The 69497-nt window shown below is 50.7% G+C and overlaps 4 protein-coding genes and 1 long non-coding RNA gene across 6 annotated transcripts in view; 4 read left to right on the top strand and 1 right to left on the bottom strand.

Annotated features, from left to right (window-relative positions):
* The first annotated feature begins 5810 nt into the window (after positions 1 to 5810).
* Positions 5811 to 8226, top strand: LOC132533854 (uncharacterized). Its single transcript, XR_009545595.1, has 2 exons — positions 5811 to 6385; positions 7302 to 8226. It is a non-coding gene; the product is annotated as an uncharacterized LOC132533854 (long non-coding RNA).
* Positions 8227 to 14473: 6247 nt separating this feature from the next.
* Positions 14474 to 16217, top strand: LOC103127162 (zinc finger protein 805-like). Its single transcript, XM_060170955.1, has 2 exons — positions 14474 to 14492; positions 14744 to 16217. Exons 1-2 carry the CDS (start codon positions 14474 to 14476, stop codon positions 16174 to 16176), a joined length of 1452 nt encoding a protein of 483 aa, XP_060026938.1. The 3' UTR covers positions 16177 to 16217.
* A 9011-nt stretch (positions 16218 to 25228) lies between these two features.
* Positions 25229 to 44214, top strand: LOC103127161 (zinc finger protein 805-like). Of its 2 annotated transcripts, XM_060176086.1 has the most exons (5): positions 25229 to 25421; positions 29313 to 29439; positions 34235 to 34324; positions 36519 to 36572; positions 36695 to 44214. In XM_060176086.1, exons 1-5 carry the CDS (start codon positions 25392 to 25394, stop codon positions 38272 to 38274), a joined length of 1881 nt encoding a protein of 626 aa, XP_060032069.1. In that variant the 5' UTR covers positions 25229 to 25391; the 3' UTR covers positions 38275 to 44214. The 2 variants fall into 2 exon arrangements, 1 of the variants encoding a protein (XP_060032069.1); XR_009545569.1 differs by lacking the exons at positions 29313 to 29439; positions 34235 to 34324; positions 36519 to 36572; positions 36695 to 44214 and adding an exon at positions 26063 to 27093.
* Positions 44215 to 54622: 10408 nt separating this feature from the next.
* ATOX1 (antioxidant 1 copper chaperone) lies at positions 54623 to 55232 on the bottom strand. The gene has a single exon (XM_016194751.2). It carries the CDS (start codon positions 55212 to 55214, stop codon positions 54894 to 54896), a length of 321 nt encoding a protein of 106 aa, XP_016050237.2. The 5' UTR covers positions 55215 to 55232; the 3' UTR covers positions 54623 to 54893.
* A 4691-nt stretch (positions 55233 to 59923) lies between these two features.
* The window catches only part of LOC132532628 (collagen alpha-1(I) chain-like), a 14203-nt gene continuing 4629 nt past the window's right edge, over positions 59924 to 69497 (top strand). The window contains exons 1-2 of the mRNA XM_060170953.1: positions 59924 to 60182; positions 63284 to 63409. Of these exons, the coding sequence (XP_060026936.1) occupies positions 59924 to 60182; positions 63284 to 63409 (385 nt within the window). The remainder of the gene's footprint in view (positions 60183 to 63283; positions 63410 to 69497) is intronic.

Here is a 69497-nt window from a genome sequence, read left to right as displayed (position 1 = left end):
AATTTGTTGCCCTTGTTGTTTTATTGTTGTAGTTATTATTGTTGTTGTTATTGATATTGTTGTCATTTTTGGATAGGACAGAGAGAAATGGAGAGAGGAGGGGAAGACAGAGACAGGGAGAGAAAGACAGACACCTGCAGACCTGCTTCACCGCCTGTGAAGCGACTCCCCTGCAGGTGGGGAGCCAGGGGGGCTCGAACCAGGATCCTCATGCCGGTCCCTGAGCTTTGCATCACGTGTGCTTAACCTGCTGCGCTACTGCCCGACTCCCATCAGAAAGGTTTTTAGAGAATTGAAATATTTGGCTGAAGTGACTCCTCACTGGGCAGGGGCTGAGCCTGTTGTAATGAGCAAGGCCTGAGAGCCAGCACCACATGGAAAGTGTCTTGCTGCTGAGTTCTGATTCTGCAGTGCCCTCTCATTCTCTCTCTGACTGAATGGAAAAACAGTTGCTGGGGCTTGATGCCTGCACTATGAATCCTCTGCTCCTTTTTTTTCTGTAAGACAGAGGGAAATTGAGAGAGGAGGGGAAGATAGAGAGGGAAAGATAGACATCTGTAGGCCTATTTCACTGCTTGTAAGCATCCCCCTCTGCAGGTGGGGAGCCAGGAGCTCAAATCAGGATCCTTACGCCACTCCTTGAGTTTTGCATTATGTTTGCTGAACCAGGTGCACCACCGCCCAGCCCCCCCAACCTCTACTCTTGACCATAAGGTAATTGTGGGTGGAATGAACTACAATATCTTGTCTTATAATTCTGTTTAAATTAACATTGGTCTACAATGTTATAAGATTTAGAGATATAGTTTCAAATCTCTGTGTGTGTATGCTACTCATTGCAGGCCCCACCATAGTCCCTGTGCCAGTAAACCAAACAGAACCTTCTGTACCCCCTCTATTCTCTGATAACCACCATACCACCAAGTAGAGTATTTTAAAAGATTTTATTAACGTATGATAAAAGAAAAGGGGGTGGAGAGGGAGAGAATGGACACACACCCCAGAGCATCACTCTGGCTCATGGGATGCTGATAATTGAACTCAGGACCTCATGCTTCCAAGTCCAGCAACCTACTCAATCCATCACCTCCAGGAGCCTTAACTATCTTCATCTAATTTTTTAAACATTTATTTATAAAATACAAAATATAGGATAAGAGAGGTAAAACTCCACACAGTTCCCACCACCAGAGCTCCATATCCCATCCCCTCCACTAGAAGCTTTCCCATTCTTTATCTTCCTGGGATATGGACTCAGGATCAATATGGGGTGCAGAAGGTAGGAGGTCTGGCTTCTGTCATTGCTTCTTTGCTGGGCATGAGTTTGGCAGGTGGATCCACACCTCCAGCCTGTTTCTTTCTTTCCTTGTGGGGTAGGGTTCTGGGGAGGTGGGGTTCCAGGACACATTGGTGAGGTCATATGCCCAGGGACGTCAGGTTAACATCATGGTAGCATCTGCAACTTGGTGTCTGAAAAAGCATTAAGATATAAAATAGAACAAATTGTTTTAATAACCTGGAACCTAAAGGCAAGAATACAGCAGATGAGATTTGAGGTTTTCATTTTGGAAAAAGTTAGTAAGTCTACTTTAGGTATATTCCAAGGGACAGCATCTCCCCAGATAGTACCTTTGGCCCACCTGCATGTTAGCTGTCAGGCTCAGGCAAAAATTAGTAAAGTCATCTAATTTTACTGTTAAAAACAGTTGGGGTCCAAGCAGGTAACTGAGTACTATAGCCAGTGCCTTGTATAAGGGAGGCCCTGAGTCCCAACCCCAGCACCACACAGCAACGAGAGAAAGCCAAATGGAGCAACATAAGCAATGAAGCATTATTCTGGCCACCTTTTGGCTCACAAAACATTTCTAGAACTTTTATATTTGTAATCAATGTCCTCCAGCTCTGGTTCATTGTAGTGAGGTCTCACCCACCCACAACAGAGGGAAGGGGCTGTGGTAGTGACAAGTGCCTCACCTGAGGGTTTTGAAGGTGACATAAGGTTTTGTTTTGTTTTTTTCCTTTGAGGGTGTTAATGCTTTAGTGTGTCATCTTTGACACGTGCATACAAATTCATTGTGTAATATAATAGGCCCCCAAAGTTTTCTTCCTGCCTTCGGTCCCCCTACCTCCCCAGGTGCAACACACCATGTCAAGCCTGTGTTTCCCGTTGTGCCCTCCCTCCCCTACACTACTTTAGTTAAGTCTCGCTAATAAGTGAGATCATTTGGTATTCATCCTTCTTTTTTCTTTTTCTGCCTCCAGGATTATTGCTGGGGTTTGGTGCCTGCACTACGAATCCACTGCTGCTAGAGGCCACTTTTTTCCCCTTTGTTGCCCTTTTTGTTTATTATTGTTGTTATTGCTGTCGGATAGGACAGAAAGAAATGGAGAGAGGAGGGGAAGACAGAGAGGGGGAGAGAGAGACAGACACCTGCAGACCTGCTTCACCGCCTGTGAAGCGACTCCCCTGCAGGTGGGGAGCCGGGGGCTCGAACCGGGATCCTTGCACAGGTCCTTGTGCTTCACACCACGTGTGCTTAACCCGCTGCGCTACCGCCCGACCCCTCATCGGTCTCCTTTTGGCTTATCTCAGTCAACATGATGTCCTCAAGTTTCATCCAAGAGGATGCAAAGCAAACAACCTCATCATTTGTAACAGCTTAGCAGTATTCCAACACACACACACACACACACATATATATATATATATATGTTTGTTGTTTTTTTTTAACCACACATCTGATCTTGGTTGCTTCCGGGTTCTGGTGATCACAAACTGTGCTGCTGTGAACACAGGTGTACACAGATCTCTTCTGATCGGTGTCCCGTCTCCTTTGGGTAAATCCCCAGGAGAGGAAGAGCTGCGTCCATTCCTAGCGTCCCAACGAGTCTGCAAATTGCTTTCCACACCAGCAGTGCACAAGCGTCCCTTTTCCCCCACCTCCTCTCCAATATTTGTCATTATGATACTCAGTGATACAAGTTTTCCTTTTTTTTGTCTTGCCAAAACGAGGGGGGGGGGGATGACTGGTTTGCTTTGGTCCTTGGCTAGCTGGAGATCTGTCTGCAGCTGACACCTCCCCTCCTGTCAGTAGCCCTCCCCACCCCCCCGTCTGTCTGTCTGTCCCAGTCTCCTGTCCTGAATGGACAGTTTACACCCACAGCTCTGGAGCCCGTCCCCCGTTACAGCACTCAGTGTCCTGGGGGGCACCAGCTGGGGACACCCACCTTGGGGTCTCCCGCACGGCCTTCAGGGACCAGGCTCCTGACTCTCCCTCCCACCTAGGACGGGGCGAGCCCACTCCCGGGGGTCTCCCGGGGCAACCACGTGACTTAAAGGGCCCTTCGTCCCCTGCAGGAGGCGCTGAGCCAAAGACCGTCCGCTCTCCCCGCCCCCAACAGTCCTCTTGCGCCGAAAGTGCGGGGTGGGACTTCCGGCTTCTCCCGGAAGTTGCCCCAGCGGCGGGTTCGGGAACGGGAAGTCAGGTTCCGGACCTTTGCGTTTGCCTGGAACCCCCGCGACGGTCCTGATTCTGAATCTCCAGTTTCCCAGAGTGGACCCCGAATGGCGCTGTTGACTCTGTCCCCTTCTGCTTGGCCCTTTCGGGCGCCATGTCGTCCAGGAGGACTTCCGGGTCACGCCCGGCGCCCCCGGCGGCAAGGAACTACATTACCCAGAGGGCATTGCGCCGCGCCGCGAGCGCTGACCAATGGCGGCCCGGGGCGGGGGCGTTTCCTTCGCTTGTGGGGGCGGGACCTGCTCCCCGCCCCCCTCCGACGCGGACGCCATTCCCTTCTCGGCGGCTTTGCCCCGGCGGACCCGGGTCCCGGAGGCCGCACCCTGCGCCCCGAGCGACCCCAGGTGCCCCGTCACCCCGAGGGCCGGCTCGGCGATGGCGGCGGCGACGCTGGCCGGCCGGGCGCAGGTGAGGGGATGGCGGTCGGGGCGCCGCGCTGCGGGTCCTGGGCTCTGGCTGGGGCTCGGGGCTCCGACGGGCGGCCGGACCTCGGACCCGGGACCGGGGACTCCCGGGACTCCCCCCCCCACCCCCCGACGGCGCGGCCGGGCAGCGCGGGGTCCCCCGGGAAGGGCCGCAGGGGCGGGCGGGGCTTTGCGGCTGCTCGGGCGGTGCTGGGACTCGAACCCGGGGCCGCGGAGCGTCGGGCCGGAGAGGCTGCTGCGGAACGATGAGGCCCTTGGCATCTTTTTTTTTTTTTTTTTTTTGGTATGTGTATATCTATATCTATCTATATATATATTTTAATTTGAGTTATATATATATTTTAATTCTTGTATTCTCTTTATTTACTTATTGGATAGAAAGAACCAGAAATCAAGAGGGAAGGGGGAGACAGAGACACCCCTGCAGGCCTGCGTCAGCACTTGCAAAGCTCTCCCCCTGCAGCTGGGGACGGGGGTCGGGGGGCTCGAACCCTGGTCCTTGTGCATTTATGTATTTATTCATTTATTTTTATTTATTTATTTTCCCCTTTTGTTGCCCTTGTTATTGTTATTGATGTCATTGTTGTTGGACAGGACAGAGAGAAATGGAGAGAGGAGGGGAAGACAGAGACGGGGAGAGAAAGACAGACACCTGCAGACCTGCTTCACCACCTGGGAAGCGACTCTCCTGCAGGTGGGGAGCCGGGGGCTTGAACCGGGATCCTTACGCCGGTCCTTGTGCTTTGCGCCACGTGCGCTTAACCCGCTGCGCCACCGCCGGACTCCTGCATTTATTTATTCATTTATTTTACCAGAACTGCTCAGCTCTGGCTGATGGCGGTGCAGGGGGATTGAACCTGGGGCCTCAGAGCCTCAGGCAGGAGAGTCTGTCTGCTTGCAGAAAATTATTATTATTATTATTTTCCCCAGAGCCCTGCTCAGCTCTGGCTCATGGTGGTTCTCTCTCCCTCCCCTCTCAGTTTCTCGTTCGTTATAGTAAGTAAAGAAAAAAGAGACGCTCGCAGCCCTGCCGCGCTGCTCATGAAGCTTCCGTCCTGCAGCCGGAGACTGGGGGCTTGAACCCGAGGTCGTGTGTGCGCTCCAGCCCTTTAATATCTTTTCTTTTCTTGTGGAATAGACAGAAATCAGTGGGGAAGTTCGACATCCTCGAGGAAACACTCACGAAAGACATGTCTCTGATATCTGATTACTGTAAAAAATGGCGGCTAATCCCTAGCACTGCAAAAATGGTCTCATCTGTTTTCCATCTACACCATGCCTCGGCCTCGCGTGAGCTTAATGTGCAGCTTGGCGGTATGAGAATCCGGCATGAAGCCCAGCCAGTCTATCTTGGCGTTACTCTCGATCGCACCCTGTCATTTCACGACCATCTCATAAAAACTGCAGCAAAGGTGGGCGCGAGGAATAACATCATTGCAAGACTGGCCAGCTCCTCATGGGGCGCGAGCACTTCCACACTGCGATCATCCTCTCTGGCATTATGCTATTCCACTGCAGAATACTGTGCCCCAGGATGGTTCCGTAGCCCCCACGTCCACTTGGTCGATTCCAAATTATATTCCTCCATGAGGATAATTTCTGGAACCATCCGTTCCACCCCGGTTCCATGGCTGCCAGTTCTTAGCAACATCGCCCCGCCAGATATTCGTCAGGATGCGGCATCATCTAAGTTCATTTCCCACGTCTACGCTCGACCGGACCTGCCAATATACGCGGATATCTTCGCCCACCCTGTCCAACGCTTGACGTCTCGTCACCCAATCTGGTCCCCTACGCCTACACTGAACTTCTCTGTTCCAGACTCTTGGAAACAGAGTTGGCAGTCAGCTGAGGTAAAGAACAAACACCTCATCACAGACCCCTGCAAGCGTCCACCCGGCTTTGACCTAGCACGTTATGATCGGGCCCTCCTCAATCGCTATGGAACAGGCCATGGCCGGTGCGCCGCTATGTTCCATCGCTGGGGAGCCAGAGACGACCCGAACTGCCCCTGCGGCTCCAGACAGACTGTGACCCACATAGTCAACGACTGCCACCTCTCCAGATTCAAAGGAGGTCTCGAAACTTGACATCAGGCTCAACCTGACGCTGTGGACTGGCTACGGAAGAAGGGCAAACGCTAGAAGAAGAAGTGGGGAAGGAGGAGGGAGCCAGCCGGTGGGGCCCCCGGCACAGTCAGCCACATCTTCAGAGGCGACTGAAAAAGGCGTAATGGGGGAAAAAAAGGGTTTCACCGCTTTGACGGAGGAGTGTCAGACGAGGCCACCAGAGCCCTGAGTGAGCCGCCGCCGTCCCGTGTCATGTCGGCGAGTTCTTGTGACAGTCTCGTCTGTGAGGCTTGAAACCGATGGGACTTCCTAGGCCTCTGGTCGCGAGCCGGGCCTGGCAGTGGCGACACTGACCCCCCACGCCCGGGGAGGGGTAAGAATCCCCAAGCACACATTTTAATGAATTTAACTTAATTTTTGTATTATCTAGATATCTGCACCCTGCGTCAGCACTTGCAGAGCTTTCCCCCTGCAGGTGGGGACCGGGGCCTCAAACCTGGGTCCTTGTGCATTTATTTTGTTTTATTTAAATATTTATTTATTCATTCCCTTTTGTTGCCCTTGTTTTATTGTTGTTGTTGTCGTTGTTGTTGGATAGGACAGAGAGAAATGGAGAGAGGAGGGGAAGACAGAGAGGGGGAGAGAAAGACAGACACCTGCAGACCTGCTTCACCACCTGTGAAGCGACTCCCCTGCAGGTGGGGAGCCGGGGGCTCGAACCGGGATCCTCACGCCGGTCCTTGCGCTGGTCCTTGCTGGTCCTTGCTTGACCCGCTGCGCTACCGCGCGGCCCCCTGCCCTCCAGGTGTTTCATTCACTTGTTCTCTTGCAGACACAGTATCTGGCACGCACACACACACACACACAGCACACCTGTGCGCTAGGCCGCCAAGTCTCAGGGAGAATTAGAGAGCAGGCTCATCAAGAGACTCAGTATCAACTTCAGACTCTCCTCTTCTGTGACACTTTTAAAAAAATTTTTATTTTATTTATTTTCCCTTTTGTCGCCCTTCTTTTTTATTGTTGTTGTAGTTATTATTATTGTTGTTATTGATGTCATCGTAGTCAGATAGGACAGAGAGAAATGGAGAGAGGAGGGGAAGACAGACAGGAGGAGAGAAAGACAGACACCTGCAGACCTGCTTCACCGCCTGTGAAGCGACGCCCCTGCAGGTGGGGAGCCAGGGCTCGAACCTGGATCCTTATGCCGGTCCCTGCGCTTTGTGCCACCTGCGCTTAACCCACCGCGCCACCACCCGACTCCCCTATTTTATTTTCTTTTTTTTCAGAACTGCTCAGCTCTGGCCGATGGTGGTGCTGGGGACTGAACCTGGGACCTCGGAGCCTCAGACAGGAGTGGCTCTTGCAGATCCGCGATGCCAGTCGGTGGGTGGGAGCCGTCCTGAGTGAAGTAAGGCGGCCGTATCTCTAAGGTAACGCGAAAGGCGGGGGCTGGGTGTGACTGCAGGCTGATGGAGGCTCAGCCCGGCTGGGAGGGAGGCTGGCGCTGCGCTGGCGCTGCCCTGGGCGCTTTCCTTCATTCCCCTGATCCTCTGCGGCTCTGCGGCTCATGGCGTCCCGGCACCTCCCACATAGAAGACCTTCGATGACGTGGCCGTGACCCTCCCCCAGGAGGAGTGGGAGCAGCTGCGCCCTGCCCAGAGGGCCCTGTACCATGAGGTGATGCTGGCCAGCCCTCCCCTCCTCGGCCGGGCTGTGTGTCCGTCCTGGCCGCTCCCCCACCCCCAGCTTCCAGCACTTCCCAGTGCCGCTCTCCTGCCCCGACTCCCTGCGGCTCCAGACAGACTATGACCCACACAGTCAACGACTGCCACCTCTCCAGATTCAAAGGAGGTCTCGAAACTTGACATCAGGCTCAACCTGACGCTGTGGACTGGCTACGGAAGAAGGGCAAACGCTAGAAGAAGCACTAGGGCTTGGACCTCAGCCGCGAAAGCCTGCACTTCGATGGAGCTGGGGATTGAACCTGGGGCTCTGGAGCCTCAGACACGAAAGTCTGTTGTATAACCACTATGCTGTCTCCCTGGCCGTGCCTTTATTTGTAACTTGTGATTGACAGCGGCTTAAAGATTTTAAGATTACCACGGACAGTTTCATGCCACACCCACCCACCACCCAAGTTCTGTGTCCCGGCCCTCCCATCTCTCAGAAGCACCAGAATTCTCACAAGTCTTATAAACTGCTGCTCCTGTCTTTGCTTTTGTTTTTCTTCTCAAGTTCACGTGTATCAGTTCTCTAGATTCCACATAAGAGTGAAACCATCCAGAGGTTGTCGTTTATCTTGCTTCGCTAAGCGTCATCACCTCCAGCTCCAGCCATTTTTTTGCCCCCAAAGGACATTATAGCACCATCTTTTTGGCGGCAGAGTAGTGTTCCATGGAGTGTATATCCCACGACTTCTTTAGCCAGCCATCTGCGGATGGGCATTTAGGCGGCTGTGAATAACGCAGCTGTGGACACAGGGCCCGTGTCCTGCAGAGTCAGTGTTTTTATGTTCTCTGCGAATATGCCTTGGAGTGGAAGTACAGGGTTGAAAGGCCTTTTTTTTTTTTTAAATGATGCTTTAACTTTTTTTTTCTTTTTTAAAGAATTTATTTATTTATTTATTCATGAGAAAGATAGGAGGAGAGAGAAAGAACCAGACATCACTCTGGTACATGTGCTGCCGGGGGTTGAACTCAGGACCTCATGCTTGAGAGCCCAATGCTTTATCCACTGCGCCACCTCCCGGACCACGAAAGGCCTTTTTATTTTGTGAGAGCTCTGTACCGTCTTGCATCGGGCTGCACCAGTTGAGTTGACATTCCCAGCAGCGGTGCCCCAGGCTTAACTGTTCACAGCCTCACCAGCGCTTGTTTACAGTCTTTAAAAAAAAAAATGCATGTTGTTTTATTTTTTAAGTTTTATGAATTAAATACGAACAGAAATTGAGAGGGAGAGAGACACCGGCAGCACTCTTTCACTACCTGTGGAGCTTTCCCCCTGCAGGTGGGGATCGGAGTCTTGAACCTGCCTCCTGAGCGTGGTAACGAGTGCTCTACCAGCTGTACCACCACCCGGCACTTCTAGTTCCCCCCCCCCCACCCCCAGCACTGCTGAGCTCTGGCTTATGGTGGTGTAGGGGATTGAACCCAGAACTTGTGGATTCTCAGGCCTGAGTCTCTTTGCATAACCATTTGCATCTAGCTCCACCCACTTCCATTCTTTTTCATGTCTCTGGACAATTTGCCTATTATCTTTGAGGAAACGTCTATTCAGGTCTTTTTCATTGGATTACTTGCTTTTATCAAGTTTTATCAAGGTTTTACTTACTAGCACAAAACAGGGAGAGAGGAAGAGAGGGTGAAAGCAGGAGAGAAGGAACACAGCAAAGCTTCAGTGGGGCGTGGAGGGGCTGCGCCCAGGGCCTTCTGGCCCCTCCACGGCACCACCTCGCAGACTCGTGTTGTTTGCTTTCTTTACCTTTGATCCCTTGTCAGTGGGACGGACTGAAGTCTCTCAAATAATAGCTCCGTCCCCTTTTTGTGACAGTCTCCCATGTTTAATTTGGTGTGGTCCCCTTTGTTTTGCTTGGTTTGGTTTTCCTTGCCAGTGGACTCAAATCTCTAAATTCATAGAGTGTCAGGTCTAATATCCAAGTCTTTAGTCCATCTTGAGTTCTTAATCTTTGGTGTATGGTGTTCAGTGATCTGATTTGATTTTATATATATATATATATATATATATATATATATATATTTATTTATTCCCTTTTGTTGCCCTTGTTGTTTCATTGTTGTAGTTATTGTCATTGTTGTTGATGTCATCGTTGTTGGATAGGACAGAGAGAGATGGGGAAGACAGAGGGGGAGAGAAAGACAGATATCTGCAGACCTGCTTCACTGCCTGTGAAGCGACTCCCCTGCAGGTGGGGAGCCAGGGGCTCGAACCAGGATCCTTACGCCGGTCCCTGCGCTTTGTGGCACCTGCACTTAACCTGCCGTGCTACCGCCCGACTCCCCTGATTTGATTTTATCATTTTTTTGTATATCCCTGCTTAGCACTGGCTTGTGATGCTGGTGATTGAACCTGGAGCCTGGGAGCCTCAGGCATGAAAGTCTTTTTAAGCAGAATCATTATGCTACCTCTCCAGCCTCCTTTTTTTTTTGGTCTCCAGGGTTATTGCTGGGGCTCCGTGCCTGCACTACAAATCCACTGCTCCTGGAGGCTATTTTTTCCCCTTTTGTTGTCCTTGTTATTTATCATAGTTGTTGTTGTTGTTACTATTGTTGATACTCTGTCGTTGTTGGATAGGACAGAGAGAAATTGAGAGAGGAAGGGAAGACGGGGAGAGAAAGATAGACACGAGCAGACCCGCTTCACCCGTTTTATTTTTCTATAGGTGACTTTCCAGTCCTCCCAACATATTTGTCAGAGACCTTTCCCTTTGTCTAGTTTTGGCCCTGATGTTTGTGTAGTAGCTCTCCGTATGTGTGTGGGTTCAGTTCTGCGCTCTATTCTGGCCTGAACACCTGTCTTCCAATACCAGCACTTTTTGTTATTACTCATTGCTAATTACTACATGTTGAGGTCAGGGAGTGTTATCTTTATTTTGTTTCATTTCTCTTCATTTATCTTGGATAGAGACAGAAATTGAGAGGGAAGGGGAATGTAGAGAGGGGGAGAAAGATGCCTGCAATGCTGTCTCGACTGCTTGTGAGGCTTCCCTCCTGCATGTGGGGGCCAGGGGCTTGACCCTGTGTCCTCATGCACTGTAATGTGTGTGCTCAGCCAGGTGCGCCTTTAAAAAAATTTTTATTATCTTTACTTATTTCTTAGAGAAACACCTGCAGCCCTGCTTCACCACTCGCAAAGCTTTCCCCCTTCAGGTGGGGTCTGAGGGCTCAAACCCGGCTCCTTGCACCTGGAAACATGCATATTCAACCAGGTGTGTCACCACTCGGGCCCCCAATTCATTGTTTTAAAAAATGTCCCAGCTGCCAGGGAGGCGGCACTGTGGTGGGATTCTGGACTCGCGTGCGTAAAGTTCCAAGCCCGGTGCCCGCCTCCTGAGCACTGGCACTGCACACGCCAAAGTGATGCTTCTTCCTCTGTGTGTCTCTCTTTTGTGAAATGCATAAGGCTTAGGGCCAGGGAAATAGCATAGTGGTTCTGCAGATGACTTACATGCGTGAGTCTGTGAGGTCCCAGGTTCCATCCCCAGCAGCACTATAAGCCAGAACTGAGTAGTGCTCTTTTTTTTTTTTTTTTTTAAGTAAAATAAAAAGAAATGTGGCAAGTTTGTGTCTTTCGATTTTGCACCCTGCCACTTTACTAAATGTCTCGATTGTTTCTGGTAGTTTGCTGGAGCTTGTGTGGAGTGACTCAGCCAGGAAGGTGAGCTACCGGTTCTCCCTCGCTAGCTCGAGGACTCAGCGATATAGACAAGGGACACCGGGGAGAATTAGAACACTCTCATTTATTTGGGTGTGGGCTTGGGTTTATATAGGGATTCAAACAAAAGAACATTTTTCAAATACGTCAGAAATTACAGGTTTCTTAAAGGTCAGCTTGCCCCTATGGTAGGGGGCTGGTATGACAAGAATTGATGCGATATATAAAGGTCAAAACAACTAGTCTCCATGATGCAAACAGGTTAATTATCTAAAGGCGTTTGAGAGAAGCAGAGGGGTTAAACCAGCAGGGTGAGATAGGGAGAAGATAAACAGGCTTGATGTAAATCATCATATCAAAGACAATAAGGACATAGTGTTTTGGGGGGCTTCACTGACTGATGTCAGGGAGGTGTTTGATGGAGTGTGTTCTCCTTAGTGATCAAAAGTAAGGTGGTTATGTGAACTCTGGGTGACTGAACTTTGAACTTTAAAGCAGGCAGCCATGTGGCCTGTAGTTAGCGGGGAGAAACAGTGAGATCTCTGTGGTCTGGAGTCTAATAAGGGGAAACTGAGTCTGAGAGACTTTTTCCCCTTGGCTCATCTCTGTGAGAGAGGCTAACAAAGGGGTGTCTTTCCCAGACCTCCATCCAAGGATGGGGGGAGTTTTCCCTACGCCCTACCAAGCTTACACACAGCCCCACAGTAGTTGAAGTGGTTGAAATCTCCAGGGCTTTCTTTCCGTATTGATGTTTTGTCATTTACAGACAGTGACAGCTTAACAGCAAGAATCCTCCCTACCTCCCCTTTCCCTTTCCGATTCTCCCTGCCCTAGCAAATAAGAGAGATTAAAAAAGAAAGGCTGGCACTACAGAGCATCAGTCCGGCCCACGCAGTGCCGAGGATCTGATGCCGCACCTCATGCTGGAGAGTCCAACGGTCTCTCCATTTCAACAACCTCCAGACTGCAAATATAAATAATTCTCTTTTTCTTTAATATGTATTTATTTGTTACCTTTTGTTGCCCTTGTTGTTTTATTGTTGTAGTTATTATTCATGTTGTTGTTCTTGATGGTGTCGTTGTCGGATAGGACAGAGAGAAATGGAGGGAGGAGGGGAAGACAGAGGGGGAGAGAAAGACAGACACCTGCAGACCTGCTTCACCACCTATGAAGCGACTCCCCTGCAGGTGGGGAGCCGGGGGCTCGAACCAGGATCCTTATACCGGTCCTTGTGCTTTGTGCCATCTGCGTTTAACCCACTGCACTACTGTCTGACTCCCTCTTCTCTGTTTCTTTATGTCTTTAATAATTACGATTAATTTCACCAAAGCACCGCTCAGCTCTGGCTTTTGGTAGTGACTGGTCCTGGGACCGTTGGCGCCTCAGGCATGAAAGTCTTTTTGCTGTCTCCCCAGCCCATATACACTTTCATTTTTTAGATGGAAACAGGCAGATGGAGAGAGTGAGAGAGATCACAGTACTGAAGCTTCCTTCAGGGGTGGGAGGCGTTAGCATAATGGTTATTCAAACAGACTCTCATCCCTGAGGCTCCGAAGTCCCAGGTTCAGTCCCCCTGTGCCACCATAAGCCAGAGCTGAGCAGTGCTGGGGGGGGGGGCGGGTAGCGGTAGCACAGCGGGTTAAACGCATGTGGCGCAAAGCACAAGGACCGGCATAAGGATCCTAGTTTGAGCCCCCGGCTCTCCACCTGCAGGGGAGTCACTTCACAGGCGGTGAGGCAGGTCTGTAGGTGTCTGTCTTTCTTTCCCCCTCTCTGTCTTCCCCTCTCCATTTCTCTCTGTCCTATCCAACAATGACGACATCAGTAATAACAATAATAACCACAACAACAGTAAAAAAAAAAAAAGGCAACAAAAGGGAATAAATAAATATTTTTTTAAAAATTAAGAATACAATAAAGCAGGCTGGGAAGACAGCATAATGGTTCTGCAAAAGATTCTTCTGCCTGCGGTTCCAGAGTCCCAGGTTCAGTCTCCAGCACCACCATAAGCCAGAGCTGTGCAGTGCTCTGGTCTCTGTCTCACTGAAAATATAAAATAAATGAAAAATAGATAAAGGCCCCCCCCCATCAAAACACCTCATTACCCTTGACATCAATGTGTGAAAACACATGCCGACAGTTGCCACCCAGGAAGCTCAACCGAGCTCAGCCCCCAGAGAGCTCTGAGCCTCATCGGCGCAATTAGTGGAGGATTTCTGACAGGGCAGGCATCTTCTCTCCTTCTCTTTCCAGAGTTCCCTAGTAATGATCTTACAGTAACTTTCTAATGCCATGCTAGGCCTCTTGAGCTGGCTAGACCCGGCCTGTAGCCGTCTCTTCAGCATAAACTAATGAGTTCTCTATTCTGCAGGTGGCGCAAAGCCACAACAACGACAACAATAATAACTACAACAATAAAACAACAAGGGCAACAAAAGGGAATAAATAAATAATTTTTTTCTTTTTTTTTTTAATATTTATTCCCTTTTGTTTCCCTTGTTCTATTATTGTTGTAGTTATTGTCGTTGTTATTGATGTCATCATTGTTGGACAGGACAGAGAGAAATGAAGAGAGGAGGACAGAGAGGGGGAGAGAAAGACAGACACCTGCAGACCTGCTTCACCGCCTGTGAAGCGACTCCCCTGCAGGTGGGGAGCCAGGGCTCGAACCGGGATCCTTACGCTGATCCATGTGCTTTGCGCCACGTGCACTTAACCCCCTGCGCTACCACTCAACTCCCCATAAATGTTTTTTTTTAATACAGTACCCTCAGACATATCTGGAGAGAGGAGAGGAGAGGCTATTTCTATGGAGCCAGGACAAAGGCCAGACAGGCCACTGGAGAAGTTGATTCTGCACAGCACACTTTGTCCGTTACTCTTCCGACTCCATCCAGTGTGGATTTGTGGTGGTCTCTTCACTTTATTCACCCTACCCCCTTCCTCTGCCATTTCTGTGTCTCCCTTTTTAAGTGTCAGAAGATCGGGAGCAGGCAAGGTAGCCAACATAGATGTCTGAAATAACGAAACAGAGGCACTAGGTGCACCTTGAAGTGTGCATTCTCAATGCTCATCTCGCTTTTGTGTTAGCATTACGGAAGCCTTTTCCTTTTTTTTCCATTTAGGTGTCAAAGGAAAGCTGAGGATCACAGAACCTGCCACTTGAGAAGCAGTCCTGTCTGGGGGAGTCGCACAGGAACCACTCACTCAAGGAACCCCAGAGGACTTCTGTGTCAGCCACATCAAGAACCAGGATGGGCCATCGGAAATTCGAGAACACTTGAGGCCAGAGGGAGACCCCCAGAAGGACGAGCCCTGTGGGAGGTGGAGTCTCAGGCTTGGCAACTGCACGATGGCCAGAGGTGTGTGTGCTCGAGGAGCGGGAGCCGGTCCTTCTGGCGGGTGCTGTCCTTAACTCGTGTGCATGTGGGAAAGAGCCCACTATTCAGGCCGAGGAAAACGTCTTTAAATGCAATGAATGTGGGAAGGTTTTTAGCAAGAAGCGCCTCCTTGCTGGGCATGAGAGGACTCACTCTGGAGTGAAGCCCTACGAGTGCACGGAGTGTGGGAAAACCTTTAGTAAGAGCACTTACCTCCTTCAGCACCACCTGGTCCACACGGGGGAGAAGCCCTATAAGTGTGCGGAGTGCGGGAAGGCCTTCAACCGCAAGTCGCACCTCACACAGCACCAGCGCATTCACAGTGGCGAGAAGCCTTACCGGTGCGACGAGTGTGGAAAGGCCTTCACCCACCGCTCCACTTTTGTCTTGCACGAGAGAAGCCACACTGGAGAGAAGCCCTTTGAGTGCAAAGAGTGTGGGAAAGCTTTCCGAGACAGGCCAGGCTTCATCCGACACTATACCATCCACAGTGGCGAGAACCCCTACGAGTGCTTCGAGTGCGGCAAGGTCTTCAAGCACAGGTCCCATCTCATGTGGCACCAGCAGACTCACACCGGGGAGAAGCCCTACGAGTGCGGTGAGTGTGGGAAGGTGTTCTGCGAGAGCGCGGCCCTCATTCACCACTCTGTCATCCACACAGGAGAGAAGCCCTTTGAGTGTCCCGAGTGTGGGAAGGCCTTCAACCACAGATCGTACCTCAAGAGGCACCAGCGCATCCACACCGGGGAGAAGCCCTACGTGTGCGCCGACTGCGGGCGGGCCTTCACCCACTGCTCCACGTTCATCTTGCACAAGCGGGCCCACTCGGGGGAAAAGCCTTTCGACTGCAGAGAGTGCGGGAAAGCCTTTAGCAACCGCGCGGACCTCATCCGACACTTCAGCATCCACTCCGGGGAGAAGCCCTTTGAGTGCTCTGAGTGCGGGAAGGCCTTCAGCCGCAGGTCGGGCCTCACCAGGCACCAGCGCATCCACAGTGGGGAGAAGCCCTTCCAGTGTCTCGAGTGCGGGAAGACCTTCTGCTGGAGCACCAACCTGATTCGCCATTCTATCACCCACTCTGGAGAGAAGCCCTACGAGTGCATCGAGTGCGGGAAGGGCTTCGGCCGCGGCTCCTCCCTCACCCAGCACCAAAGGGTCCATCCTGAGAACCCTGTCAGTGTGGCAGGTGTGGGAAGGCCCTTCACACGTGGCCGCTCCTCAGTCACCCTTCGGGAACTCCTTTTGGGGAAAGACTTTTTGAAGATAAATACTGAGAACAGCCTTTTGTCAGAGAAAGCTCTTCAACCTCTGCTGACTGCACTTACCAAAGAGAAACCCCACCGGTATCTTCACTGTGAGGAGACTATCACAGATCACGACCTTTTATAAAATTAAGAGACTTAGCAAGATAACGACCTAGAAGCAGCTTTTTTTTTAAAATTTTATTTATTCCCCTTTTGTTGCCCTTGTTGTTTTATTGTTGTAGTTATTATCGATGTCGTTGTTGGATAGGACAGAGAGAAATGGAGAGAGGAGGGGGAGACAGAGAGGGGGAGAGAAAGACAGACACCTGCAGACCTGCTTCACCGCCTGGGAAGCGACTCCCCTGCAGGTGGGGAGCCCGGGGGCTCAAGCCTGGATCCTTTTGCCAGTCCTTGAGTTTGGCGCCACCTGCGCTTAACCCGCTGTGCTACCGCCCGACTCCCCAAGAAGCAGCTTCTTTAAGATTCCTCTGTCAACACTTAACGGCACTTTCTAGAGTCCTTAGTTTACTTGAGGGAAGGGAAATGTTTCAGTGGCTAAAGACTTTGGCCCTTTATGTGTCTTGTAATTATGTGTGAGTGAGTGTGTGTGTGTGTGAGTGAGTGTGAGTGTGTGTGTGTGTGAGTGTGTGTGTATGTGTGAGTGTGTGGTGTGTGTGAGTGTGTGGTGTGTGTGGTATGTGTGTGAGTGAGTGTGTGTGAGTGAGTGTGTGGTGTGTGTATGTGTGTGAATGTGTGTGTATGTGAGTGAGTGTGTGTGTATATGAGTGAGTATGTGTGTGAGTGTGTGACTGTGTGTGGTGTGAGTGAGTGTGTGTGGTGAGTGTGAGTGTGTGGTGTCTGTGTGTGTGTGTGTGTGATCCTTGCTGTTCAGTGTCAGAAAAGTTAGACAGTTTAGGTATTTGAGGAAATGAGGATGTCCGTGAAAGGGCACATCTTACAGTACCAATTAAGTATGTGTAAGGCCTTCATTTAAAAAAAGCTAAAAAAAAAAAAAAAAAGGTCATGTGGTTTTAAATGCCTAGCAGTCCTTGTTTACTTCTGACACTGCATGGTAGATCTTTACATTGGTTAAAATGATTCCTTTCTCTGTTACTTAAATTAATTTGACATTCCTAGATCCTTTAATGTTAAATATGTACAACAGATGTAAAAAGAAAAAATCTTGATCTTATTTTTTTAAATATATATATATATATTTATATTTATTCATTTTCCATTTTTGTTGCCCTTGTTGTTTTCATTGTTGTAGTTATTGTTGTTGTTACTGATGTCATCGTTGTTGTATAGGACAGAGAGAAACAGAGAGAGGAGGGGGAGCCAGAGATGGGGAGAGAAAGACAGACACCTGCAGACCTGCTTCACCACCTGTGAAGCGACTCCCCTGCAGGTGGGGAGCCGGGGTTCGAACTGGGATCCTTCTGCCAGTCCTTGCGCTTTGCGCCATGTGCGCTTAACCATTGTGCTACAGCCCGTTTTGCTCTTATTTTTATAGAAATCAGTTTAAACCTAGACAAATTGGGCAGGTAGCAGCCTAAATGCATAGCATTGACATGTCATTTAAGTATTTCTTAATGTATTGTTACCATTTGTAAACGTTCAATGTATAAGTTCTGTATAGTTCCTTAAAAGGCACTGTTTTTGGTTTTTGTTTTTCTTTTGTTTATTGTGGTGCTGGGGACTGAAGCTGGGCCCTTTGGTGCCTAATGCCTGAAAGTCTGTGTTAGCAGCCATGCTAGCTCTCCAAGCTTGTTCATTCATTAACTTTTGGTGTATTAACGAGAGAGAATTAGCATCCATCACTCTGGTCAGTGCTGGGGGTTGAACTCAGGATCATATGTCTAAGGCCCAGCACTCACTGCTGGGCCACATTCCTTTAGATAGAATTCCTTGGACTTTTCTACATTATGACTTCTTCTTTTTCTATAATCCAAGAAACCAGAGCACTGCCCAGCTTTGCTTGATGGTGCTGCCAGGCATTGAACCTGGGACCTCAGAGCCTCAGGCAGGGCAGTCTTCCGTGTGGCCCAGTGGTGCTGTCAGGATCTCCCCAGCTCTGCCCCTGGGTGATGCCGGGCGTGTATTGTTTAATTTCCTGGTGTTGCGAATGTTTCCTACTACCTCTGTTACTACTGCATGTGTCCCAGTTGTCTGTTGAAGTGTGTGGAGGTTTGTTTTATGGCCCAAGACAGGACTCAGCCTTGTTGGATGTTCACGAGGCTTCTTGGAAAGAAGTTGGCTGTAGTATCAGGCCTTTGGGCTGGTGGCAGTGTTTATTCTTGATTTACTTATTTATTTTTTTTTAATTATCTTTACTTATTGGATAGACAGCCAGAAATTGAAAGGGAAGGGAGTAATAGGAGACCAAGAGACACCTGCAACACTGCCTCACCACTTGTGAAGCTCTCCCCTCTGCAGGTGGGGCCGGGGCTCAAACTTGGGCCCTTGCGCACTATAACGTGCGCTCGACCAGGTGCGCCACCACCCGGCCCCGTGGCAGTGTTGATATTTAGACTTTCTTTCATCTTGCTGACTTTCAGTCCAGTGTATCAGTCCGTCACACTGAGAGGAACGTTTGTGTCCTGAAGATAATTGTGAAGCTCTTCAACACGACATCAGTTTCTGCTTTGAATCACGTCAAAGCTTTGTTGTTGTTGTTATCAGTTTTTGGTGAAGCTACATCGTAGCATTATGGCCGGTTGGGCATGTTGGATGAGGCACCTTTGTCCTTGTTTATGTTCTTGCTCCTGCACGTGTCGCCTGACTCTAACACCGTGGTTCGCATTTTGACATGTTCGTGTGGATGGTAGCCTAGATATTTCCTTTGCTTAATATTTTTTTAAGTATTTATTCCTTTTTGTTGCCCTTGTTTTATTGTTATAGCTATTGTCATTGTTGTTGTCGTTGTCGGATAGGGAAGAGAAATGGAGAGAGGAGGGGAAGACAGACGGGGAGAGAAAGACAGACAACCTGCAGAAGCAATACAGCTCCGCCAGACATTTTTGTATAGAAAGAGGAAGAGAGACGCACAGTGTTGGAGACTCCCCGAGTGTCACACTCCCAGGCTGGGCACCAGTGGTAGGACCTGAGTTGCACACATGACAGGCCAGGCTCCCTCTCTGACCCCTCTAGTTGTCTGTGAGTATATGTTCTACTTTAGTTTACTTTTCTAACTTTAGATACATTATAAGCAGTACCATTGTCTGAGGGTTCTAGCATATTATTGGGTGGTGTTTTCTGATCCATCTTCCTACTCTGTGCCTTTTAATAGGTGAGTTCAGGCCATTGACACTTATTGATAGTATAGATTGAACATATTTTTTGAAGATATGTTAATGCCATTATTATAGATTTTAGAGTGTTCTGATAATAGGGCGTATTTATTGTGTTCTGACTGTTTACAGGAGACCTTTCAGAACTTCTTTCAGGGCAGGCTTGGTGATCGTTGATTGTTTCAACTGTTGATTGTCTGAGAAGGTCTTTATGCCTCCATCTAGTCTGAATGACAGTCTAGCAGGATATAGTATTCTTGGTTGAAAGCCTTTCTCATTGAGCACTCGATAGATATCTTGCCATTCTCTTCTGGCCTGTAGTGTTTGTGTGGAGAAGTCTGCTGCTCATCTTAAGGGTTTTCCTTTGTAGGTGACTCTTTGTTTTTCTCTTGCTCCCTTCAGGATCCTTTCTTTATCCTTATTCCTTTCCATTCTTCTTTTTTTTCATTTTGCTTTCTTTTCCCTATTGTTGTCCTTGCTGTTTTATTGTTGTTCTATTTATTATTGTAGTTGTTAACTGATGTCATCGTTGTTGGATAGGACAGAGAGAAATGGACTGGGGCGGGGAGAAAGAAAGACACCTACAGACCTGCTTCACTGCCTGTGAAGTGACTCCCCTGCAGGTGGGACCAGGGGCTCGAACCGGGATCCTTACTCCGGTCCTTGCACTTGGCGCCACCTGTGCTTAACCTACTGTGCTACCACCTGACCCCCCTCATTTTTATTCTAAATATGGTGTGTCTTGGTGTCTTTAAGTCTGGGTTAATTCTTTTTGGGACTCTCTTGGCTTCTTGAACCTTTATGTCTTTTATGTTGTCTAGACTAGGGAAGGTCTCATCTATTATGTCCTAAAGAATGCTTTCTGCCCTCCCCTTCCTCTGGTAGGCCCATAATGTGTATATTATTTTTTTTAACTTTTTTCTTTTTTAACATTTATTGATTCCCTTTTATTGCCCTTGTTATTTTATTGTTGTAGTTATTATTGTTGTTGTTATTGATACCATCATTATTGGACAGGACAGAGAGAAATGGAGAGAGGGGGAGAGAAAGACACTTGCAGACCTCCTTCACCGCCTGTGAAATGACTCCCCTGCAGGTGGAGAGCCAGGGGCTCTAAATGGGATCCCTACATGGCTCCTTGCACTTTGCAACAAGTGCACTTAACCTGCTGTGCTACCACCTGACTCCCATATTATTTCTTTTAAAGTCATCCTGTATGTCTCATTGTTTTCAGTATCTTTTAATCTCTTTTTGAGATCTCTTTTATATATATTTTTTTTGCCTCCAGGTTTGTCACTGAGACTCGGTGCCTGCACTACGAATACACTGCTCCTGGAGGCTATTTTTGTTGCCCTTGTTGTTTTTCATTATTATTGTTGTTACTGTTATTGCTGTCATTGTTAGATAGGACAGAGAGAAATTGAGAGAGGAGGGGGAGTTAGAGGAGGGGAGAAAGATAGACACCTGCTGACCTGCTTCACTGCTTGTGAAGTGACCCCATGAAGGTGGGGAGCTGTGGATTCAAACCAGGATCTTTGAGCTGGTCCTTGCGCTTCGTGTCATGTGCGCTTAACCCACTGCGCTCTCACCCAGCCCCCAGAGATCTCTTATTTCTTATTTTTCTCTTAATTCATCCTCAGTCTTGCTAATTCTGTTTTCTGCCTCATTTATTCTATTCTCTCTGTCCCCTCTTGTTTTCTGTAGCTCAGCTATTTTGTTACCCAGTTCTGATACCATATTAGCTTAATCAGCTAGTTGTGCTCTCAGCTCTTTCAGCTTTCAGGTCTCTAATGACCTCTGCATTTCTGAGGACAATTCTTTCAAACTCTTTCCTCACTTCTGTGACTAATTCCACAGCTAGCATTTGGATGTTGATCTCATTCTGTGTTTCTGCCTTTGGGGGCTTTTGTCCTGGTTCATTTCTCCAAAGTTTCTCCTTGCTTTAACCATTATAGTGTGTTATGAGGTCCTTCTCCCAGTACTTTTCAGTCCACTGATCACTCCTGCCTGGATTGACTTGTGTTGGTGACTTGGTGGGTTCCCAAAGTCGTCCCAGTCTCGTCTTGTTGCATTCTCAGGTGACCTTTGATACTGTTCTTTAGAGATGTTTCTCAACTGGCTAGAGTTGTGGTCTCTGGATGCTCTGGTGATTTGGCGGGTTCCCAGAATAGTTCTAGTCCTGTCTTGTTGCGGTCCCAGGTGGGCTCCTTTGATATTCCTAGTTGACCGAGGAGAGGAGAAAAACGCATTTGCTGCTACTCTGTAGCCCTGCTTCTGTTTGAAGTCACCATTTTTAATAGCTGAGTAATATTTCACTGTAGACTATAACTTTCTCAGCCACTCATCCGTTGATGAGCACGTGGGTTGCTTCCAGGTTTTGGCTGTTACAAATTATGCTGCTATGAACACAGGTGCACACAAATCTTTTTGGATGGCTGTGTTGGGTTCCTTAGGATATATCCGTAGGAGAGGAATTGTAGAATCATAGGGCAGGTCCATTTCTAGCCTTCTGAGAGTTCTCCAGACTGCTGGCTCTCCACAGAGGTTGGACCAACTTACATTCCCACTAGCAGTGCAGGCGGGTTCCTTTGTCCCCACAACCTCTCCAGCATTTGTTGCTGCTACCTTTTCTGATGTATGACATTCTCACAGGAGTGACATGATATCTCATTGTTGTCTTTATTTGCATTTCTCTGCTAAGCAATGACTTGGAGCATTTCTTTCTAGAAGTCTGCCGGCCTTTTGGATCTCTTATGTGGTTAATATTCTGTCCATGGCCTCTCCCCATTTTGGGATGGGGTCATTTGTTCTTGTTGTTGAGCTTGATGAGCTCTTTATATATTTTGGTTATTAGCCTCTTGTCTGATGTATGGCATGTAGAGATCTTCTCCCATTCTGTGAGGGGGTCTCTTTGTTTGGGTAGTGGTTTCTGTGCAGAAGCTTTTTAATTTGATGTAGTCCCATTGGTTTATTTTTGTTTTAGTCTTCTTTGTAATTTGATTTGTATCATTGAAGATGCCTTTAAAATTTAGATGGAAGAGAGTTCTGCCAATATTTTCCTCTAAGTATTTGATAGTTTCTCGCCTAAGTCCAGAAACTATCAAAGTCTTTGATACATTTGGAATTTACTTTTGTATAGTAAGTACAGTGGTTCAGTTTCATTCTTCCGCATGTTTCAACCCAATTTTTTCAACACCATTTTTTGAAGAGACTCTGTTCCCCATTTAGTAGTCTGGGCACCTGTGTCAAAGATTAGATGTCTAGGTTTAGGGGCTTACTTCTGTGTTTTTAATTCTTTGCCACTGGTCAGTGTGTCTATGTTCCAGTGCCAAGCAGTTTTAATTTAAATACAAATTGAGATCTGGGAGTGTGATGCCTCCAGTTCCATTCGTTCTTCTCAATATTGTTTTGGCAATTCTAATTATTCTCCGGTTCCAGATAAACATTTGTAGCTTTTGTTCTATTCTCCAAAAAATTTGGTGGGATCTTAGTGGATGCTGGGCTAGCTTCACAGGCGGGAGACAGATGACTAGGGACTCATGGCTGAGCTGGGAATGCAGTTCAGTCTTTATTGATGAGCGGGGATGCAGTGCAATCAATCAATCTCCCTTCACTAGAAAATCCTGTCCTTTATGTCTCCTGAGGCAGAAGTGTCAGATCAGAAGAGGAAATACGTAGGATAGGGGGTGGGGAGAAGGAAAAAGCGCATCTATCAAGCTTGCATCTAACCAGTGGGGATTAAACTAATGCCCTGTAGGCAGGGCAGGTCTCAGGTAAAGCAGTGATTATGCAAATAGACCACAGCATTAAGCAATGCAGGGGAACCTGGTGTGACGCGGATAGAAACAGAAGCAGAACTAGCCAAAGGAGAAATATTGACCAACACCTGGTCGTCTGTCTCCTGCCCATGAAGCTAGCCTGGCATATTGGCGCCTGAACAGGGACCAGCAGGTGGGAATTGCATTAAATTTGTATATGACTCTGGGCAGTGTATTCATTTTAATTATGTTAATTCTTCCATGAATATGGAATATCGTTCCACTTCTTTGTGTCTTTTTCTATTTCCTTGAATACCAGCTCATAATTTTCCGTATACAAGTCTTTCACTTCTTTTGTTAGGGTTATTTCTAGATATTTTATTTTTGTTGCTATAGTAAAAGGGATTGATTTCTGGATTTCTTCTTCTAATTTAGTGTTTGCATAGAAGAATGCCACTGGTTTTTGTTAATTTTGTAACCTGACACCTTACTTTATTGCCTAATAATTTCCAAGAGCTTCCTCCTGGATTCTTTAGGTTTGTTTTTTTTTATGTATACTGTCATATTATCTGCAAATAGGGATTTTGACTTCTCTTCCAATCTGTATTCTTTTAATTCCTTGCTCTTGTCTGACTCCTTTGGCAAGAACTCCCAACAGTGTTGAATAGTAGTGGTGATAGTGGGCAGCCCTGTCTAGTACCTGATCTGAGGGGAAATGCTTCCAGTTTTTCACCATTGAGTTTGATGTTGGCTGTAGGTTTACTATATATGGGCTTCACTATCTTGAGGAATTTTCCATCTATTTCCATTTTTTGTAGCGTTTTGAGCATAATAGTATGTTAGATTTTGTCAAAGGCTTTCTCTGCATCTATTGACATAACTGATTATGTCGTTTTTGGGGGCTTTTATTGATGTGTTGGCTCTCACTGATTTATGTATATTAAACCAACCTTACCTCCCTTCAATAAACCCCACTTGGTCACGATGAGCAGTCCCTTTATATATATATATATATATATATATATATATTTTTTTTTTTTTTTTCCTTTCATAGTACTGTTTAGCTCTAGCTTATGGTGGGAAAGGGAACTGAACCAGGGACTTGAGCCTCAGGCATTAGAGACTGTTTTCATAACTGTTTTGCTATCTACCCTTGCCCAACAATCTTTTTAATATACTGCTGTATCTGTCTAGAAGTTTATTCAATATTTTAGCATCTGTGTCCATCAGAGATGTTGGTCCGTAGTTTTTTTGTTTTGTAAAAGTGTGTGTGTGTGTGTGTGTGTGTGTGTGTGTGCGCGCGCGCTTTTGGTATCAGGGTGATGTTGGCTTCATAGGAGGTGGAAGAAAGTATTCCTGTGTCTTCTACCTTTTGGAAGAGTTTTAAAAGTAGAGGAATTAACTCTTCCATAACGGTTTTATAGGAAGAAAGCATCACGAGTAAGGCTGGGCTGCAGATGTCTCTTTGTCTCTCTCCCTGCCTATTTCCCTCTCAACTTCTTTGACTCTACCCAATAGTAAATAAAAATAAAATACATTTTTAAAATCTCGTGTCCTGCGGTCCGGGAGGTGGCGCGGTGATAAAGCTTTGGACTCTCAAGCATGAGGTCTGAAGTTCAATCCCCGGCAGCATATGTGCCAGAGTGATGTCTGGTTCGCTCTCCTATCTTTCTCATAAATAAAATCTTGAGAAAATAAATTTAAAAATCGTGTGCCCTGCCGGGCTCTGTCTTCCCATGCCCTTACATCACTGGCCGACCCCATAGAGCCCTCCTTCCACCTCCGCATGTCCGGGGTGGGGGTCCTTATTAGCCCCCCAGGCAGCCCCCACCCCCGGATCTGGCGCTGGGACGGCGGTTCTGGCCCCCAAGCAGCGGCCCAGAGCTTCGGGCGGGCGGGTCCGAGCTGCCGGCGGTGCCTCGCGGTGTGACTCGGAAGAGGCGGTTGTCACGCCGCCCGGTGACACCTGCAGGGACCAGAGGGAGAGCTGGGGACGCGCCCTCCGCAGGAGCCCCTGGAGGGAGAACTACATCTCCCAGAAGGCTGTGCGCAGGGCTCCCACGGCCGAGCCCGACGGAACTTCCGGTGTCCGCGTGTTACGTCACGGGCGCGACGGCGTGGTTCCCGCCAGCTGCTGCGGCTCGGGGAGGGCTGCGCTGACGCGGGCGGCGGGGAGGAGCCCGGCTTTGGCGCCGCCCTCGGACGTGCGGAGACTCCGGGGAGTGACTGCGACAGACCAGTCGGCGCGGTGGCCGCGGCGGGAGCGCACCGCGGGCTCCTCAGTTCGCGTCTTGCGTCTGACGGAGCCCGGGATGGCGGCGGTCCGGTCCTTCTCCGGGCTGGTGAGTGCCGTGACCGTGGAGCCCCGGGTCGGGGAGCGCAGTGACGGCGGGGGGACAGACTGGGGACAGTGACAGCTGGGGGACAGACTGGGGACAGTGACAGCTGGGGGACAGACTGGGGACAGTGACAGCTGGGGGACAGACGGGGGACAGTGACAGCTGGGGGACAGTCTCAGACGGGGGGACAGACGGGGGACAGTGACAGCTGGGGGACAGTCTCAGACGGGGGACAGTGACAGCTGGGGGACAGTCACAGACGGGGGGGCAGTGACAGCTGGGGGACAGTCACAGACGGGGGGACAGTGACAGCTGGGGGACAGACTGAGGACAGTCACAGACGGGGGGACAGACTGGGGGGACGGTCACAGGTGGGACAGACTGGGGACAGTCACAGGCAGGGGGACAGACTGGGGACAGTCACAGGCAGGGGGACAGTCACAGGTGGGGGACAGACTGGGGACAGTCACAGGCGGGGGGACAGTCACAGGCAGGGGGACAGTCACAGGTGGGGGACGGACTGGGGGAACAGTCACAGGCAGGGGGACAGTCACAGGTGGGGGACGGACTGGGGACAGTCACAGGCGGGGGACAGGTCCCTGGCTGGGGGCGGGAGGGCTGACCCTAGGTTGCCTCCCCTACAGCAGCTCTGCCCGGCGCCGCCTTGGAGGAAGCTGCGGTGCTGGGGAGGGGGAGCCCCTCGGTCTGGGCCCCTCCACTCGGAAAACCAGTGACGACAGAGAAAAATCCGTCTGGCAGCGTCTGCAGGGGGGCGGGGGGGGGATGACTCAGCTGGAGCCCGACCTGCGCACCTGACACCGCACTGCGGCGTAGCTTAGCTCCCCATTCAGCCTGCCTGCCCCTCCGCTCCCTCCCTCTGTCTCTCTTCCTCTCCCTCCCTTTCCCTTTTTCTCTCCTCTCTTCTCATTCTCCGTCCTCCTCCTCCTCCTCCTCTTCTTCATCATCGTCATCATCGTCATCATCAGCATCTTCAGTTAAAGGCTGACAAGAGAGCCCGCCCAGGAGACCCACTTTCCAGCCCGACACTGGAGGAAGCTTCAGTGCTCTGGTGCCTTTCCCTGTCTCCACCTGTCTCTCCGTCTCCGTCTCTTCCTCTCTGTCTGAAAGAAGTCAGCGACGACACTGAAGATGACGAAGAAGGAGCAGGAGAAAAAAATAAGCCAAATAGACCCATAAAGCGTCGAGCACTCCACCACCATTACATCACCCTGCAGCTCTGCCCTGGAGTGACAGGCACCAAGCTAAGCGCCGGCTCACTACCTGCAGGAAGCCGGGTCGCCAAGGGCTCTAGGGAGAGCCTGGGACGCCACGCCGTGATAGCAGGGCTCGCTCTTCCACTGAGTAAAAAGCGGCCCCTTCCCTAATTCTTCCTCACTTCCAGTAGAAGAGCGACCAGACAGTCACATATGCTCCCCTAACCAGTTAAGAGAAAATGCCGCGGGGCCAGGCGGTGGTGTGCCTGGTCAAGCGCTCACGTGACAGGGCTCAAGGACCAGGGTTCAAACCCCCGGTCCCCACCTGTAGGGGGAAGCTTCCCAAGCAGTGAAGCAGGGCTACAGGTGTCTCTCTGTCTCTGTCCCTCTCTATCTCCCCCTCCCTCTCAGTTTCTCTCTGTCTCTATCCAATAATAAATAAAAATGGATAAAAAAAGAAACGACAATGCCAAGTGGCTGTGTGTCAGAGTTTTTATTGTATTGGTTAATTAATGAATTACTTTTTGACAGAGCCCTGTTCAGCTCTAGCTGATAGTGGTGCTTGGGACAGAACCTGGGACCTGGGAGTCTCGGTCATGAAAGCCTTTTGCATAATCATTATACTAGTTCTCTGGCTCGGCTCATTATTATTATTATTTGAACATGTCATTGCGGAGCCGTAGTTGGTTTAATTAATTAATCAGTTTACTTACTTATTATGAGAGAGAAACTAGAGCACTGTCCAGCTCTGGTATAAGTCTGGATTAAACCTGAGGTGTCGGGCAGGCAAGTTCTGTACTCCCAACAGGCTGAACTAGCCCCCTGACCCCCAAGCTGGCTTTTCTTTTTAAAAACATTTTATTTGTTTTAATGAGAGAGGAGAGGAGCGAGAACAACGCTCGGCTCTGGCTGGTGGCTGTGCTGGGAATTGAGCCTGTGACCTCAGAGCCTCAGACATGAAAGTCTCTTTTCTCCATACCAATGCCCGGATAATGAATTAATCTATTTACTAGAGCATGGCTCAGCACTGGTTTATAGCTGTGCTGGGTATGGAACCTAGGACCTCAGAGCCCCAAACTGTTTTTTCTCTCCTCCTTACTTGACTGAGATGTGTCCAGGGATATTTAATCCAGCCCCAGAAGTAGACGGTATTTCAGACGCACTGCTAGAAATAGAAACTGGGGCCTTGTGCTTGCAAGTCTTGTGCTCAGCTAATACGACACCTGCCTGGCTGTGGAATTGCCGACTCACTCTTACGGTCCGGTCCACTCAAGAGAAGCAGGAGGAGCTAGCTAGCAAGCCACTGATGCTGCTGCTGAAAAACCAGAGCAGGCCCGAGAGACAGCATACTGGTTCAGCAAACAGACTCTCATGCCCAAAGCTCCCAAGTCCCAGGTTCAATCCCCTGCACCACCATACTATGCCCAGAGCTGAGCAGTGTTCTGGTCTCTTTCTGTCTCTCATTGAAACAAAATAAAAAGAATATATATGAGAAGGGGAAAAAAAAAAAAAAAAGAGCATACACTTAAAAGCATTTTAATTGGGCCTATGCAAAAAGACTTTCGTGCCTGAGGCAGCAAAGGTTCCAGGTTCAATCCCCTGCACCACCATATATGCCTGAGATCTGCAGTGTTCTGGTAAAAAGTAAATATGTAAAATAAGTAAAAGCATTTAAAGTGTAGATCTGCAATTGTCCAGGAGGTGGCGCAGTGGCTAGACCACTGGACCCTTCCAGTGTTTTTATAGTTATTTATTCATTTTTACCAGAGCGTTACAGCTCTGGCTTACGGGGAATGGAACCTCTGACTTGAGAGCCTCGGGCATGAAGGCGTCTGCAGCAGACCACATAGATCAGAATGCTGTCCCCCCAGCGGTGGGAGCGTGCGACCCTCAGTTCAATCCCCAGCACTGCACATGGCAGACTGGCACTCCAGTTCCCACTCACACGTTGATGAACACGTACAACTTGGCGGGCGAATGCAGTACCACAGCCTGTGGTGCAGAGTGTTGGGCTCGGAAGCACGAGGTAGCCAACTTGATTCCCAGCTTCATGTGCGCCCGGCCTCTCTCCTCCTTCCTTGTGTCTGCAGATAAAAAGGCACGTGCCAGAATGGCTTTTGTTCTTCCTCTCAAGTCCTTGTACGTTCATCTTTCTAAAAAAGATCAATAAAGTCTACATCTGTGATCTGGGAGTAGTGTGGTTGGTTAATGGGCCTAATAGCCCGTGGTCTAAAAATAAGACTTTGCACGTGGGCGAGGATGCAAGAGAAAGGGGGTGGGAGGAACGCTGGCAAGGAAGCTGGCGCGCCAAGTGGCTTCAGCGAGGAGAGACTGGTGAGGATGTGGATGGGCTTCACTTCAAGGTGAACGCTCGCAGTGTCTGGACCTCCCAGGCCTCGGCTGGCTCGGCATTGATAATCTTGCTGTTCCTGATATTAGCACCATTTCCTCGTCCCTCTCATGCCCCAGCACCGTGTCTGCATGTCAGAAATAACTCACATGGCATCCCCAGCACCTCCCACACAGAAGACGTCTCTCTCTTCCTGCTGTGCAGCTCCCAGGACGCACCTCACCTGGAGCCCAGCGCAGGGGCTGTCTGCTGATGGCCGGAGCCTGACCGTGGATCCCACCCCCCACCCCTGGCCCCAATGTCCACGGCCTCCCTCCCGTTGCTTTCCAGGTGCCGGTGACCTTCAATGATGTGGCCGTGACCTTCACCCAGGAGGAGTGGGAGCAGCTGCGCCCTGCCCAGAGGGCCCTGTACCATGAGGTGATGCTGGACAACTACAGTCTCCTGGTGTCTGTTGGTAAGGCCCGTCCTCCACCGGGTCCAGCCCTCCCCTCCTCGGCCCAGGCTGTGTGTCCATCCTGGCCGCTCCCCCACCCCCAGGTTCCAGCACTTCCCAGACCCGCTCTCCTGTCCCCCTGCCCCGACTCCCCACACCTCTTTGGGCGAGAGACATTCCCTCGGACTCAGGAAGTGGGGGTGCTCTGCAGAGTCCGGGGCGGGACCTTTGAGGCCACAGCTGGGCAAGGGTGGTGCTGGCAGGAGTTGCCAGAGTCCAGACAAGCTGCTGAACATGCTCGATGGGGGCAGCCCCCTTGCCAGGGGATATGCAGTCCAGGATGCTCCAGGGCCAAGACTGGGGACACCAGCTTAGGGCTTGAAGATAGTGGACCACCACCGAGCATTCAGTCGGGAGAAGGGCTAAAGTCAGGGTTTGGGGCGAGATATGTCCTTTTATAGATGTATTTCATGTTTTAAGAAATATTACATTGTGCAGGGGTAGATCGCATAACGGTTCTACAAAGAGACTCTGTTGCCTGAGGCTCCAATGTCCCAAGTTCAATCCCCCGCACCACCACAAGCCAGAGCTGAGCAGTGCTCTGGTAAAAAAAGAAAAGAAAAAAAAATATTACTTCTATTAATGAGATGGGGTGGGGGAGAGAAACCAGACATCATCTGGCACATGTGCTGCTGGACTGAACTCAGGACCTCATGTTGAGAGTCCAGGGCTTTCTCCACTCTGCCACCTCCTGGACCACTAAGTTTATTTATTTTAATTAGGTAGAAAATGAGGGGGTTGGGGGTCGGGCGGTGGCACAGCGGGTTAAGCGCACGTGGCGCAAAGCCAAGGACCGGGGAAAGGATCCCCGTTGGAGCGTCCGGCTCCCCACCTGCAGGGGAGTCGCTTCCCAGGCGGTGAAGCAGGTCTGCAGGTGTCTGTCTTTATCTCCCCCTCTCTGTCTTCCCCTCCTCTCTCCATTTCTCTCTGTCCTATCCAACAACGAATGACATCAACAACAGCAATAATAACCACAACAAGGCTACAACAACAAGGGCAACGAAAGGGGGGGAGGCCCCCAGTAGCATTGGATTCATGGTGCAGGCACTGAGCCCCAGCAATAACCCTAGAGGCAAAAAAAAAAAAAAAAGAAATGAGGGCTTGGGGCTGGGTGGCGGTGCCCCCAGTTGAGTGTACATGCTGCCGTCCACGAAGATCCAGGCTCAGTCCCCAGCCCACCTGAAGGGAGTCGGTCTCATGAGTGGTGAAGCAGTGCCGTAAGTATCTCTGTTTCCCTTCCCTCTCCATTTCTCTCTGTCCTATCAAAATATTAAAAAAGAAAGAAAGGAAATGAGGGGGTTGGGCAGTAATGCAACAGGTTTAGCGCACATGGTGCAAAGCACAAGGACCGGCTTAAGGACCCCAGTTCAAGCCCCCGGCTCCCCACCTGCAGGGGAGTCGCTTCACAGGTCATGAGGCAGGTCTGCAGGTGTCTGTCTTTCTCTCCCCCTCCCTATCTTCCCCTCCTCTCTCCATTTCTCTCTGTCCTGTCCAACAACAAATGACATCAACAACAACAATAATAACTACAACAATGAAGCAACAATGGCAACAAAAAGGAAAATAATTTTTTTTAAGTTGAAAATCATATTTAAAATACCAAAAAGATAGGGCAGAGGGTAGATAGCATAATGGTTATACAAAGAGACTCTCATGCCTGAGGCTTCAAAACCCCAGGTTCTCCCATCCAAGTACTAACCAGGCCCGACCCTGCTTAGATTCCGAGATCAGACGAGATCGGGTGTGTTCGGGGTCTCATGGCCGTAGACCAGAACCCCAGGTTTTATCCCCTGCACCACCATAAGCCAGAGCTGAACAGTGCTCTGATAAAAATAAATCAATCAATAATAAATCTTTTAGAAAAGGAAAGGAAGTGAGAAAGCTCAGAGTACTGCTTAGCTCTGGTGGTGCCAGGGATTGAACTTGAGGCCTCTGGGATCTCAGACATGCATGTACTGTGCTCAGTTGTTGAGATATTTCCCTAGCCCAACAAGAAGCTGAGTTATAGTCTGTGTCAATGAGAAAGTTTATATATATATGTGGTAAAAACTAAATTAATTAAAAAATTTTAAAATGATCTTTAAAAGAAGGTAAGCAGAAATCACTATAGTTTGACTTTTTAAATGCAATGCCAGGGAATGAACCCAGAGCCTTGTCTGTGCCACACTGCAGGGCCACTCCCCGGGCCCAGCTTGCAGGCTCTGTTTTCGGAAACAGACAGGAAAAACATTGTGCTGTGCACGAGGTGTTAGTGGTGCTGGGGACTGAACCCAGGGACTCATGTCTGAAAGGCACGTTCTCTACCATCTGCCCCTCCTGGGCCCCAATTTAGATACATAACATGTCTGGTTCTCTCTTGTCTCTCTCCTGAATAGGTAAGTACAATTTTTAATAAGTTATTTTTATATATTTAAATAATTTTATATATTTAAATAATTATTTTTAATAATTTTTAATTTTTTAATAAAACACATGTCCAAAAAAAGAGACGTGTCATCCTAAACCCTGACTTTACAGCCCTCCTTCCCCCAAATTGCTGTTATTCCTTTATGTTTTCAGTTTTATGAACTGGAGCCTTGGGCGTGTGTCATGTCGCTGGTCCTGCTGTCCACAGTAGGATATCCCACGTCCCAGAGCTTGAATCTGGGCTGTGTGTCCGGCGAGGCTGGTGCCCTCTGGTGACCTAGTCCTCTGGCCCCCGGCTTATCTTTTCAAATGAAAAGCCCACTGTCTGCCTCTGCTGCCCTCCTCTGCCCCAGCCAAGCTGGACTTTCCCCTCTGCTCCCACATGAAAGTCCTCTGCACCTCATGCTCTCCCTGCTCAGGGCCTTCAGCGCTTCATCTGTCTGCAAGCTCAAGTCTTGACAGCACGTAGCACCTCTTCAGCAAGGACGTCCCGTCATCCACACTTACTCCCGTCATCCCATTTAGGTCATTCTCGTTCAAGGAAGATGTCCCCCAGAGGACACCCATGGTTCCCGGAGACATCTTGGTTGTCACAGCCGGGATGACAGGACCCAAGAGGGCTTCTAAACCCCCCGGGACGTCCAGTGCACATTCCCCCCTGCTCGCCCCCGGACAAGTGCAGACCCCCAGGCCAGGAAAGCCGGCTTCCCGGATGTAGGGAAACCACCATCAGAGGCCCCGAGGGAGCCTTATCATCACTTTGCTGTGGGGCCTTCGCTGGGGCCTAGCCATGTTTCCCATTTTATTGTCATTTTATTTCCCATTTTAAGACAGAGAGAAATCGAGAGGCGAGGAGGAGACAGGGGAGAGGGAGAGACACCTGCAGACCTGCTTCTCTGCTTGAGAAGCATCCTCCTCCCTGCAGGTGGGGAGCGGGGATTCGAACCCGAATCCTTGTGCGAGCCCTTGCGCTCTTTACTGTGCGCTCGTAACCGGGTGTGCCACCACCCGGGCCCCAGGAGCCATCCTTCTCAGGATTTCAGGTGAGTTCTGGACTTGCAGACACACAACCAGGAGATGAAGAGAGAGACATGATTCTGTCCCAGGGAAACCCATGTCTGAGGTACCACGACACACCTGCCAGTTTTCAGAGCTAGAAAACTCCCGCCCTCCTTGACTTGTGGGGACACTGAGGGGAGGTCTGGGCTTGCCATGGACTCTTGCGACCAGCCCCTTATCCCTTCTGCTCAGACTGTCGGCCCTTCCCCTTTTCCCAGACTTGAGTTTTCATAGAGCATTTGCACCTGCATGGTTCTGCTTCTGGTGGTCTGTCTGTCTTTCTGTCTCTCTAGATAGATAGATCTATAGATAGACAGACAGACAGACAGACAGATGAGCTGAGAATTCAAGAGGAGACAGCACCACACTGTTCCGCTTCTGGTGTGGCTTTTCCCATGTGTAGTGTTCTCATGTGACAGCCAGAGACTCGAACCCAGGTCTTTGAGTATGATAAAGTGCACACTCTACCTGGTGAATTCTCTTCAGCTCGCTGGTCTTTTATTCCTTTAAAACGTAGTTATTTACGCGGTCCAGGAAGTGGCGCAGTGGTTAAAGCATTGAACTTGCAAGTACGAAGTCCCTAGTTCAGTCCCCCGCAGCACATGTACCAGAATCCTCCTATCTTTCTCAGTAATCAGTAAGTAAGATCTTTTAAAAATCAGTTCTTTATAAGAGAAGAATAGAGGGAAGAGAGAGAAGCAGAGCATCACTCTCAGACGCAGCGCTAGGGATTAAACTTGAGCCTTTGTGTTTGAGAGTGCGAGGCTTCATCCACTGCGCCAGTTCCCAGTCACCATTTTCCTTTTCTTTCTTTTTATTCTTGTTATTACTGTTGTTATTGCTGTCATTGTTGTTGGATAGGACAGAGAGAAATGGAGAGAGGAGGGGAAGACAGAGAGGGGGAGAGAAAGACAGACACCTGCAGACCTGCTTCACCGCCTGGGAAGCGACTCTCCTGCAGGTGGGGAGCCGGGGGCTCGAGCCGGGATCCTCACGCTGAACCGGGATCCTTGTGCTTTGTGACTGCACAAGGATCCACCGTTCCCGGCAGCCATTTCCTCCCCTGTGCTTTATTTGGCAGGGCAGAGAGAAGGTGAAAGGAAAAGGGGAAACAGGAAGAGACAGAGAGACGCCTCCTGCAGCCCTTGTGAAGCTCCCCCACCCCCGTGTGGGGAGCCGGGGCTTGAACCCAGCACTTGCTGATGTGTGTGTTCAACAGGGAGCTCCATCACCAGCCCCTGCTGTTATTTCTGTTCATAAAAATTGTCATGTCTACTCTCCCCATGAACAGGATGCTCTGCTCGCAAACCTGAACTGATCACGCAGCTGGAGCACTGGAAGGACGTAGTGAAGACAGATGTCTCCCCAAGCACCAGTGCAGGTAGGAGACAAGATGTGGGGGTTCCCTCTCGCAGGCAAGCACCACTGGCCATGCTTCCCGTGGGCAGCCGATTCATGGAGCCTGTCTGCTGGCTTGGGAGTCCAGGAGCCTCGAGTGCAGGCCCTGGCCTGGAGGACAGTGGAGCGTGTACTAAGGTCTCTACAGTGTCAGGACTGGGCTGGCCAGTCCCCAGCTCTGCGGCGCTCAGTGTCTGCACCACCTCAGCGTGCCTTTCTTTGTGTGTAGGGCTGACTAAAAGCTCAGAGCTCTGTCAGGATTCTGACCCCGGAATCTTGGTGTTCAGCCTAGGGAGCTTCTTTCCACATGTGAAACATATGGTCCAGTTCAAGCCTCAGCACCAGCTCTCCATGGCTGTGCCAGCTCCTCCTGTCCCTGTCGCAAGTGAACAGAATGAACAGACCAGTGTTGGAGTGGTGAGATCACACGATCCAGGCCCCAGCACTGCAAAGCAAGGGCGGCTTTAAGGAGGCCCTGATGCTCCCACTACAGAGAAGAGGGCAAGACCACACACACTCACTCACACATTCTCTCTCTCTCTCTCTCTCTCCCCTCCCTCTCTCGCACACACTCTCAAACACACACACACCACTCACACACATACACGTACTCTCTCTCACACACACACACTCTCAAACACACACACCACTCACACAAACACACTCACACACCTCCACAAACATTCCCATTTATTTATTTATTTGTTTATTTTGCTTCTAGTCGCTGAGACTAAGTGTTGGTGCTAAGAATCCGCCACATCTGGTGGCTTTTTTTTTTTTCCTTTTCATTCCATGGCACAGCGAGAAACTGAGAGGGGAGAGAATTATAGACACGCGCATACCTGCCTCACCACTTGCGGAGTGGGGAACAGGGGCTCGAACCAGGTCCTTGCACGTATCCTTGCGCTTGGTACTGTGAGCGCTTGACCGGGACCCCCAAACATTCCTTACTTCCCCACTTTCCTGTTGAGAAACAGCCACACAGAGGCAACAGGGCTGACACACATGGCTGAGCTGTGTGCCCAAGGAGAAGACAGGCGGCTCTGTGAGTGTCACTCTGCACTCAGTGATTCTCACTGCTCCTGTGCAGACCTTGGGTGGGGGTTCTCATCACAGAAAGCATTCGTGCAGATTCCTGCTTAGAGTGTCTGCGTCAGACGAGAGGAAGCTGTTGCGAGGGGGCAGGGAAGAACTCACACCCTAGAGTTGCCACTTCCCCAGGCTCCAGGACCTGGGTCTGAGCCCCTGGCCACCATGTGAGGGGAACTTCTGGAGTGGTGGAAAGGTGTCGTGCCTCTCCTCTGTCTCCTGATTCATACTCATTCACACCCTCCCTCCCCCCACCACCAGGGGTACTGCTGGGGCCTGAGGGGGACTGGGGGGGTCGGGCCAGCACTGCAGAGCCATGGCTCCTGGTGGCCATTGTGAACTTAAAAAAAAAAAGATTTTAGTTTTTCCTACTTTGTTTTTTTTTTTATTTGACAAGACAGAGAGAAACTGAGAGGGAGGAGAGATAGGGAGGGAGAGAGAGAGGGGGGCCGGGTGGTGGCGCACCTGGTTGAGCGCACATGTTACAGTGCTCAAGGACTCGGGTTCGAGCCCCCGGTCCCCACCTGAAAAGGGAAAGCTTTGTGAGTTGTGAAGCAGTGCTGCAGGTGTCTCTCTCTGTCTCTCTTCCTATCACCCCCTTCCATCTCAATTTCTGGCTGTCTATCCAATAAATAAATGTAAAAAAAAATTTAAAACACTGAAAAAAAAAAGGAAGAGAGAGACACCTGCAGACCTGCTCCACCACTCCTGAAGCCTCCTCCCTGGAGGTGGGGAGCAGGAGCCCAAACCCGGACCCAGGCATTTAGTGATGGATGTATTTAACCAAGAGTGCCACCGCCTGGTCCCCGAGCCAGGACTCTCTATGCCACTTTCATCCCCCATGCCATGTATACCAGAGTGCTGCTCTGACTTCTTTCCTTCTGTGAAATTTCATCTCAAATGAGATAAATAAAATAAACTTTAGAAAGTGAGGACCCCCAACCCCATGGCAGGTGTTTCTGGCAGGCAGCTATCTGTCCGGGGGCCCAAGTATTGATGCTTAGTCGTCTGAAGACTTATTCAGCCTGGGTTGACGATCCTTTGTGTTCTGTAACCTGACCAATACTTCCTGTGATTTCTCATTCAAGGTGTTAGCAGTCTGAGTGCCAGCAAAGAGGTGACTCTTACTCCTGCATCCAAAGGTAAAAACACAGGAAACACAGGGGCACTGTTTTCATCTTAATGTCTCTTCCCATGGAAAATGCTGGTTTTGTCGCTCTTACGTTAGTACTATCAAAGGCCTCTCGATTTTAATTTCTTTCAGGTGATAAAGGAATACTCAAGCTCATAGATCCTGCCACTTTTAAACCAGTTCTGTCTGAGGGAGTCTCAGTCCACGAACAGCTAGCACAAGGAACCCCAAGGGAGTCCCAAAAGGAGCAGACCAAGGCTCAGGGTGGGCCTTCAGAAACTCAAGGGCACTTGAGACCAGTGAGAGAGCCCCAGAAGGACAGACTCCCTGGGAAGCTGAGCCTCAAACATGACAGTGTAGGGACAGCTCATGGCGTGTGTAAGTGGATTGTACAGGAGGTGGACACTACAGAAGATGTTATAAATATCTCCTCTGACTCAGAGGAGGAACCCATGGCTCAGGCCGAGGAAAACGTCTTTAAATGCAATGAATGTGGGAAGGTTTTTAGCAAGAAGCGCCTCCTTGCTGGGCATGAGAGGACTCACTCTGGAGTGAAGCCCTACGAGTGCACGGAGTGTGGGAAAACCTTTAGTAAGAGCACTTACCTCCTTCAGCACCACCTGGTCCACACGGGGGAGAAGCCCTATAAGTGTGCGGAGTGCGGGAAGGCCTTCAACCGCAAGTCGCACCTCACACAGCACCAGCGCATTCACAGTGGCGAGAAGCCTTACCGGTGCGACGAGTGTGGAAAGGCCTTCACCCACCGCTCCACTTTTGTCTTGCACGAGAGAAGCCACACTGGAGAGAAGCCCTTTGAGTGCAAAGAGTGTGGGAAAGCTTTCCGAGACAGGCCAGGCTTCATCCGACACTATACCATCCACAGTGGCGAGAACCCCTACGAGTGCTTCGAGTGCGGCAAGGTCTTCAAGCACAGGTCCCATCTCATGTGGCACCAGCAGACTCACACCGGGGAGAAGCCCTACGAGTGCGGTGAGTGTGGGAAGGTGTTCTGCGAGAGCGCGGCCCTCATTCACCACTCTGTCATCCACACAGGAGAGAAGCCCTTTGAGTGTCCCGAGTGTGGGAAGGCCTTCAACCACAGATCGTACCTCAAGAGGCACCAGCGCATCCACACCGGGGAGAAGCCCTACGTGTGCGCCGACTGCGGGCGGGCCTTCACCCACTGCTCCACGTTCATCTTGCACAAGCGGGCCCACTCGGGGGAAAAGCCTTTCGACTGCAGAGAGTGCGGGAAAGCCTTTAGCAACCGCGCGGACCTCATCCGACACTTCAGCATCCACTCCGGGGAGAAGCCCTTTGAGTGCTCTGAGTGCGGGAAGGCCTTCAGCCGCAGGTCGGGCCTCACCAGGCACCAGCGCATCCACAGTGGGGAGAAGCCCTTCCAGTGTCTCGAGTGCGGGAAGACCTTCTGCTGGAGCACCAACCTGATTCGCCATTCTATCACCCACTCTGGAGAGAAGCCCTACGAGTGCATCGAGTGCGGGAAGGGCTTCAGCCGCAACTCCTCCCTCACCCATCACCAGAAGATCCATCTCGTGAGCACCCCTGTTCACAGGGCAGATGCAGATGACGCCCTCTCCAGCGGCCGCCAGCCCTCAGCCGACCCCCAGGAAATCCTGTCTGATGACGATCTCTTACCAGAGGAAGCTGCAGATTCGGAATCTGATCTTTCATACCAAGAAGCCTCCTGACTTTCTTCCTCGTGAGAAAGCAGCTTTCTGTTGCAGGGTATCAGTGGTCGTGTAAAGAGTAGTGATACTGGAAAGAGACGCGGTCTGTATAGCTTCATTCTGCATCAGACTTTCGTCTGGGCAGAGACTCGCTGCTTACTGTGTTCTTAGCAAAACTTTAACTTAAAGACATTTTTCTCCTTAATTTCCATTGCAATCTCATCTCAGGAATGTTGGGTGTTTTTTTTCCAAAGAAAGGAAGAGAGAAGAGACAATGAACTCCAAATTCAGTTTCTCTCAGACTTCCTTGTCAAACCCACAGCGCCTCCCCTGTCCCACACCTTCGCTTCTTCTGCAGGAGAAGGCTTGGCGCCCGACATGAAGGGCCGAGGCGTAGCCTTCATGTGTCTGTGTGTAGATTCATTGCTGTCCGCGCCAAGCGGTTAAGTTGATTAGGGCAAGTCTGGGAATTTCCTTTGTCTTGTTGTTCTAAAGTATTGTGCTAACTATTAATTACTTTTTTTTTTTTTGCAAGAAATGCAAAGGCTCAAACCATCAGCTGCTTTGATAAAATACACATATGAATGAGCACATCTTATACCTGGTGAGACTGAAGTTTTGCTTTTATAAAACAAGCCGTTTCTTCATGTGGCTTAAAAGATACAGACTTTCTCTTGATCCTCCTCCTCACTCTCTCCTCCTTCTTGTATTGCTGTGGTTCTGTAGTGAAGTTTTTTACTTTGGTGAAGTGATTCCTCTCTAATTTTCTTATTTATTAAAATAGACTTAGCTGTCATAGTTGCTTGGTGGAGTTTTTTGGGTAAACATTTCTTGTCTCTCAAAACAAATCTTTATGGAATTTTATAGACGTTGGTAGATCAATTTATTGTGGGTTGGCATCACTACTATGCCTAGTCTTTTATTTCATGAGCGTATTATATATTCACTCAAGTATTATTAGACTTCTCTCTAATAAGTAGTAGATTATTAGTCGATTCTGTGTAGTTTTTATTTTAAGGTTTATATCGAAGGTTTTTTTTTTCTTAGTCTGTGTCCCATGTTCCTGGTGTGCTAATTTTTGTTGAGTTTGGCTGGGTGTTGATTTCTGTCAAATTTTTCCTCTCTCACTTGATCTTGTGTAGACTCTTTTTATATTTACACCGACTTATATATTAAAATCGAACCAACTTCAAGTCCTTAGGAAAAACTCCATTTGGTCATGGAGTGTAATACTTTGACATCTTACGTTACAGTATATTACTATATATATTTAGTATGCTGGTATTCGTTGATGGAGTTTTTGCCTGGTCTCACATGTGGTAGTGATATGCAGTCCTCTTTCTCTCTCTCTCTTTCTCTCTCTCTCTTTTCTTTTCATGTTGTTGTTGTTGTTGGATTTTGGTGTCTGTAAATCACTGCGCTCCCACCATGTGCTGGGAGGCTTTCCTCTATTGTTTGGATGACAGTGTGTGAAACAGGCTTTATTTGATCCTTTCGTTTTGGGTAGCATTCTCCAGACAACTGTTTAGACCTGGGGGATTTCTCTGGCGATGGCACACTTGGTTAATCGCTCGCATCCACTGGTACTTCTTTGAGCTCACTGAGTCTTTCCTCTCTCATGTCTAATTTACAGTTGAACTTGTCTAGTGAGTTTTTGTTCTGTTGTTTGGTTTCTTTGGTTGTTTACTCTCTTATTTGTTTCTCTTATAAATCTTATAGTTCTTTGTAATACTAAAGGGCTCTGAGGAAAAAGGGCTTAATTGTGTTATTTCAAAGTTACGTTTCTTGTGGCTAGAGAAATAGCGTAACTGGTAGAGCATTTAACTTGCATACCTGAGACTCCCAGTTCAGTCTCCAACACTGCATGTCCCAGGGTGGTGCTCTGCTGTCTTTTTTTTCTATTTTGTGTGAAAATCTCTGTCTCTGACATGTAATAAGTAAATCTTTCATATATATATATGTACATATATGTTTTTTAAAAGACAAACTTATGTTTCTCTGTGAAAATCTTTGTCTCTGACATGTAATAACTAAATCTTTCATATATATATGTATATATATTTATATATATAATCTGTTTCTAAAAAGACAAACTTATGTTTCTCTGGTAGTTCATCTTGATTGTGGAATAGAAACCCTAAATTCTCTGGAGGACTGGAAGGCCTGTAGTCCCTTCTATGTTAGTATCTACACGTCATACAAAGACAGATTTTAGAACTGATAATGGCCTACAGATTGTTCAGAGCTGTGTTCTCCAGGAAACGTCTGCTTACAATTCCTCAGCCTCTAAGCCCTGTCAGCATCTTGCCATCCTCTTCCCAGAATAATTCCTCCTTTTTGTGATTAAAGACATCCCTCCCCACCAGCTTTTCCAGCGCACCTCCACTGACTGACTTTGGCTTCCTCCTGTCCCTCCCCTTCTGTCCGCCTCACACAGCCGTGCTCATGTCTCCAGTCTCGCCCCCGGACCTTCCTGCTCCATCTGCCCATCTAGCTAGGCTTTCGCTTCCTCACGCAGACATGGCCTTGTTCTGTTCCCAAAGAGCCTGTGCTTTGGTCTTACTGTGTCTCAGCCATCACTCTGGAGGGTTTAGACACACCCATTGCGTTAACGTTTCCAACGAGTCTATGTGGGAGGCGGTATCACTCACATTTTAGAGACGAAGAACCGAGATCCGGAGTGCTAAGGGACCTGTACGCTAGAGTCCAACCTGTGAGGAACTGAGTAGGAATGAAGGGCTGCTGGGTCCACGGCCTTCTGATCCCCGATCCAGCTCTGCACAGGGTCAGGTCTCGCTTCTCTGGGCGCCATTGCCTTGTACAGAATGAACCGAATGGTCTTCGCGTAGCCGTAGTTGCCTTTTCTCAAGTGACACCACACATCCTGGCTGTCCCCCCGGGGTGTGACTCCGATGGCCTTTTGTCCCCGTGTGGAATGCTCGTGTGGTGCCGGCCTTGAGCACGTGGCAGACCAGTGGAGAAGGGTTCAGGGCACACGTGTAGCGACTGGGACTGTGTTTGCGGTGCTTGCAGAGACATCTCGGTGAATTCCACTGCCTGCTGCCTGCTGCTTCACCCAGACCAGACACTTTGCAGCCACCAGACACTTTGCAGCCACGGATCTTTCCTCGTTGGCTCATTCCGTTCATTTCACCGTTTCCATCCTCCTTAGTCGACGTTCAGCGTACGTGTTCTAGTGAGTGACCGTACACACCAAGGTGTTTCGGTAACCATGCTTGACAGGGTACTTACCCGGAGCTTGGCACATGGCTGGCACAGCAGAAGGTACACGCTGACCTTGAAGCAGCCCTTCAGGGCTGACATGGGCAGATGTGGTCGACTTTAAAAGTCACAGCGAAATGACCATATTGAAAGTTGCTTGTCGCCAATCCAGGTTTGTTGGTTGATGAGGAAGACGCCAGTAACTCAGCAGTCACCGTAGCTAAAGGGTCGGGTTTATCGTGGCCAAAAAACGCAAAACAGACCAGGGGAGAGGGAGGCTCCAGAACCCGAGTCCAGAGAAAACCAGGGTCGGGTTCCAGGAGTTCAGGATACTTAGCATTACTCATGCTAGCAGGGAGCTATGACAGCATGTGCGAAGTGTCTGCTAGTCAACTCAGTAGAAACTGGGAGTTCAGAGTTCTTACTGGGACTCTGTGTCCTTTGTGTTGACCGTGAACACCCCCCCCCCCAGGCCGCCAGAAGAGCAGTTCAGAGCATATGTCACTGCTGCTGGCTAGACAGCAGAGATGGGAAGCCTGGCATCCCAAACTCGAGTCGGGGATAAGTTTCGAGCTCAAAGGACAGCAAGCAAAGGCCTGGTGTTTTCTTTCGTCACGGTCACTCAGACGGAACTAAAGCGTGAAGTATTTCATATATCTTTAACAGATAGTTAACGAAGTTTGCTACAATAAAAGCAAATCTTGGTGATAAATGTTCATAGGTGTAAACAACTGTAAGTAGCGCCCTCAGTTACATCACAGTGTATTCAAGAAGTTGAGCGGGGGAGACAGCATCATAGTTCTGCAAAGAGAGACTCATGCCTGAGGCTCCAAAGTCCCAGGTTCAGTCCCCCGCACCACAGTAGGCCAGAGCTGAACAGTGCTCTGGAGGGAAAAAAAAAAAAAAACTAAAAAATTTTAAAAATAAAAAAAAAACTTAAGTAGAATGAAATTTAGTGATGACAGCGGCCAGGAAAATAACTCAACTGGTGGACTGAGGGATCTGTGTCTGAGGCTCCCAGTTAGAGACCTGGCACGCACGTATGCTTTGGTTTTCTCTCTCTTCTCTCTCTTTCAGTGTGAAACTCTAATATAAAGTAAATACAAATCTTTAAATTTAGTGATTATAAAATGCCTGGTGCAAAGGCTTTTGCTTCGCTTAATACCAATCCCTATAAAGCTTTGTCTTGAAGTGATCTGACTTGCAAATAGGACCTTCGCTGGCCTTTGTATATATATAAAACGTAATGATCGGGCCAGTATGTGTTTCCATTGAACATATGAACGATTACTTGTTCCTGCTATTGAAGCTTATACATAGCCTTTGATTCAACAGCAAAACTTAAAGAATAGGGGGTCCTACTAATTCCCGTCTTGTCAAAAATGCACACCTTGAGATTCAAGTGTGTTTTTCAGGCTTGGTGAAGGTCATGGATCTGTCTGAATTTCACTTGAAAGGCGTGAGAGCTGAGTCTGTTTTCTACAGAGACATGAACAGAAGCCTGATCTGTGTCAATGAACAGACTCCTTTCCTGTCTCAGGGGTGAGAGAATTGGCCATCTCTGAGGCACTCAGTTCTGTCCCCCTTGACTGGTGAAAGTTAGGCTTTGCAGTCTGTTTGCTCCAAGCCAGGTTACACATCTCAGTGGAAAGGGCTAAACTGTCAACAGACGACATATCTTGCCTTCCTTGGATCAATGTCAGGAGGACAGTGCCTCTAATCAGACTACCTGCTAGTTGGCCTTGCTGGGGAAGGACATTCCCCTCTCTTCTGCTCCCCTTTAATCTGGGGGAGCCGTGGACTAAGCATTTTTCCATTCTGGTGGTCTGGCATCTTGCCACCTTGCTGACAGTGGACGTTTTTCACAGTCAGAAAACCAACAGTTTAAAATGATCCACCTCCTGTAGCCTCCGAGGAGGTGAGGCAGGTAGAGAGCCCTGTTTACAAGATGAAGTCCTGACATCCGTCCTTGACCCAGCAGACAGCGCAGTAATAGTCCTGTATGTGATTCCTACGCGTGCTTTGCCTCTGCTTGAAGAGAGCAAACATCCCGCAGCTGCCCGCAGTTCCCTATGTCAGGCCAAATGTGCGTCTTGCTTTGTGAACCGAATAGAACCTTACCCACCTTAACGCTTGCCTTAGCAAAATGATTACTGAAGTAACAGTAAAAGTGTCCCAGCTTGCTTATCGAGCTCTGTTCCTGCTATAGAAAAGCTGTCTTGTGTACTTTGATGTTCAAAGTTCTATATACGTGTCACAGTGTTATCTTCCTCCTGGTGTCTTCTTCCTTATGTATGTTTCTCAAATGTTTTGTGTGTTTTGGATTAATAGTTACATGGAATATATTTTCCAGACCTTTATCTCCTCTGTCTCTGCAACATTCAAAGTGTTACTTATAAGATGAAAATTGCTGTGTTTATATTTCAACCTACCAAAAAGTTCTGTGTTGCCATGGAAGCACTTACTCCACTCAATGCCATGTGGTAGATGCTGTATTTGGCCTTAAAGGTCGCTTTGCAATTTGGGCTCCTCTTGGCTTCCGTTCTATTTCCTGTACTTTAAAAATTTGTTTACAATGGCTGGGGAGAGAGTGTCAGACTTGCACACTGGAGGTTACTGGTTCAGTCCCCAGAACTGCATGCACAGAGTGGTGCTCTGGTTTCTCTCTCTCCCTGTCTTGTGAAACTCATGTCGAAAAACAACAAAACAAAATAAAATATATCTTTAAAAAGTACAAAGCTTTGAAGTCTAAAAGTGTTTATATTCGTTTTTCCCCTTTAGAGAACATGAGAGAGTGGGGAGACAGGGAGGGAGGAAGAAAGACACCTGTAGACCTGCTTCTTCCCTCATGAAGCACCCCCCCCACACGCAGGTGGGGAGCAGGGGCTTAAACCCAGGTGATAACGTGCCCTCAACCGAGCACGCCACTGCCTGGCCCTGGAATTGCTTATATTCTAAACTTAGATAGGAGTGTGTATATTCTTGCGTTGTTGTTGTTTAAGTAACCCAGGCTCAGCTTCCCACAGTTGTGAACATGAAAGCATGTGACGTTGGTGATAGGGACTGTAGTAATAAGAGTCCTGATTGGGCTGGGGAGAGGGCATCATGCTTGGCCAAATGTTTTTCTTGTCTGAGGTTCCTGGCTTCCAATCCCCAGGCCCTAGCACCGCCATAAGCCAGAGCTCTTGAGTGGTGCTCTGGACATACATATATATATATACATACACGCACATACACACACACATATGCACACAAACATATAAATAAGCTGGGGACACAGCATAATAGTTATGCAAAAAAAGACTTAATGCCTGAGCCTCCAAAGTCCCAGGTTCAGTCCTCCATACTACCATAAGGTAGAACTGAGTGGTGCTCTGGGATATCTTTCATTAAATATATAATACTTTAAGTCATTGTCTCAGTTTAAAAATAAATGTATGTATGTATTTTTACCAGAAGCCTGCTCATCTCTGGCTTATGGTGCGGGGGATTGAACCCGGGGCCTTTGGAGCTTCAGGCATGAGGGTCTCTTTGCAAGACCATTATACTATCCCCCCCACCCAAGATATGTATTTATTTTTATTTTTTAAATATTTATTTATTCCCTTTTTGTTTTTTTATTGTTGTAGTTATTGTTGTAGTTATTTTTGTTGTCATTGTTGTTGGATAGGACAGAGAGAAATGGAGAGAGGAGGGGAAGACAGAGAGGGGGAGAGAAAGACAGACACCTGCAGACCTGCTTCACCGCCTGGGAAGCGACTCCCCTGCAGGTGGGGAGCCGGGGGCTCGAGCCGGGATCCTCATGCCTGTCCTTGTGCCTTGGGCCACCTGCGCTTAGCCTGCTGCACCACCGCCCAACTCCCCCAAGATACGGATTCTAAGAGTCCTGGTTTATGGTGCACCGTGTGACGTGCACTTAGCGTCCCTTTGTAGCTGAGGTAATGCAGGTGTTTCTCAGGATTCATTACAGTGGAGCCTGATGGGGGCAGCACAATGGAGTTGTCAGTTCTTGCAGGTCATGGTGTGGCCGCCTTCTCAGGGAGCCATCGCCCTCATGCCCACAGAAGGGGGGCACTGCTGCACCTGCACTTACTTCTGAGGTGTTCACGGTCGGAGCTCGGCTGCTCACCTCTGACTATCCTGGGCTTGCACAGCAAACCTGCGGCCTCTGAGCCCTCAGCTCCCTGGCCTGGGCTGTCACTGCTGAAACAACTGGCCAAGTGACCCAGTGCCTGCAAAGCCAAAGCTTCACTTTTCTTTGCAGCATCTGTTCTAAGGCTGGAGAGACAGCTGGCTCTGCAGAAGACTTCATGTCTGAGGCTCTAAAGTCCCAGGTTCGATCCCCAGGACGGCCCTAAGGCGGAGCTGAGCTGAGCTCTGGTCTTTCTGTGTTTCTCTCTTATTAAAATAGGATAAGGCCGGGAGTCGGGCGGTAGCGCGGCGGGTTAAGCGCAGGTGGCGCAAAGCACAAGGACCGGCATAAGGATCCTGGTTCGAACCCCGGCTCCCCACCTGCAGGGGGGTCACTTTGAAGGTGGTGAAGCGGGTCTGCAGGTGTCTGTCTTTCTCTCCCCCTCTCTGTCTTCCCCTCCTCTCTCCGTTTCTCTCTGTCCTATCCAACAACGACGACATCAGTAACAACCACAATAGTAACTACAACAGCAATAAAAACAAGGACAACAAAAGGGAAAATAAATAAAATTAAAAAAAAAAAAAAAAGGATAAGGCTGGCGAGACAGCATCATGTTTCTGCCAAGGACTCTCAGGCCCGAGGCTCTGAGGTCCCAGGTTCAATCCCCTGCACCACCATTTATTTATTTAAAATAAATAAAAACTTTTTAAAAAGAAATGAATGTAGTGGGCCTGGAGCTGATGTGGTAGACAAAACGGACTTAAAAAATGAGGTCCTGAGTTAGACCCTGACCATCAAATATGCCAGAATAAAACAGGGTACACACACACTCCTCTTATTAAAATAAACACAAACTCTCTGCCTCTCCCTCCCTGTCTGTCTGTCTGTCTCTGTCTGTCTCTCTCTGTCTCTCTCCCTCTCCTACCACCCCCCCAGCCTTGAAGCTGGGCATGGCGCATGCGCACGGACAGAGGCCCGGCATAAACTACATCACCCAGAAACCTCCGCGCGCACTCACTGCTGGGGCCAATGACGGCCCTAGAAGGGCAGCTTCCTGCGGCGTCGGGGCGGGACTTCCGGCGCCGCGCCAGCAGAGGATCCCTCAGTGAGCGGCGGCTGGTGCCAGTGGGCCGGGGCGCTGCGGCCGGCGGGTGCGTGTGGGCGGCGGCCCCGGGGCCCCTCCCGCCCGGGACAGGCCGCCGCGGGTGCAGGCTCCGCCCGCCGTCCGTGCAGCGCGGGGCCGCGCTTTGCGGGGTGCTGGCAGGTGCGCTCGCTGCAGGCGCCTCGCGGGGTCCCTGCCCGCCGCCCGTGGGGGACCCGGGGTCGGGGCTCCGGTCGCTGCCCGGTGGGCCGTGGGGTCCCGGCGACCGGAGCGGCTGCGGCTGCGGCACCTGCGGGGTGGGGGTGTCGGTGCTCTTCTCTCTCTCTCTCTCTTCCTTCCGTCGTTTCTTTCTTTCTCTTTCTTTCCTTCTTTCTTCCTTCCTTTCTCTCTCTCTTTCCTTCTTCCTTCCTTCCTTTCTTTCCTTCTTTCTTCTTCCTTTCTTTCTTTCTTTCTTTCTTTCTCTTTCTTTCTTTCTTTCTTCCTTCCTTCCTTCCTTTCTTTCTTTCCTTCTTTCTCTCTTTCCTTCTTTCCTTTCTTTCCTTCTTTCTTTCCTTTCTTTCTTTCTTTCCTTCTTTCTCTCTTTCCTTCTTTCCTTCTTTCTTTCCTTTCTTTCTTTCCTTCTTTCCTTTCTTTCCTTCTTTCTTTCCTTTCTTTCTTTTCTTTCTTTCTTTCTTTCTTTCTTTCTCTCTTTCCCTCTTTCTTCCGTTCGGGATGAATGTTTTACATTGGACAGTCAGTGCAGTCGTTCGTACATGCAGAACACTTCCCGGTTCCCCATATAACGCTGCAGCCCCCACTAGGCCCAGACACCGAGGTGTCGTCCTTTCTGGGACCTGTGTCCCCCCCCCCCACCCCAGAGTCTTTTACTTTGGTGCGATACGCCAAGTCCAGTTCAGGTTCTACTTGTGTTTGCTCTTCTGATCCCGTTTTTCGACTTCTGCCTGAGAGTGAGAGCATCCCACATTCACCCTTCTGTTGAGGTGTCTGTGTTTTTAACTTGATTTATTTATTATCGGACAGAGGCAGAGACCCCTGCAGCCCTGCTGCACCTCTCGCAGAGTTTTCCCCCTGCAGATGGGGATGGGGGCTTGAACCCGGGTCTTTGAGTACTGTCATGGATGCTTCTCAAAAAATTTTTTATTTATGTATTTATTTATGTATTCCCTTTTGTTGTCCTTGTTTTATTGTTGTAGTTATTATTGTTGTTATTATTGTCGTTGTTGTTGGATAGGACAGAGAAATGGAGAGAGGAGGGGAAGACAGAGAGGGGGAGAGACAGACAGACACCTGCAGACCTGCTTCACTGCCTGGGAAGCGACTCCCCTGCAGGTGGGGAGCCGGGGGCTCGAACCGGGATCCTCACGCCGGTCCCTGCGCTTTGCGCCACGTGCGCTTAACCCGCTGCGCCTCCGCCCGCCCCCTAGGGTTTATTTATTTTTTATTTGTTAATTTGCGGGAAAGAGGGGGAGCGGGAGCACGAGTCCGGCCTATGCGATGCCCTTGGTCCGGGCAGCACCTGCTGGGCGCGGGAGGGGCTTGAGACGGGGCGAGGGAGCCCTGGGGGGGGGGGGGCCCGCGATGTTCTCCTCTCTCGGAAATAAAAAGAATGGAGGGGGGCCCGGGGGTCCGGCGGCAGCTCACCTGTTAGTGTGCAGAGACCCGGTTTCAGGCCCCTGGGCCTCACCTGCACGTCTCACCCCCACCCCTTTTCTATCTGCCTCTATCCAGTAAATACTAAAAAAGTTTAAAAAGAGGGTGGGAGGGGAGTCGGGCGGTGGCGCAGCGGGTTAAGCGCACGTGGCGCAAAGCGCAGGGACAGGCGTGAGGATCCCGGTTCGAGCCTCCGGCTCCCCACCTGCAGGGGAGTCGCTTCCCAGGCGGTGAAGCAGGTCTGCAGGTGTCTGTCTTTCTCTCCCGCTCTCTGTCTTCCCCTCTTCTCTCCATTTCTTTCTGTCCTGTCCAACAACGACGACATCAATAACAACAATAACTTCAACAAAAAAACAAGGGCAACAAAAGGGAAAATAAATAAATATTAGAAATACTTTTAAACAAACAAACAAAAAAAGAATGGAGAAGTTGGCCTTAGAGAGTTGGACTTGTGCCTGTGGGTGACCCTGGTCACACAAAATAAAGAAATACAAGTTTCCTTCGGTCTGGAGAGAGAAGATTGTGGAAGTGGGGGTGAGGGAGGGCAAGAGGAGTTTCCGCTGGGACCTCTTGCTGGGAGCTGGTGGCCAGGGCCACAGCATAACGGTTATGCAAAAAGCTTCCTTGCCTGAGCCCCCTGCACCACCATTAGCCACAGCTGAGCAGTGCTCTGGGAAGAAAGGAGAGAGAGAGGGGAGGGGGAAGAGGAAGAGCTGCGGGCTGCTTGTGTCTGGAGGCCTGGCCTTGGCATCAGGAAAGGCCGATGGTTGGGACGAGAGCAGCTGGCGCCCTTCCGTGCCAGACCCAGAGCTTAGATGGCAGGTGGCCGCCAGGCCTGCGTCTCCGGACTGGACACGGCCGGGGCGGGGCACAGGCTCTGGGCATGGCATCTCCAACCTGGGCCTGCTCTGAGCTGGGCGGGGAAGAAAGAGGAGGACGGGGAGGTGGGGGCTGGGGAGGGGGCTCAGCAGGGCTGTGTGGCCTTCCAGGCCGTGGCCGTGGCCCATGTCCCCGGAGCAGTGGAGCTCCTGGAGGAGACGCAGACTCCCGTCCCGAGACGTGAGGCCGGACAGCGTTGCTCTTGTGGCCTCGCTGGGTAAGCAAGGTCCTGTTTAAGTTTTCTGTTGCTTCCTGGCAAATTATCTCAGAACTTAGGGCGTTGGGAGTCGGGCAGTAGCGCAGCGGGTTAAGCACAGGTGGCGCAAAGCGCAAGGACCGGCCTAAGGATCCCGGTTCGAGCCCCCGGCTCCCCACCTGCAGGGGAGTCGCTTCACAGGTGGTGAAGCAGGGCTGCAGGTGTCTGTCTTTCTCTCCCCCTCTGTCTTCCCCTCTTCTCTCCATTTCTCTGTCCTAACATCGACATAAATAACAACAATAATTACAACAACAATAAAAAAATAAGGGCAACAAAAGGGAAAATAAATATAAAAATTTAAAAAAAAAGAACTGAGTGGGTTGAAAAGACACTTAAGGGGAGAAGGGGGCTCACCTGGTTAAGTGCTCACGTGACAGTGCACAAGGACCCGAGTTCAAGCCCCCTGGTCCCCACCTGCAGGGGGAAAGCTTCACGACTGGTGAAGCAGGGATGCAGGTGTCTCTTTCTTCCTCTCTATCTCCCCCTGCCCTCTCTATTTCTGTCTCTATGCCACTAATAGAGAAGAATAATAATAAAGAGCCACGTGGGGTGGGGGCCAGGTGGTGGCACGTGCAGTAGAGCACACACGTTGCTGTGCCTGAAGACCTGGGTTCAAGCTCCTGTCCCTCACCTGCAGGGGAAGTTTCCCGAGCAGTGAAGCAGGTTTGCAGCTCTCTCTCTCTCTCTCTCTCTCTCTCTGCCTCTGTATCTCCCTTTCCTCTATCAATTTCTCTATGTCCTATCAAATAAAACTAAAAAAAATGAAGAGAGAAAATACCCCTGGCACTTGTGGATCCTTAGTGCCAGCACCGAGCCCCAGGCTAATTCCCTGGTGACGGTAAAGGAAATTAATTAATTCAGTGGCCTAGGAGGCAGTGCAGTGGATGGAGCATTCGACTTGTAAGCATGAGGCCTTGAGATCGATGCCCATGTCGCATGGCCACGGGGTAGTCTGCTCTCTCCCTCGTATTAAATGTTAAAAGCAAAGAAAAGAGACCAAGTGGAGGGAGTCAGGCTGTAGCGCAGCGGGTTAAGCGCAGGTGGCGCAAAGCACAAGGACCGGCGTAAGGATCTTGGTTCGAACCCCCGGCTCCCCACCTGTAGGGGAGTCGCTTCCCAGGCGGTGAAGCAGGTCTGCAGGTGTCTGCCTTTCTTCCCCTCTCTGTCTTCCCCTCCTCTCTCCATTTCTCTCTGTCCTATCCAACAACAGCTATAACGACAATAACAACTACAACAAGGGCAACAAAATGGGAGAAAATGTTCTCTGGGAGTAGTGGATTCCTAGTGCAGGCACCGAGCCTCAGCAATAACCCTGGAGGAAAAAAGAGAGAGGCCAGTGGCAACACAGCTGGTAAAGTGCACAGATCACTGTGCACAGACACCCAGGCTTATGTCCCTGCCCCCACCTGCAAAGCAGAGGCTCCCCCTGCCCCTCTCTTGCCCTATTTCTTTCATCTTTACCACAATAAAGTAAACAAGAGGAAATAAATGGAGCAGTGGATTTAGTGTGCAGGCACCAAGCCCCAGTGATAACCCTGGAGGCAAAATATATATATAAAGAGAGAGAAAATTAAATATTTCCTATCATAGTGGGTTTCCCCTTTTTCTTTTTAATTATTTATTGGGTAGAGACAAAGAGGAACCAAGAGGTAAGGAGGAGATACAGGGAGACAGACACCTGCAGCCCTACTTCACTGCTCGCGAAGCTTCCCGTGCGGGTGGCCGGGGGCTCGAGCCCAGGTCCTTGCACACTGTGCTGTCCGCCAACCAGCTGTGCCTCCACGCGGCCCCGTAGTGGATTCCTAAGTGCATTCGCCGCTGATGCAGTAAGCTGGCTGGGCACCTCTTGGCGTAACTTACATGCTTGGCCTGGCAGCACACACATTACGTCTTCAAAAAAGCCCAGCAGGGGAGTTGGGCGGTAGTGCAGCGGGTTTAGTGCATGTGGCGCAAAGCACAAGGACCGGCATAAGGATCCCAGTTCGAGCCCCCGGCTCCCCACCTGCAGGGGAGTCGCTTCCCAGGCGGTGAAGCAGGTCTGCAGGTGTCTGTCTTTCTCTTCCCCTCCTCTCTCCATTTCTCCCTGTCCTATCCAACAACAATGACAACTATAATATTAACAACAACAACGGTAGACAAGGGCAACAAAAGGGAATAAATAAATTATATATATATATATATATATATATATATATATATATATAAATTTTTTAAAAAGCCCATAAGACAGGCCTCACCTGGCTCCTGCAGGACGCCAGGGCCTGCAGCATGGAAGTGCAAGTCCATCTTGACGTTCGTGCAGCCTTCCTGCTCCATATGTCGGAGTGGAAGCTTTTGGGTCAGAAGGCCAGTGGACTTGTGCTGACGTCTCAGTTCTCACAGAGTCGCGCCAGCAGGCCGTGAATGTGAGGTCGCTTTACCTTCCAGTTTGGGGCACACACCCGCAAGTGGCTTTTGTAGCCAGTTCCTCCCTTGGTGCTTCACCACCACCTGATTGATTGATTGATTCATTCATTCAATCTCTTTACTAGCTCTGGCTCATGGAGGTGCTGAGGACTGAACCGTGGACCTCTGGAGCCTTCCGGCATGAAAGGCTGTTGCTCTGCCTTTGGTGCTGTCTCTCTGGCCCACCGGCAACTGATTTACAGGCTCTTTGCTTTGAACCAGCCATGCTACAGAGGCGTCCTTACTCACCTGCCTTACCTGCAGGCTGAAGGGACGGGGACGCCGGGATAGAGACTCAGCGCAAAGCCACCGCCGGCTTTGGGTGGAGGACTGGGGTCAGGAGTCTAACTCTTGGTCCCGCAGATACTCAGATGCTCTGGCCACTCCTTGGCTGGGTGACTGTCCAAAGCCCCGGACTCACTGCCCTGCGCCTGCGCCCTCCACCAGGTGACATGTCTGGGACGTGCTGTGTCCAGATTTACAGACGCGAGGCGTCTGCTTTTCTGTAGCTTGCTGGTGTTTCTGGAAAAGCGTCACAGCTGAGAACTTCTACCCACAGGCCCCACTCGGGAGACGTGTGTGACGCAGTTTGGGGAACATATTTTTGCACCCACCCGGCTGAGCCCCTTGAGCGCCGTGCCCGCAGGACTCGCACACCAGCACCTGAGTGCTGTCGGAGGGACTTGCGGTTCAGTGTAAAGCTTGACCTGCTGCGGGCGCAGTAGATGGACAGAAGCTTCTTCAGAAAGGAAAAGGGCCGGACTGGTTATGAAGAGCTGCAGCCCCTGTGAGGGAGACCGAGGTAGAGAGAGACACAGTGTGAAGAGGCCTCGTGGTCCGGGAGGTGGCGCAGTGATAAAGCTTTGGACTCTCAAGCATGAGGTCCTGAGTTTGATCCCTAGCTGCACATGTGTCAGAGTGATGTCTGGTTCTTTCTCGTATCTTTCTCATTAGTAAATAAATAAAATCTTAAAAAGAGAGAGTGAGAGTGAAGAAGAGACCTCAGCTCTTAGAGATTCAGTGTGGTGGGTACCAGGCCTGAGCCTGGGTAGTGCACGTGGCAGAGCAGCACGTTGTCCAGGGAAGCTGTTATGCCAGCCCTTTCAGATTGCCATTGCTATTTAAAGTTGCTTTTTTTATAAGTTTCTTTAATATTTATTTTCCCTTTTGTTGCCCTTGTTTAACATTGTGGTTATTGTTGTCGTCATTGTTGGACAGGACAGAGAGAAATGGAGAGAGGAGTGGAGACAGAGAGGGGGAGAGAAAGATAGACACCTGCAGACCTGCTTCACCGCCTGTGAAGCGATTTCCGCGCAGGTGGGGAGCCGGGGGCTCGAACCGGGATCCTTATGCCGGTCCTTGCGCTTTGCGCCATCTATGCTTAACTCACTGCGCCACCGCCCGACTCCGTTTTCTTTTTTTTTAATGATAGGAAGAGAGAGAGCCATACCATTACTCTGTCATGTACCATGCTGGGAATCAAACTCGGGACTTCATACCTTTAAGTCCAGTACTCTAGCCACTGAGCCACCTCTGTAGCTCCTTCCTCCCTCCCATCCTTCATTTTATTTTTTTCATTCTTTCTCTCTCTATCTCTCCTTTCTTCCCCCCTACATTTCTGTTTCTTTTTCTCAAGCTAGTTTTGGTGATTCTAAGTGTTTTCTGGTTCCAGGTAAATGTTTGTAATTTTTTGTCCGGCTGCGTCACGGGGGAGAGAGAGAAGGGATCGGAGTGGGGAGGGAACACAATTCTTTATTCACACAGGCACCTCAGAGTTGGGTGAGAGCGCAGCGGTTCGGGCCACATGGAGCTAGCAAAGTGGCCGCCCCCAGCTATGCGCAGCACCCTGCTCTGCGTCCTGTCTCCGAGGTGAAAAGGGGCAGAAAGAGACCAGACCTGCAGCAGCAGCAGCAGCAGCAGCAGCAGTGGGCTTTATGGGATAAAAACCACAAGTGGAAGTCGGGACAGGATTGGTCAGGAAAGGCACTCCGGGAATAGTTTCAACTCTCCCAGGAATTGACAATACCCTGAGGGGACAACATGATGGATGTGACTGCATCTGCACAATTTCCCAATAATTTTTGTTCTATTCTCTCTTTCCCCCCCCCTTTTGTTACCCTTGTTTTATTGTAGTTATTGTTGTTGTTGGATAGGTCAGAGAGAAATGGAGAGAGGAGGGGAAGATGGGGAGGGAGGGAAAGACAGACACCCGCAGACCTGCTTCACCACCTGTGAAGCGACTCCCCTGCAGGTGGGGAGCCGGGGGCTCCAACTGGGATCCTTAAGCCGGTCTTTTCACTTTGCACCATATGTGCTTAACCTGCTGCGTTACGCCCGACTCCCCTCTTTTTTCTTATCTTTATTTATTGGATAGAGATGGCCAGAAATTGAGAGGGGAGGGGGTGAGAGGAGGAGAGAGAGACAGAGAGACACCTGCAGCCCTGCTTCACCACTCGTGAAGCTATCCCCGTGCAAGTGGGGACTGGGGGCTCGAACCTGCGTCTTTGTGCCCTGTAATATGTGTGCTCAACCAGGTGCACCACCACCCAGCCCTTTGTTATATTCTCTTTAGGAAAATACTGTGGGACCTAGCTGAGTATCACATTAATTTTAAGGTTTTTTTTTTTTTAGGGGATTAACGTTTTACAGTCAATAGAAAGTACAATAGTTTGTGCATGCATAACATATCTCTTCTTTTTTTTTTTTTTTACCCAGAGCTCTACTCAGCTCTGGCTTATGGTGGTGCAGGGAATTGAACCTGGGACTTTGAAGCCTCGAGTATGAGGGTCTCTTTGCATAACCATTATGCTGTCTACCCTGCCTGTGACCCCTTTCTGTGTAAAAGTGGACCATGACTTTTGACATCCCAGTGTTTTTTTTTTTTCTGACAAAAACGGCTGTTCTTTATCGCAGGGAAGCTGGGGGTGGTGGTGGTGGCGCAGGGCCACACAGGTCTATGCAGAAACTGCCGTCACCTGCCAAGATGCCGGCTGGGTCTGTGAGGAAGTCAGGTGAGTGAGCGGCAGCTCCTGCCCCTTTGGTCCACCCTGTGGCCAGGCCGAGTGACTCGGGCCGATGTAGGGCGCGGCCTTCCCCGTCTTGCCCAGGATCTCCAGCAGTGTGTCCGCACTGTGTTCGAGTTGATACGCACCTTCTTCCTGCTTGCTGGGCAGGTCGATGTCAAGCTGTACTCCTCCCAGCTTGTCGAGGACCCGTGTGACAGCATTCGGACAGCTTTCACAGGTCGGGTCTATGGAGAACTCGTGTTTTGGCATCGCAGCGGCTGCTTGGCGCTGGTCTGTCGTATGCTTTACATTGGTTTGTTCTAGCCCTCCCCCGCCAAAAGAATTGGATGAGTCCTATTAATTTCGCGGGCCTGCTTGGCCCCGCCCCAAGAAACCCCGAGAGAGGGTTCCTGAGTCCGAGAGTTCCAGAGTTCCTGAGTTCGAGAGTGCGAGAGTTTCAGAGGGTTTCCCAGTGCCAGAGTTCCTGAGTTCCAGAGTTGGAGAGTTCCGGAGTTACAGAGTAAGAGAGAGTTCCAGTGTGCCAGAGTTTTCAGAGGGTTCCCGAGTACGAGAGTTCAAGAGTTCCAGAGTTGGGGAGTTCGAGAGTTTGAGAGTAAGAGAGGGTGTTTGTGCCGCCGCAAAGAGACAGCAGAGTTCTGTTTGGTGATTAGTTTGTCTTAGTTTGTGAATCGTTGTTCCTGAATAAAGAAATACAGCTTCCCTGCCCAGCCGTTGACTCCGCGTCTCTGTTCACCACCACGAAGCTAGACCCGCCCGGCAAGAGCCTCCAAAATTTTAACAACACTGGTCCTCGGCTTCCTGGAGTGCTGACAGCCCAGTAATTTTTAAAGATTTTATTTATTTATTAACGAGAAAGATATGAAGAGAGAGAAAAAGAACCAGACATCACTCTGGTACATGCGCTGCTGATGATTGAACTCAGAGGACCTCATGCTTGAGAGTCCAATGCTTTCTCCACTGCGCCATCTCCCGGACCACAGACAGCCCAGTGTTTATTGTATTTATTGATGACAGAGCAGAGAGAGAGCAAGAGCCGCAGAGCAGCTTTCTGGCACAGGCAGTCCAGGATCTGCTTAGAGTTTTCCCTTCTCATCTTGTTTCTCAGCTTCTGCCTGAGAGTGAGATCATCCCAGCTTCCTCCTTCTGTTTCTGACTTATCCCACTTAACATGCTATCTTCGAGCCCCATCCAGGATGGGGTAAAGAAGGGGTATTCCCCATGAGCCTGAGACTGTGGAGCCCCAGGAATAAGTCTCTTGGCATAACCGCTGTGCCGTCTACCCCTGTTCACATTTCTCAGTTTGCCACAGAACAATTCAACTCCCCTCTAGGTCCCTGTGCCATCCTGTTCCAGGACCTGAACCTTCGCCCCTATCCCAGAGTCCTTTACATGGGTGCAATACACCAGACCCAGTCTGAGTTCTGCTTTGTATTTATTCAACTTTCTCTTTTTAATTGGATTCGTTTCATTGAGGGTATTCATTGGGATGCATTGGATCGACCTTCTCGTGGTGCATCCCGTGAGTACCCATTTATTGGGGAAACTGACAATCCTTCCTAGCCGACTGAATCCACATGGATCCCAGTCACTTTCAAAGCCAGCAATAAGCAGACATCAGGCTCAACCTGACGCTGTTGACTGGCTACGGAAGAAGGGCAAACGCTAGAAGAATTGAGGGTACCTTTGATTGAGCTCTAGACCTCTGCCTTGCACATCCAGCTCTTCGTCTCTTGAAGGTCTTCTGGGCCACCCGAATGCTTATCTGTTAACCAGGGAAGGAACTAGAATGTCACTCTGGCGTGTGTGGCACAAATGTGTACAAGTCCTGTGCTCCGCCTGCTGCACCACTTCTGGCCCAACACATGAGAAATGTCAGAGCGTTGAGTCCAGTGAATGTGTCTACTAATGAGAGACGGCGACAACAGCAGCGTTTCATGGCGTATGTGGTACCAGAGACAACTCGGAGCCTCATGCTACAGTTCCAGAGCTTTCTGCTGTGCTCCATCCTTTGTCCTCAGGTTTTGTATTTAAACTATTTATTGAGAGAGAGAGAGACAGACAGACAGACAGACAGAAACTGCACCACCACTCAGCTCTGACCTGGGCAGTGCTGGGGGCTGAGCCTCGGTCATTAGACGTGCTGGTCTTGTGCTCAGCTGCTGCCTTTATTTCCCTTTTTCCCTTCTGCCCTCAGGCAGGGTAGACTGCAGACAAAGATCAAGTGGGGCCTTGGTGTTTCAAGAACAGCAGAGCCTTTGGTGACAGCTCTTCCCCTACGCAGCACCAGGAGTTCTGTGGGGAGAAGCCTGCTGGGCTGGGGTCTGTGGACAGGCGGCGGCCTTAGCTCATGCCTGCCCCACACTCGCAGCATCCATATACCGGGCTAAAGCCCTGGGCGGGCAGCACTGGGTGGGCATCTGTAAGGGAACTGACTTCAGGACACCCACAGAGAACTCATACTGGGGAGTTTGGTTTTTGTTTTTTAATATCTATTTTTTATTACCTTTATTGATTGGGTAGACAGCCAGAAATCGAGAGGGGCATGGGAGTTAGAGACACCTGCAGCCCTGCTTCACCACTCGTGAAGCTTTCCCCCTGCAGGTGGGGACCAGGGGCGGGTTGGGTACAGACGGTGCAATGTCTCGAGCATGGCATCCCATAGGCACTGGGCAGACAGTGTAACTAACCACTGAGCCACCTCCCAGGCCATGTGTTTGTCTTTGTTTTATTTCATTTGGAATAATATCTTCAACGTTATTCCATGTTTCATAATTGGCAGGTTTATAGTTTCTTTTTTTAAATAAATATGTATTTATTTATTCCCTTTTGTTGCCCTTGTTTTTTTTATTGTTGTAGTCATTATTATTATCATCGTTGTTATTGGATAGGACAGAGAGAAATGGAGAGGAGGGGAAGACAAGAGAGGGGGAGAGAAAGACAGACACCTGCAGACCTGCTTCACCGCCTGTGAAGCGACTCCCCTGCAGGTGGGGAGCCGCGGGCTCGAACCGCGATCCTTACACGGATCCTTGCACTTTGCGCCACCTGTGCTTAACCCGCTGTGCTACCGCCCGACTCCCGGTTTATAGTTTCTTCAGGTTAAATGTATGTTATCTTTACTGTTCTTTTATTGGTGGATATCTATAGTTTCTGTAGAGTGGCTATTGCGAACAGTATCACCGGAGTAAACAAAATACCGGAGTGTTTCTCCAGCGACCTGCCTTTGCTCTTGTTTTCTTTTTGAACAAGGGGTCGCTCTATCATACGTTAGTTCTGTTTTCAATTCTTTTTTGTTTATGCCAGGGATTCAGCTTGTTCGATTCCATCACTCCCAGTGAACTTTTCTTTTTCCGTTTATATCAGAGAAACAGGGAGGGACAGAGAGAATAAAAGCACACATCATTCCGCCAGTTGTTGTTGAAGCTTCCCCTGCAACTGCTCTCCACCGGGAGCTCCCTCCTGAAGCCCAGCTTCATTCCCTAAGGGCGTTGCTCGGCAGTGCTCTCCAAGGTGGTGGCATAGTTTGCTCTCCTGCAAGCAGTGCAATGCAATGTTAGTTTTGTTTGTTTGTTTGTCCTCAGATGCTCAACATTTGTTAACTCTTTGTATTTTCATAGCCAAATCTTTAAAATGCTCCACAGCTTACAGAGCTCCTAGGAAATGCCTGCGGGCTCATCCCCGAGTCATGGAAGACGGCTAAGCGTTCACGCTCCTGCTTCTTGGGCAGAATCAGAGAGGCCACGTGAAAGAGGTCACAGCACCAAAACGTCCTTCCGTTGGGTGAGGGGCCAGAACCTGGCCGAGGAGGAGCACGCTATCCACTGAGCCACTTCACCAGCCGCAGCTGCCATGTCCGCCTCAGAGGAAGAGACCCCAGGCGCAGGAGCTTCCCCGTTGCCGCGACTTCCCCACTCACTGCCAGGGCTCAGAGCGAGGCCACTGATCGCAGGGCAAGCACTGCACCAGGGGAGCCATCCAGACACTTCTGCACTGTGTCAACTTCTCTGTTGTTTGAAAGACTGGTTTGTGAGGGAGGGAGGGAGGGGCGGAGGGAGAGGCAGGCCAGGACACTGCGGGTTTTGTCGCCTGGTGGTGCAGGGAATGGAACCTGGGCTCTCAGGCAGACCGGTCCTCCGCTGTAGCTGTCTCCCAGCTTCTGAGCCCGACGGGGTTGTGTGAGGCCTATATGCCCTTTGGATATTAGCCTCATACCTGAAGCAGTTTGCAAAGCATCCCGCCCACTCCACAGGTTGCCATTTGGTTTTCTTAATCTCTTCCCCTGGGGCGTGGAGGAAAACACCTCCAACAGAGGCGGGGGCCTGTGGAAGGACTGATAAAAGCCTGGTCCCGGGAGTCGGGCGGTGGCGCAGCGGGTTAAGCGCAGGTGGCGCAAAGCGCAAGGACCGGCTTAAGGATCCCGGTTCGAGCCCCCGGCTCCCCACCTGCAGGGGAGTCGCTTCCCAGGCGGTGAAGCAGGTCTGCAGGTGTCTGTCTTTCTCTCCCCCCTCTGTCTTCCCCTCCTCTCTCCATTTCTCTCTGTCCTATCCAACAACCAATAAAACTACAACGATAAAACAAGAGCCACAAAAGAGAATAAATAAAGGCTTTTTTTTTTTTTTTTTTTTTTAAAAAAAAGCTTGGTCTGTTCAGGAAGGAAGGCACTGTGGCTGTGGGGGCAGAGTTAGAGCAGGGTGAAACGAGGAACTGGGCTTTAGTCTGCTGGCACTGACCCACCATTCTTAGCAGTCTTTTTGTTTTATTTTTTACCAGAGCACTGCTCAGCTCTGGCTTCTAGTGTGGGGGACTGAACCTGGAACCCGAGAGCCTCAGGCATGAGAGTCTCTTTGCAGAACCATGAAGCCATCCCCCCACCTAGCACCCAGTGATTTTTGGCTTTTCTGGGAGAACCAAAGAGGGGGTCAATAACCTGCCGGACGCAGCGAACTACACTTCCCAGGATGCCACGCGAAGAGCCCGAGTCCCCGGAAGCGGCGCCCATCACTTCCGGTGTCGCCTCCGTGACGTCTTTCTCCGGCGCCCGAGCCGTGCGGCTTGGGGCTGCTGCCCGCGGCACTAGAGACCCGGAGCATCCGGACCGAGTCTGGGCAGAGGGCGGGCGGGTCTCCCGCGCCGCGGTGGGGCCGGCGGGTGGGGCTGCGGCGGCTCCCGCTCCTCACGAGCCCGGTCCTGCCCGCGGAGCCCGCAGCGGCTGCTCAGGTGAGTCCGGCTCTTCTCTGAACGGGGCGGCCGCGGGGGGCGCCCCCCAGCAGGCGGTGAGGGACGGCAGGTAGAGTCCCGCAGCCCCGGGTGTCCGTCTGTCCGCTGAGGGAGGATGGTGGGGTCAGCGGTCAGGCTAGAGCCCGGCCTGAGCTGCGGGCAGTTCCCCGGGGTGGCGGGGCTCCCGGGCGGAGAGCGGCCGGGCCCGCCCGCTAGACAGTCGCCCAGCTGCTCAGCCGCAAGTCCGGAGGGACGCAGGAGACAGACAGACAGACTCGCGGAAGCTTCCCTCTGCGGCGGGGGCTCGAACCCGGGCCCTCTCTCGCCGTCGTGCGAGCGCTCAGCCAGGAGCCCCCGCCGGGCCCCTCAGCTTCCCCCAGCCACTCAGCAGCCAGCGGCGCGGTGACTTTGCCCTCCGCGTGTCCGTGTCCGGAGGGGACAGCTTGCGGGGGTGTCAGCGGGCTCGGGCCCCGCGGGCTACGGGCGGGAGCAGGGGCCGCCACGTGTGTCTCTCTCGGCGGAGCGAACCGGGCGAACCGGGCGGCGTCCAGGGGCCGGAGGTGGCGGGCAGAAGGGCTCCGGGCGCGGCAGACCCAGAGGACGAGTCTCGGCGGAGGGAGTTGGACAGCCGCTTATATACCCTTTAAGCCAGGTGCTGCCGCGCACTGATTGGTTACGGCCCGGCTTAGAAATGGGTGCATCGTGATTGGTTACAAGGTGCGCCAATCAGGTGTGTTCAGGTACATACACGCTGTGAGCCATCAAGGTCCCTGTAAGATGAAGGATGAGGTGGGTTGGCTCGATTCCACGCCCGATCCGGGCCGCCAAGGTGCAAGTGGATAGAAGAGCAGAGCGCAGCGGGTTAAGCTGGGTCCTGGTTCGAGCCCCCGGGCCCCCACCTGCAGGGGAGTCGCTTCACAAGCTGTGAAGCAGGTCTGCAGGTGTCTGTCCCCCCTCCTCTCTCCGTTTCTCTCTGTCCTATCCAATAACAACAACAATAATAACTACAATAGTGGATAAAACAAGGGCAACGAAAAGGGGGGCAAGAAACATACAGTTTGGTTGGCTACATTCCCCTAACGGAAGATTCAACCGATTAGTTACATTTCTAGTCCCCTGGGTCTGCTGAAATGCAGGAACAGCGGAGGCACCTGTCTGTTGTGGAATTGGGGAACGCTTTGTTTCATTAGCACCCAAGCACACAGAGCTTAATTTTTGTATTATCTTTATTTACTTATTGGATGGAAACTACCAGAAATCGAGAGGGAAGGGAGAGAGAGAGACACCTGCAGCCCGGCGTCACCACTTGTGAGGCTTCCCCCCCTGCAGGTGGGGAGCTGGGGCTCGAGCCAGGATCCTTGCACAGATCCTCGCGCTTTGTACTATGTGCGCTTCACCCTGTGTGCCACCGCCCGGCCCCCTACTTTTTAAAAAAATATATCTTTATTTATTTATTAGAGAGACAGCCAGAAATCGGGAAGGAAGGGGGAGATAGGGAGAGAGACACCTGCAGCCCTGCTTCACCACTCACAAAGCTTTCCCCCTGCAGGTAGGGGCTGGGGTTTCGAACCTGCGTCCTTGCACACTGTAACCTGTGCTCAACCAGGTGCACCACCGCCGGGCCCCTTATTATTTTTTTAATCCAGAGCCCTGCTCAGCTCTGGCTGATGGTGGTCCTGGGGACTGAACCTGGGACCTCAGAGACTCAAGCAGGAGAGTCTTTTGCAAAATCATAATGCTGCCTCCCCAGCACCAGTTTCGCTTTTTATTTTTTATTTATTTTTTATCTGTATTTTATTTACTGTATAGAGACAGCCAGAAATTGAAAGGGAAGGGGGTGAGAGACAGAGAGACACCTGCAGCCCTGCTTCACCACTTGCAAAGCATTCCTGCAGGTGGGTACTGGGGGCTCGAACCTGGGTCCTTGTGCAGTGTAACATATGCACTCAACCAGGTGCACCGCCACCCAGCCTCCTTTTTTTTTTTAATGCGAGCCACAGAGAGGCGCACACCAGAGCACCGCTTAGTTCAGGCTTAGGGCCTCGCTGGGGCTTGAGCTCAGAGCGTGCTGATCTGGTCGGCAAGTGACTCACTGTCATAGGCCCTTAACTTCTCTTTTTGACTTCAGTCCGTAGGGTAAAGGAAGTCACTCCAAGTCGGTCGGGTGTTGGTGGAGCCGTGGTCTCATGACTTTATCAGGAGTTACACTTTCAATTCGTTTAAGAAGTTGAGGCATTGGGGCCGGGCGGTGGTGCACCTGGTTGAGTGCACGTGTTACAGTGTGCAAGGACCTGGGTTTGGGCCCCCCGTCCCCACTGCAAGGGAAGGCTTTGCGAGTGGTGGAGCACAGCTGCAGGTGTCTGTCTCTCCCTCTCTGCCTCCTTCCACCCTCTCGATTTCTGGCTGTCTCTATCCAATAAATAAAGGTAATTTAAAAATGTAGTGGCCCAGGAGGTGGCGCAGTGGATAAAGCACTGGACTCTCAAGCACGAGGTCCCGACTTCAGTCCCTGGACTCTCAAGCACGAGGTCCCGAGTTCAGTCCCCAGCAGCACATGTACCAGAGTGATGACTGCTTCTTTCTCTCATCCTATCTTTCTCATTAATAAATAACCAAAATCTTTTTTTAAAAATGTATAAAACAAAAAAGAAGAAGCTGGGGCATCATGCGGAGCGTGGGCTTTAGGCCTGGCGGGTCGTAGCGGAAGACGTTGCAGAGGTGCTGGAGTCTGTTCCGTCGCGGTGGCCATGGCTAAGGCCGCTCTCCTGCCTCAGCACCCGGCCGACCCGCCGGCTCCTTTAGACCCCTAGCACCTGAGGTGCAGAGGGCTCCAGGGCCGAGAGAGGTGCGGTTGAGAGGTGCGTGCTGGGAGCGTGCTGCCGACAGCTCCAAGGCTGCGTCCGCGTGGCACAGGATGGCCGACTGACCGACTGACAGGAGAGCGTCTGTGACCCCACTGATGTCACGGGGCACAGTGAGCAGGGGCCGAGGAGAGAGGCCCTGGAGGAGCCTGGCCCAGAGATCTCTCCAGGTTGGGAGGCGGGTGATGACGCAGGCCTGGGAGTCTTCTACCTGTGAACTGGCTGTCCCCGTCACCACAGGGCTGTGTGGCCTTCCAGGCCATGTCCGTGGCCTCGTCCCGGGAGGAGTGGAGCTCCTGGAGGAGACGCAGAGACTCCTGTCCCGATACGTGATGCCGGACAGCTTTGCCCTTGTGGCCTCGCTGGGTAAGTCCCCAGTTGTCCACCGGGATGTGACCGATTGCTGCAAAATTAGGGACTTGCTGTAACTTAAGTAGTTCCTGGGCCAGAGAGATAGCGCCCCAGGCAGGGCGCATGCACGGGGGGAACCTTGAGTGCCGTGGTGTCTCTGTTCTGTTTCCTCCTCATCCCCTCATCTCTCCCCCCCCACCATGTGTATCTGTCTGTTGGAATAAAAAAGTGACCCAGAGTGAGACTGCATGGTGGTCAGGTGAAAATCCCACGGCTTCTGCAGCCCCAGAGGCGCCAGGGCCGAGCTGAGCAGTGTTGGGGGGATGCAGACCACGTGATGAGCCAGTTACGGCCAGAGAAGCTGCCAGTGCTGCAGGGCAGGGCTGGGCGCCTCGCATCTCGGCCTCGTGGTCCGCCGGCTGGGGTCCTGATCGTGGGGTGTTGGTATCTTCTAATTCTGCCTTTAAAAACCCCTTCTGTTTCATTTGGTTTAAACCCCCCTGCAATTTACATAACACTGTATTCTATTTACATAACCTCTGTTAACAAGCACCACCCTCCCTCCAGGGCATTGGTGGTTCAGTGGTAGAATTCTCGCCTGCTCCACCCCCTCTCCTTGTCACACCCTGATATTCACCAGTCACTTTTCTCTCCACCCTCTCTGCTTCGCATCCTGTTCCCACCCTACTGGGCTAGTATATTTATAAGGACAAGATTGTTTGTAGTAGTTAGTTTAGCTTAGCTTGGTATAGATTGCGCTGCGTCCTGCATGAATAAAGTGATACTGCATACAGCTCAACCATGAGTCCCTTGTCATGTTACCCGCCTGTGAAGCCAGCCCATCGAAAACAACATATGGCGCTACAACGTGGGACTGGACCTGCGCAACTCCCAGATAAGTGAAGACTTTGCCTACCTATGCACTATGGTCTTCTCTTCTGCTTACGAAGAGGTTTGCCAAAGCCTCTACTGTTTCATCATGAGACAGTGACTCTGTCTCTGGAACATTTTGCTCTGGGCCACACTTTGTTTCCCTGACCAGGAACTTTGGTTTCTTGTGACCCTAATCATAGAGCTTGGGAGATGCACGGAGATTTCTCCTTGGACTTTCTGGATTCCCTCTCCCATGTTTCCTGAGGAAAAGGACTACATTTTGCTCCAGGCCACAATTTGGTTCTTTATGACCGTGATCGTAGACCTTGGGGTATGCATGGGGATTTCCCCTGGGACTTTCTGGACTTCTTCTCCCGCTGAGAAGCACTACTCCAGTTTGAGGAGCGTTCTCCAGTACCGTGGCAGTCCCCAAGAATGGAGACACGTGGTTAGTTCTACTCTCCTGATTGGATTCTTCGATGGGAAGACGCTTTTAAAAGTAGATGCCTGAAGCAATCCAGCAGGAACAGTTAGAAGCACCCCAAATGGAATTTTGAAGAGCTTTTTGGACTAGGACGCCCTCTGGGGACTCTTGATGCTACATGGTGAGATCTGTTTCGTAAGAGAGTGATTTGAATGACTGAATTTTTGTTTGACATTGACTTAAAAAAAAAAAAAAGCTGGACACAGCCATGATTTCTAGAGACATCCAGAAACAATCCAAAAAATTGTTTTTTCCCTCCTTTGATTTCTTTTTTACGTCTTGGCATAAATCTGAAATGTTTAATCCTGAAACGGCATGAGTTATGGGTGGGGCAGATAATGGAATGATTATGTTAATTATTCTCATGCCTGAGGCTTTTAACTGTGATTCTTCTGTTTACCTTTCCACATTTTATTGAGTTTAAACTGTTTAAACAAACCTTAAAATCATACTAGAAAGGACTTCCAATTATAATGGAGTTATCAATTATAGTAAACTTCTATTCTGCTACAAATTTTGTTTGACAAGTAAGTGAATTTCAGCTGTCAAGTCTTCACATGAAAAAGCATCTACTCAAATGGAATTCCCGGAAATCCATTTGGACCCCTGTTCTCTGACATGGCCCACAAGATGGAATGACTACAACACACCCCCGGAAACCAATGATGTGACCTGGAACGACCTGAAGAAACAGATTCACAGACTCCAAAGATCACTCTCTACAGAAAAGCAGAATTCTGGTGGCCGACATTCCCCATCGAGACAGACGTGCAGCGTTTCATCCCTTGGCATTTTCTTCCATGGCCATCTACTTTGGACTGACACCTCCATCAGACTTACTGGTACACGCTGCTGTGTTTCTCAAAGACTAACTTCAGCCAATTGCCTTGAGACTTTATAGACCATGTCCCCTCGCCTGCAGGCTCTGTCCCCAGAAGCAGAAAACTCCTCCTCCTTATTAGGTTATGCCCACAGAGGCAGGAAATGCCCTTTGAGGCAAGAGATGCCCCCAGAGGCATGAAGCGTTCCCAGAGGCAAGAAATGCCCTTTCGCCTGCTAGGCCTTGCCCTTTGAGGCAAGAAATGTTCCCCTTGGCATCACACTGGTTATTGCTGCTCGCCTGTTTTGTTTTCCATGTCTTATGCCAGTTCTTTTGAAAACGCCTGTATGATATAGGTTTCTGTTCACCCCACAATCCTGATACTATGGCCATTAGTTAAAAAGAAAGGGGGAATTGTTGGTATCTTCTAATTCTGCTTTTAAAAACCCCTTCTGTTTCATTTGATTTAATCCCCCCTGCTATTTACATAACACTGTATTCTATTTACATAACCTCTGTTAACAAGCACCACCCTCCCTCCAGGGCATTGGTGGTTCAGTGGTAGAATTCTTGCCTGCTCCGCCCCCTCTCCTTGTCACACCCTGATTTTCACCAGTCACTTTTCTCTCCACCCTCTCTGCATCGCATCCTGTTCCCATCCTACTGGGCTAGTATATTTATAAGGACAAGATTGTTTGTAGTTTTTAGTTTAGCCTAGCTTGGTACAGATTGCGCTGCGTCCTGCATGAATAAAGAGATACTGCGTACAGCTCAGCCATGAGTCCCTGGTCGTCTGTTACCCGCCCGTGAAGCCAGCCCGGCGAAAACAACAGTGGGGGCTCCTCATGTGGCATTCACGTGCACGCACACACGTGCGCACACCGGTGTCATTCAGGGGTGTCTCCGGGGCCTCACTGCTCCAGGCCGACTTTCAGCAGCAAGGGAGAGATGGAAACAGAGCGAGAGAGAGCCCAGCTTCCCCCAGGGTGGTGGAAGCCAGTCTTGAACCCACTTGTGCATGGTCACAGCTCCTTAAACAGAAAATCGCCTCGGGGCCAGAACCTCATCCGGCAGCTGAGAGTGTGCCTGACTCACACCACAGAGACCCTGGGCTCCCTGGGTTCGAGCTCCAGCACCACCTAGGAGCATCCTGCGTGGCCCCCAGGGCGGCACGCTTGCTAGACTGGTGCCGTGGTGTCCCTCCTCTCCAAAACAGAGGAGGAAATTGGCCAGCAAGACTGCACAGTTGTGGCGTCATCCACACACGGGGCCCTGGACTAGAAACTCACCATGTTGCCCCCTGAGACCCTCACCTGCCCCGGGAAATGACTGGGGCAAAGTTGATCTCAGTTTCAGGGACCAGGATTCAGACTTCTTGGTGTGTTGTTCTTACTGTTGTGGCCAGACCTTCAGGACTCCAAGCTGACTTCTTCAGATAGAAAGAGACAGGCAGTGGTGCAGGAGGTGGCACAGTGGATAGGGCATCGGACTCTCAATCGTGAGGTCCTGAGTTCAGTCCCCAGCAGCACGTGTAAAGATAGAAAGAGACAGACAGTGGGAGAAAGGGAAAGACATTCAGCACCCAGCTTCCACTGCTGCCCTGGGCGGGGGGGGGGGGGGGGGGGGAGGGGGCAGGCCTAAACCCCGGCCACACGCCTGGCAGACAGAGCAGGCCCGTTCTTCAGGCGAGCCACAGTGCTAGCCCAGGACCGTGGTGCTTGCTTAAAGGTGACTCAGTTCTTACCAGGGAGTGTGAGCGGAATGGAGAGGGACCTTTGGTGGCTTTGTGTTACATGCTGCAGGGGAGTGAACCCGGGGCCAACATGCACATGGTGCCACCAGATCTCCCTGTGTGTGTGTGTGTGTGTGTGTGTGTGTGTGTGTGTGAGAGAGAGAGAGAGAGAGAGAGAGAGAGAGCTGGGCGGCTGGCAGAGAGGGGGAGCAGAACATCACTTGGAGCTCGCGTGGCTGGGTGTTGGCCACAGAACTTTCTACTTCAGAGCTGAGCGTTTCTCCCCGGCATGTGCGTGTGCCGCCCGACCCCAAGCGGGAGAGCAGAAAGTGCCGGGAGGGAGGGAGGAAGGGAGGGAGGCAGCAGGGCAGGGTTCTCCCTGGACTTGCAAAGGCGCTGCCCGGCTTGCGTGTGGTGGCGGGGTAGATGTGTAGCGGGACGATCTGGCCACTGAGCGAGCTCCCGGCCTGTGCTCGTGGGCACTGCTCTGAATGCCAGGTGCGGGCGGCTGCATCCCGCGCTCCACACGCAGGCGCTGCTCACCCTGACCAGCCTGCGTGTCGCCGGTCCTAGCTGGAGCCAGCTGGGGGCAGCATGCACTCCCCTGCTCACCTGCTCGTGCACCTCACCTGCTTACTTGCTCACGCACCTCATTCACCTCACGCACCTGCTCACGCATTTCACGCACTCCTGTCTGCGCAGCTGAGCTTCTCACCACTTGTTAAACTACGGGCACCATCTCCTCACTGGCTGCTGACCGGGGCTTCCCTCCGAGGCTCGTCAGGCTGGGCCTTTCTGCTTCGTCGTGTTGCCCCTCCGGGGTTACCTCTGGGGCGCAGTGCCAGCACTATAAATCCACTGCAGCCGGTGGCCAGATTTTCCATTTTATTGGACAGGACAGAGAGAAATCAAGAGAGGAGGGAGGAGATAGGGAGCGAGAAAGACAGGCATCTGCAGCCCTGCTTCACCGCTTGTGAAGCTCCCCTCCTGCAGGTGGAGAACGGGGGGCTTGAACCGGGATCTTGGCGCGGGTCCTCGCGCTTCACACTCTGTGCGCTTAAGCCAGCGTTCCACCGCCCGGCCCCTAGGCTGGCCTTGCTGCTGACCGAAGATGATGCCAGAGACATCTGGGCAGGGCAGACAGCAGCGTGCCCTCCCTTTTTGTCTCACTCTGTCTGAGTGAGGGGGAGGCCGCCTGTGCACGTGCCCCAGCTCCACAAAGAAGGGCAGGCCGGCGCCTCGTCTCTGCCGGGAGCCGCAAAGGAACGGCCTATCCTGTGCCAGGGGCACTGCGTGCGTGTGCGTGTGCGTGTGCGTATGGAGCTGGGGCCTTGTGTGTGATTTCACCACTCCCAGGCTGTTATTATTATTATTATTATTATTATTATACTGGTTAGAGACAGGGAAACTGAGAGGGCAGGGGAGGGAGACAGACACCTGCAGCCCTGCTTCACCACCAGTGAAGTTTTCCCAACCCCCCCTCCCCGCCCCCCGCAGGTAGAGTCTGGGGACTTGAACCCTGCTCTTTGCACATCATAACGTGTGTATTCACAGGGCCAGGCGGTGGCGCACCTGGTTGAGTGCACATATTACAGTGCACAAGGACCCGGGTTCAAGTCCCTGGTCCTCACCTGCAGGGGGGGCGCTTCACAAGTGGTGCTGCAGGGCTGCGGGCGTCTCTCTGTCTCTGTCTCCCCCTTCCCTCTAGATTTCTGGCTGTCTCTATCCCTAAATAAAGATACTAAAAGTAAATTTAAAAAATTTGTATTCAGCCAGGTGCACCACCGCCTGGCTTTGCTGCGTAGATAAAGGGAGCGAGAGCTTGAACCAGATCCTTGGTGCCGACACTCAGACCCAGGCTGCGTGCATGGCTAGGCAGGGGCCCTGCCTGCTGAGCCGTCGCCAGGCTCTACTGAATTCCCCAGAGAGAGGCGCCGTTTCCCCAGTCCCCCCTGGCAGAGGCTGGTACAAGAGCCTGGCTTCCCGGAGGTAGGCTGACTGCAGCCTGTAGGGGAGGCCACCCATGCCACCCCTCCCCCCACCACGCACACACCCAGAGCCCCCAGCCGGCCTCTCCCCGGGGTCAGCTTTCGCTCAGCAGGATCAGCGACTCCTCACACGGCCTTTGAGTCCTAGAATAGAAGCTGTGACGCCCGGCCGGGTGACTGGAAGGTCAGCGCCTGGTGAGCAGCGC

Source organism: Erinaceus europaeus, chromosome 2 (assembly GCF_950295315.1).
Source record: "Erinaceus europaeus chromosome 2, mEriEur2.1, whole genome shotgun sequence".
NCBI lineage: Eukaryota > Metazoa > Chordata > Mammalia > Eulipotyphla > Erinaceidae > Erinaceus > Erinaceus europaeus.
The sequence above is the reverse complement of the archived record's forward strand: the minus strand, read 5'-3'. Positions and strand labels throughout refer to the sequence as shown.

Excerpts from the sequence above, each read along its gene's own strand:
- LOC103127161 (XM_060176086.1), top strand. The coding sequence starts at position 25,392 with ATGGCGGCGGTCCGGTCCTTCTCCGGGCTG. Across the intron at positions 29,440-34,234 it reads CAGTCTCCTGGTGTCTGTTG|GATGCTCTGCTCGCAAACCT; the intron begins GTAAGGCCCGTC and ends CCCCATGAACAG. Across the intron at positions 34,325-36,518 it reads CTCCCCAAGCACCAGTGCAG|GTGTTAGCAGTCTGAGTGCC; the intron begins GTAGGAGACAAG and ends TTCTCATTCAAG.
- ATOX1 (XM_016194751.2), bottom strand. The coding sequence starts at position 55,214 with ATGCCAAAACACGAGTTCTCCATAGACCCGACCTGTGAAAGCTGTCCG.